The sequence below is a fragment of the Thamnophis elegans genome, chromosome Z (genome assembly GCF_009769535.1).
Source record: "Thamnophis elegans isolate rThaEle1 chromosome Z, rThaEle1.pri, whole genome shotgun sequence".
NCBI classification, from domain to species: Eukaryota; Metazoa; Chordata; class Lepidosauria; order Squamata; family Colubridae; genus Thamnophis; species Thamnophis elegans.
In genome coordinates, this window is record NC_045558.1 from 124,628,732 (window position 1) to 124,700,820 (window position 72,089).

General features: G+C 38.8%; 7 protein-coding genes and 1 pseudogene across 7 annotated transcripts; 5 read left to right on the forward strand and 3 right to left on the reverse strand.

The window, feature by feature from the left end:
* Positions 1-1,508: 1,508 nt before the first annotated feature.
* On the reverse strand, positions 1,509-2,418 carry LOC116520348 (annotated as a pseudogene).
* Positions 2,419-7,912: 5,494 nt separating this feature from the next.
* Positions 7,913-13,376, reverse strand: LOC116522820 (olfactory receptor 10AG1-like). The gene is given in 9 exon segments (XM_032237866.1): positions 7,913-8,178; positions 8,181-8,341; positions 11,055-11,102; positions 11,104-11,169; positions 11,171-11,351; positions 11,354-11,428; positions 11,431-11,478; positions 11,481-11,535; positions 13,353-13,376. Coding segments are annotated over 9 exon segments (924 nt in total).
* Positions 13,377-24,097: 10,721 nt separating this feature from the next.
* Positions 24,098-25,020, reverse strand: LOC116522662 (olfactory receptor 10AG1-like). The gene is given in 5 exon segments (XM_032237676.1): positions 24,098-24,162; positions 24,165-24,860; positions 24,863-24,910; positions 24,913-24,996; positions 24,999-25,020. Coding segments are annotated over 5 exon segments (915 nt in total).
* A 6,084-nt stretch (positions 25,021-31,104) lies between these two features.
* On the forward strand, positions 31,105-32,061 carry LOC116521626 (olfactory receptor 2G3-like). The gene has a single exon (XM_032236286.1). It carries the CDS (start codon positions 31,105-31,107, stop codon positions 32,059-32,061), a length of 957 nt encoding a protein of 318 aa, XP_032092177.1.
* A 5,816-nt stretch (positions 32,062-37,877) lies between these two features.
* LOC116522681 (olfactory receptor 10A4-like) lies at positions 37,878-38,367 on the forward strand. The gene is given in 2 exon segments (XM_032237699.1): positions 37,878-38,344; positions 38,346-38,367. Coding segments are annotated over 2 exon segments (489 nt in total).
* Positions 38,368-45,951: 7,584 nt separating this feature from the next.
* LOC116522549 (olfactory receptor 10A4-like) lies at positions 45,952-46,441 on the forward strand. The gene is given in 2 exon segments (XM_032237510.1): positions 45,952-46,418; positions 46,420-46,441. Coding segments are annotated over 2 exon segments (489 nt in total).
* A 5,428-nt stretch (positions 46,442-51,869) lies between these two features.
* On the forward strand, positions 51,870-52,359 carry LOC116522550 (olfactory receptor 10AG1-like). Its single transcript, XM_032237511.1, is given in 2 exon segments — positions 51,870-52,336; positions 52,338-52,359. Coding segments are annotated over 2 exon segments (489 nt in total).
* A 14,099-nt stretch (positions 52,360-66,458) lies between these two features.
* On the forward strand, positions 66,459-66,948 carry LOC116522584 (olfactory receptor 10AG1-like). Its single transcript, XM_032237561.1, is given in 2 exon segments — positions 66,459-66,925; positions 66,927-66,948. Coding segments are annotated over 2 exon segments (489 nt in total).
* The last annotated feature ends 5,141 nt before the right edge of the window (positions 66,949-72,089 follow it).

The following is a 72,089-nucleotide window of genomic DNA, read 5'->3' on the forward strand; positions in this document are numbered from 1 at the left end:
CAGCAGCTGGGATATTTTATTTCAATTCTACTACAGTTATGAACTTAGATTGCCTTCAGGACTCTCCATTTCGTTGAATAAATTTATCACACTTCAAGGTCATTTTGTTGTAAAGGATGCAATCTATCACTGGTATCCTCAGAAGTGTGTTGCAACCCGTAAATATGCACACAACAGTCACATTGTGCTGAAAACATCAAACTGTAAAGTCATGGAATCAATTAAATCAATCCATCACCCTCCACCTAGAGACAAACAACCTGCTTTCTAACAAGTGATTTGGATTCATAAAAAAACTGCCCTGTAATTTGCAACTCCTACATTGCAGAAGCATTTGGACCACATATCGAGGGAAAAGCAATAGATGCAATTTACATAGATGTCTGCAAAGCCTTTGATTCAGTGGTGCATGAGAAAGTACTGTTAAAACTAAGTTCTTACGGCATTTCTGGATCCCTACACAAATCAATAGTTGCATTCCTATCAAACAGGCAACGAGTAGCCAAAACAGGGTGTGCACTATCAAATCTAGCACCAGTTATGAGCGATGTCCTCCAAGGCAACGTTCTAGGACCTACACTCTTTCTGCTTTACATCAACGACCTATGCGATCATATTAAAAGCAGCTGCATCCTCTTCGCTGATGACATAAAATTATTCAACACCGCTGACATATATCAAACACCAAATACAAGTTGGATGGAATGACCTCGTAGACGACCCCCATTCTTTCAAGGGCCTAGGAGTACTCATCTCAAATGATCTAAGCCCCAGTGCCCACTGTAACAGCTTTGCCAAAATGCATTAAGAGTTGTTAACCTAATTTTGCAAAGCTTTTTCTCCAGGAACATTGTATTGCTAATTCGGGCATATAAAACCTTTGCAAGACCAATTGTCGAATATAGCTCGTCTGCCTGGAATCAACACTGGGCATCAGACTTTAATACAATTGAGCAGGTCCAGAGATATTTCAAGAGAAGTACTCCATTTCTCTACTCACAATAAAATACCTTATGCCACCAGACTTGAAATTTTGGTCTTGGACAATCTGGAGTTGCAGTTCAATCTAAGCTAGTACACAAAATTGTCTGCTACAACACCTTACCTGCCAATGACTTCTTCAGCTTCAACCTCAATAATACATGGGCAAACAATTGATACAAACAAAGTAAACCTCTGAAAAGTTTGTTGCAGAAAATGACTTCAGTAACAGAGTGGTCAATGCCTGGAATGCTCTATCTGGCTCGGTTGTTACATCCTCAAACCTTCATAGTTTCAACTTTAAACTGTCTAACGTGGACCTCATCACATTCCTCATAAAGGGATGTGTGTGTGCATAAGCGCACTTGCGTGCATATCGTCCCTGTCCTACTGTCTTCATCTTTTTGTCTTCATTTCTTTTGTTATATCCAGGTTGATATTATAGCTGCTATCTTGTACATGTTTGGCAAACTAATAAATACAAATACAAAGCTATGGATCTACTTGTATTACCCCATAAAGAGGATCTATTTCCTTGCTACAGTTTTCTTGAAAGCCACTTTCATCTCTTTATTCCTCAAGCTGTAAATGATGGGATTTAAACTTGGGGTCACCACGGTGTAGAGCAGGCCAAGAATCGGCTACTGTCCATGGAATATTCTGAGTTGGGATGAATGTAGGTAACAATGCCGGTTCCATAGAAAATGCAGACCACGGTGAGATGTGAGGAACAAGTGGAAAATATTTTGCGCCTGTTTTTGGCCCCAGGCATCTTGAGACTGTGGAGAGGATGAGGATGTAGGAAAAAAGGATGAGCAAAAGGGGTGTCAAGATTATTAAAGCAGCTATTACGGGAATGGCCAGTTTATCCTTAGAGGTGTCTGTGGAAGCCAATTTTAGAACATGCTTGATGTCACAGAAAAAATGGCTGATTCCATTTGATCCACAGAAGGGAAGGCTCAAGATGGAAATAGAATGTCCCACACTCACAAAGCACCAATGGCCCATGACAGAGCAGCAAGCTTAGCACATTTCCTGTATTTCATGATATACGGGTATTGCAAGGGTTTGCAAATGGCAACATAGCGGTCGTACGACATGACACAAAGAACACATTCAGCGAGACCAAAGTATGAAGACACATTTGACACCCACAGCCCCAAAAGGATATAGTCTGATTGTCTGATACAAATCCACTAGCATCTTTGGGGTGGTGGTGGAGGTGTAGCCATTTCCAAAATGGACAAGTTCCAGGGAAGAAACATTGGGTGTGGAGGATAGGATTGAGAATGGTGAGGATCAAAATCAGGCTGTTGCCATCAAAGTCATCAAGTAGAACATTAGAACCAGGCAAAAGAGAAGCTCTTGCATGGACTGGAAATCTGAGAAGCCTAGAAGAACAATCTCGTTCAAACAGGATTGGTTGTCTTTTTTCATCCAGATGGAAGCCTGAGAACACAAAGGATCATTAAAGAAAGAATCAACAATACCTAAAAAGGAAAAGGCTTGTTATCTTTGAACTCAATCCTGTTTCCCTATATTGCTGTTAGTGAAATAGATGAATAAAATTTTCAATGATGCTGCCCAACAGGAATACCAACCCACCGAATGTGACCCTAGGGAAAGTAGTAAGTATAATCTTACTTTTGATTTTTTTTCTGGTAGTTTTAGAAGGATGGAATATTTTGCCTCCTGGAAAACTGGAGATGTACTAATATCCACTGGTAATTCAAGTCTCAAAATCTCTGTGCCATACATGAGTCTTCATCTATCCTTTTTTCTGGAAGATGTATTTCATATAGGCAGACATTTTGCTTCCCAATAAAAAAGGCTGTGAAGGAACCTTTAAAATCAGTTGACTCCTAGAGGATCAGAAGTTTTAGAGGCAGGAGGGAATTTTGTTCTCTAACAAGGTCTCCTGAGAGATACCTGAGATTCATCCTGGGAATTTGGTAAATGGATGACCTTAAGGAAGGATTCTGTAGAGAACATTTGGAAAACCCAGTGAAACCACTTAACCAGGAAGCAGTTACTAACTGGAAGGAGATCTTGACATTCATGATGACTTGTGTTGAATTGTCTTTCTTTAAATCTGTAAGGAGTTAACACTTTGTTGTTGTTGTTAGTAGCAAAGTCGTGTCCCACCCATTATGACCCCATGGAAAATGTTCCTCCAGGCCTTCCTGTCCTCTGCCATCCTCTGGAGTCCCTTTATGCTCACGGTGACTGCTTTGGTGACCAATGTTCCCTCTAATTTTTTTTCAGTGTGAGCGGAAAAGTATAGTGTTTGAGCAGCACATTTTCATGCCTGAGCACCTGATTTCTTTTCATAGATGTCACCCAAGACATGAAATCAGTGTTATTTGAAACTCAATTCTACCATGTAAATATCCATTAAGTAAAGAAATCTCCCTATACAGATAGTCCTCAATCTACGACCATAATTGAGCCCAAAGTTTCTATTGCTAAGTGAGACGTTTGTTAAGTGTGTTTTGCCCCATTTTACAACCTTTCTTGCTACAGTTAATGAATCTCTACGGTTAAATCAGTAACCTGGTTGTTAAGTCAATCTGACTTTCCTGCCGACTTTGCTTGGCAGAAGGTTGCAAAAGGTGAGCCCAGGACACTGCAACCATCATAAATATGAGGCAGTTGCCAAAGATCCAAATTTTGATCATGTGGCCATGGGGATGCTGCAATGATCATAAGTGTAAAGAACAGCTGTAATTCACTTTTTTTTCAGTGCTGATGTAGCTTTAGTCATTAAGTGAACTGTTGTAAGTTGAGAACTTCTTGTATTCAAGGTCGATGGATGATTCTATATGGAAAAAGGATCAAAACTTCCTCTATCCATACTATGAATAACTTTATATGCTTTATACTTTCCCCTTACTATCCAATAGTCTGCAGTGATATTAGCAAGTTATGAATAAATTACCAAACTGATGTAGATTAGCATTGGGGAAACTAAAGAAACAAACAAAGTGGGGAGAGGAGGGAGGGGAGGAAGGAAGGAAGGAAGGGAGAGGGAGACAGAGACAGAGAGAGAAACAGAGAGACAAAAAGGAAAGAGGAGAAAAAGAAAGGGAAGAGGAGGGAGGGAGGATTAGAAAAAGAGGCCGAAAAAAGAAAGGGAGAGAAAAAAGGAGGAAAGAAGGAAGGAAAGAAAAAGAAAGAAAAAAGGAAGAAAGAAAAGAGGAGAGAAAATAGAGGCCAAGAAGGACAATCTCGTTCAAACAGGATTGGTTGTCTTTTTTCATCCAGATGGAAGCCTGAGAACACAAGAGGATCATTAAAGAAAGAATCAAACAATACATAACAAGAAAATGGGCTTGTCATCCTTTTTTAAAAAAAGAAAAAATAGTTTTTATTAAACATTTTTACCTTTAAAAACAGAAAAAACTACAACAAAAAATCCCCAGAAAAAACAGGACGCACATAACAATATAAATAATTATATAACCTCAGTATCAGCAGACATGTTTAGCCATTGTACTCCATTCTCCATTGCCTTCCTATTGGTTTTAACCTCTGTAATAGTGTAATAACAATTGTACTAACAAATGTGATAATATTAAGCCATGGGGGCTTAGCCGACAAACCGCGACGGAAGCATGCTCTGCATGTCCTGTGGAGAATTGGCTTCTGCTGCTGCTGCTGCTTCTGCCGCTTCCCCCCTCAGTAACTTGATCCAGGAGGGAACAGCCTCCCTGTCAATCAGCAACACAAAGGTGGAGGGAGCCCAATCGTAACCCTGGGTGTCATATTTCTGTTGGCCAAAGGCCCGCCCTCCTCTGGTTGTGTCCAGGTGCTAAACTATCCCGCCCAGCTGACAAAAGCCTCCTAGCTGCCTGCAGACTAAAGTCCATCATGCTAAAGATCACTGCGTGGCAGTTGGAAACTGCTGTGCTGTGTTTTGTTGCCACTTGCGTGGTCGCGCACCCGCGCAGCTTAGAGGGAACATTGTCGGTGACTCCATCCAGCCACCTCATTCTCTGTCATTCCCTTCTTCTTTTGCCCTCAATCTTTCCCAGTATTAGGCTCTTCTCCAGTCAGTCCTTCCTTCTCCTTAGGTGGCCAAAGTTTTCATCTTCAGGATCTGGCCTTCTAAAGAGTTGATCTCCTCTAGAACTGACTTGGTTACCAGCTAGTATAGTATAAATACTCCTTATGAGGATCTACTAGAATCCTGCCCCTAGGAATGAGGGAAGTGGTGCTAGGGATTCAAACCATTGTTTATTGGTTTGTATGCCGCCCACTTGTGAAGGACTCAGGGTGGCTTACAATAAAAAGGGGGGGATAAATAAGACAAACAATATTTAAAATACAACAACATTCACATTAAAGTGGGGCTGGATACTTCAGCAGCCCAGGCCGGAACAGCCAGGACTTAGTAGCTTTACGGAAAGCCGGGAGGGGTTAAGGGTCCGGATCTCAACGGGGAGGTTGTTCCAGAGGGCCGGAGCTGCTCAAAGTTAGTGTAACAAGAACAAGCTGAGTTCAATGCAGAGATGTTATTAACTTCTTTTTAAAAATTTTCTTTGCTCCATATATTTTAGACTGTGTTTGTTAAAAATCTATATGCTATGGGCTCTGGGAAGTTGGGGGGTGAAGGGAGGTGGGGTGTTAGGGGGGAGGGGGGATATATAGTATGTGCTAGATTTTAAAGCAATGTGACGGCACTTGTATACTGTTGCTTTAATTCCACTGTAAAATAGGACAAGCTGAATATATTAATAGATTGTAGAAATACAGCGAAGGGAGGAGTAGAGGGATAGAAGAAAGAGGGTTAGCGAGGGTGGGAGAGAGGACTGGAGGGGGGGAGAAGGAAGGGAGGGAGTGTATTGGGAGAGAGGAGTGGTAGAGGGGGAGGGGAAGTAGGGTAGAGGGGAATGATGGAGGGAAGAAGGAAAGTTGGAGGGGGCGAAAGAAAGAAGGTGTATGGAGGGTCGAAGAGGTACATTGGGTTTCTATTTTGGGGGGTATTGTCGACAAGAGGAATGGCTGTGTTATTGTTTAATGTTACATGGCCCCGGTTATGCACAGTATATACATGACTGTACGAAAATGAAATGGAAAATAAAAACACATTTACAACGAGAGAAAAAAAAAACAAATTAGAAAAGAAAAAAAAAACACAGAGGGCCGGAGCTGCAACGGAGAAGGCCCTCCCCGGGGGGTCGCCAGCCGGCATTGGCTGGCGGATGGAATCCGGAGAAGGCCAAGTCTGTGCGATCAAATTGGTCTTTGGGAGGTAATTGGCAGGAGGCGGTCTCTCAGGTACCCAGGTCCGATGCCATGCAGGGCTTTAAAAGTAACGACTAGCACCCGGAGACCAATGGGTAGCCAGTGCAGCGTGGAGGATAGTTGTAACGTGGGTGTACCTAGGTGCACCTACAATCGCTTGCGCGGCTGCATTCTGGACTAACTGAAGTCTTCGAACACTCTTCAAGGGCAGCCCCATGTAGAGTGCATTACAGTAATTCAATCTTGAGATGACGAAGGCATGAGTGACTATCCGAAGGGCCTCCTGGTCCAGGTAGGGTTGCAATTGGTGCATGAGGCGAACCTGGGCAAAGGTCCTCCTGGTCACAGCCGACAAGTGATGTTCTAACGTCAGCTGTGGATCCAGAAGGACTCCCAAATTGCGAACCCTCTCTTAGGGGCTCATGATTTCACCCCCAGGCTAAGGGATGGAATAGCTGGACCATTTTTGGGAGGGAGCATCAATAGCCACTCGGTCTTGTCGGGATTGAGTGCAAGCTTGTTCGTTCCCATCCAGACCCTTACAGCCTCCAGGCACTGGCACATCACTTCTACTGCTTCACTGAGATGGAACGGGGCGGAAAGATACAGTTGCATGTCGTCCGCATATTGGTGGTATTTAATCCTGTGCCGTCGTATGATCTCACCCAAGGGCTTCATGTAGATGTTAAATAGGAGGGGGACAGGACCGAACTCTGCGGCACCCCATAGTTGGGGGCCTAGGGGTCGACCTCTGCCCTCCGACCAACACCAACTGCGACCTGTCCGAGAGGTAGGAGGAGAATCACCGTAGGATGGCACCTCCCACTCCCACCTCCCGTAACCATCGCAGAAGGATACCATGGTTGATGGTATCAAAGGCCGCTGAGAGGTCAAGGAGCACTAGGATAGAGGAGTGACCCCTAGCCCTGGGTCGCCAGAGATCATCGATCAGTGCAACCAAAGCAGTTTACGTGCTGTAACCAGGCCTGAAACTGGACTGAAAGGAATCCAGATAATCGGTTTCATCCAAGGACCGCCGGAGTTGAAAGGCCACCACTTTCTCAACAACCTTCCCTAGGGGAGGCTGGAGACTGGACGATAGTTACTTAAAATGGCTGGGTCCAGAGAGGGCTTCTTCAGGAGGGGTCACACCACCGCATCCTTTAGGAGGAGCGGGAAGGATCCCTCCGGAGAGAGGTGTTAACTATCCCCTGGATCCAGCCACGTGTCACCTCCCTGCTGATCGAGACCAGCCAGGAGGGGCAACGGTCCAGTATACAAGTGGAGGCACTCACTGCTCCCATGGCCTTGTCCACTTCCTCAGGAGCGACAAGTTGAACTGCTGACCTTCTGATCAACAATCTGAGCATCTTAGCCACTGAGCCACTGCATCGTTATAGTTTTACACTGACTCTACATAGTGTGAATTGTCCATCAGCCTTCCTACTAAGAAAGTGGACAGAGAACTTGTACTTGTATTCTATCAGAAAAATAAATAAAATAAAATAAGTTTCTTTTGGTGGAGGGCTCTCCTTATTCAAATAAATATCTTCAGATATTAATCATTTCAGAGTTAAGGGTAATGTCAGTCATTGACATCTTCTAGAGTTTATTCTATCCATATATATGTGCGGGTGCGAAGGTGATCTGTTGAAGAGATGAAACCAACTCATGCAATTGGTTATTACCTAAAGAAGACCCAATCCCTTCCTGCAGATATCTTGAAAGCAGTTTTTATCTCTTTCTTCCTCAAGCTGTAAATGATGGGGTTCAAGCTTGGGGTCACTACTGTGTAGAGCAGTGCAAAGAATCTCTTGCTGTCCATAGAATACACTGAGTTGGGATGAATGTAGGCAGCAGTGATGGTGCCATAGTAAAGGAAGACAACAATGAGGTGAGAGGAACAGGTGGAAAATGCTTTCTGCCTGCTCTTGGCCCCTGGCATCATGAAATAGTGGAGATGATGAGGATGTAAGAAAAGAGGATGAGCAAAAGGGGCATCAGGACAAACACCACAGTTAGTATGGCAATGGCCACTTCGTTTTTGTAGGTATTGGTGGAAGCCAGCTTCAGGACAGGCATAAGATCACAGAGAAAATGGCTGATTCTATTCAACCTACAGAAGGGAAGGGTGAAATAGATGTCACCCAAGACAACGAAATCAATGTTATTTGAAACTCAATTCTACCATGTAAATATCCCTTAAGTAAAGAAATCTCGATACAGGTAGTCTAGAAGGACAATCTCATCCAAACAGGATTGGTTGTCTTTTTCATCCAGATGGAAGCCTGAGAACACACGAGGATCATTAAAGAAAGAATCAAACAACTACTAAAAGGAAATAGACTTGTTATCCTTTTTTTAAAAAAATTAAAAAACAGTTTTTATTAAACATTTTTACCTTTAAAACAGGGAAAACCACAACAAAAAGCAAGACAAACATAACAATATAAAATAGTTATATAACCTTCTGTATCAGCAGACATGTTTAGCCATTGTACTCCATTCTCCGTTGCCTTCTTATCGGGTTTAACCTCTGTAATAGTGTAATAACAGTTGTACTAACAAATGTGATAATATTAATTGTTCATATCAAGATTATATTTACATGGTGGTCAATAGTTTAAGTTTGATAGTAATTAGTAACTTTGGTTAATTTTTATTCAGTACTAGTTTAGAAAAAAGAAAAAGAAAGACTTCTATTTTTGTTTTGGCTTCTGTTTTCTAGCCACTTATAGGCTTGTTATCCTTGATAATTTTAGATTCTGTTTCCTTATATTGCCATTAGTGAATCACCGTGTTTCGCTGATAATACGACATGTCCTCATAATACAGCCGTGCCACATTTTTCTGGTGGGCAAAATTTGTAATTTGTAATTTTAACAGATTTGTATGCCGCCCAATCCCGAAGGACTCTGGGCGGCTTACTAAAAGCAATTGAAAAAAATATTAGAAAAGATTAAAACACAAGACAGAACGACTTAAAAACAGAAGCCCAACATGCCCTCAGTTGTAATGGGGCTGAAGCTCAGTCAAGATCAACAGCCCCAGGCCTGCCGGAACAGCCAGGTCTTAATAGACTTATGGAAGGCCAGGAGAGTGGGGAGGGTCCGGATCTCAGGGGGTAGATCGTTCCAAAGGGCTGGGGCAGCAACAGAGAAGGCTCTCCCCAAGGAGCCGCCTGATGGCATTGCGTAGCTGACAGTACCCGGAGAAGGCCCGCCCTGTGCGATTTTATTGGGTGCTGGGAGGTATGTTGCAGGAGGCGGTCATGGAGATATCCAGGTTCTAGGCCATGTAGGCTTTAAGGTAATAACCACACTTGAAGCGTGTCCGGAGACCGAGGGAAACCAGTGCAGCTCCACGAGGATAGGTGTAACATGGGAACTACATGAAGCCATGGGTGAGATCATTCGTAGGTACGGGATTAAATACCCAATATGCGGATGATACCCAGCTGTATCTGTCCACCCTGTGCCAACTCATGGTAAGGTGCCAATGCCTGGAAGCTGTTAGGGTCTGGATGGGATGAACAAGCTTGCGCTCAACCCTGACAAGACTGAGTGGCTTTGGATGCTGCCCCCCCCAAATAGTCCAGATATTCCACATCTAAACCTGGGGGTGAAATCTTACACCCCTCAGAGAGGGCCCGCAACTTGGGTGTTCTCCTGGACTCACAGCTGAAATTAGAACATCACTTGTCAGCTGTGACTAGGGAGCATTTGCCCAGGTTCGCCTGTGCACCATTTGTTGGCTCTAACTGGACCGGGAGGCACTCCAAATGATTACTCATGCCCTCGTCACCTCAAGGCTCGACTACTGTAATTACAAATTAAAATCAGACTTTATTATGATTGAGCAGGTCCAGAGGTATTTCATGAGAAGCGTACTCCATTCCTCTAATCACAATAGAATACCTTATGCCACCAGACTTGAAATTTTGGCCTTGGACAATCTGGAACTGCAGTTCAATCTAAGCATAGTACATCTGCTACAACACCTTACTGCCAATGACTTCTTCAGCTTCAACTTCAATAATACATGGGCAAACAATTGATACAAACTCAAGTAAACCTCTGCAAACTTGGTTGCAGAAAATTGACTTCAGTAACAGAGTGTCAATGCTGGAATGCTCTATCTGACTCCGTTGTTACATCCTCAAACCCTCATAGTCTCAACTTTAAATTGTCTACGTGGACCTCATCCCATTCCTAAGAGGTCCGTAAAGGGTGTGGTGTTGTATGTGCGTAAGCGCACTAGTGTGCCTAACGTCCCGTCGTACAGTCTTCATTTTTGTATTCATTTCTTTTCTTAAATCCATGTTGACATTTATACCTGCTATCTTGTACATGTTTGACAAACTAATAAATACAAATACAAGCTATAGATCTACTTGTATTACTCCATAAAGAGGATCTATTTCCTTGCTACAGTTTTCTTGAAAGCAGCTTTTATTTCTTTATTCCTCAAGCTATAAATGAGGGGATTCAGGCTTGGGGTCACCACTGTGTAGAGCAGGGCAAGGAATCGGCTACTGTCCTTGGAATATTCTGAGTGGGACTAATGTAGGTAACAATTCCAGTTCCATAGAAAATGCAGACTACGGTGAGATGTGAGGAACAAGTGGAAAATATTTTGCGCCTGCTTTTGGCCCAGGCATCTTGAGAATCGTGGAGAGAATGAGGATGTAGGAAAAAAGGATGAGCAAAGGGGAGTCAAGATTATTAAAGCAGCTAGTACGGCAATGGCCAGTTCATCCTAAAGGTGTTGGTGGATGCCAATTTAGAACATGCTTAATGTCACAGAAAAAATGGCTGATTCCATTTGATCCACAGAAGGGAAGGGTAAAAATGGAAATAGATTGTCCCAAGCTCAAAAGCACCAATGGCCCATGACAGAGCAGCAAGCTTAGCACATTTCCTGTATTTCATGATATACGGGTTGCAAGGGTTTGCAAATGGCAACATAGCGGTCGTAAGACATGACACAAAGAAGACAACATTCAGCGAGACCAAAGAGTATGAAGAAACACATTTGACACCCACAGCCCCAAAAGGATATAGTCTGATTGTCTGATAACAAATTCACTAGCATATTTGGGGTGATGGTGGAAGTGTAGCCATTTCCAAAATGGACAAGTTCCAGAGGAAGAAATACATTGGGGTGTGGAGGATAGGATTGAGAATGATGAGGATCAAATCAGGCCGTTGCCCATCAAAGTCATCAAATAGAACATTAGAACCAGGCAAAGAGAAGCTCTTGCATGGACAGAAAATCTGAGAAGCCTAGAAGGACAATCTCGTTCAACAGGATTGGTTGTTTTTTACCATGGTATCATCCAGATGGAAGCTTGAGAACACAAGAGGATCATTAAAGCAAGAATCGGAACAATACCAAAAGGAAAAGGCTTGATATCTTTGAACTCAAGATCCTGTTTCTCTATATGCTGTTAGTGAATAGATGAATAAAATTTTCAATGATGCTGCCCAACAGGAATAACCAACGCACCAAATGTGACCTTAGGGAAAGTAGTAAGTATTATCTTACTTTTGATTTTTTTCTGGTAGTTTAGAAGGATGGAATATTTTGCCTCCTGGAAAACTGGAGATGTACTAATATCCACTGGTAATTCAAAGTCTCAAAACTCTTTGTGCCATACATGAGTCTTCATCTATCCTTTTTTCTGGAAGATGTATTTCATATAGGCGACATTTTGCTTCAGCCAATATCAAAGGCTGTGGAGGAACCTTTAAAATCAGTTGACTCCTAGAGGATCAGAAGTTTTAGAGGCAGGAGGGAATTTTGTTCTCTACAAGGTCTCCTGAGAGATACCTGAGGATTCATCCTGGGAATTTGGTAAATGGAGGACCTTAAGGGAAGGATTCTGTAGAGAACAGTTGGAAAACCCAGTGAAACCACTTAATCAGGAGCAGTACTAACTAGAAGGAGATCTTGACATTCATGATGACCTTGTGTTGAATTGTCTTTCTTTAAATCGTAAGGAGTTAACACTTTGCTGTTGTTGTTAGTAGCAAAGTCGTGTCCCACCCATGGAAAATGTTCCTCCAGGCCTTCCTGTCCTCTGCCATCCTCTGGAGTCCCTTATGCTCACGGTGACTGCTTTGGTGACCAATGTTCCCTCTAATTTTTTTTCAGTGTGAGCGGAAAAGTATAGTGTTTGAGCAGCACATTTTCATGCCTGAGCACCTGATTTCTTTTCATAGATGTCAGCCAAGACATGAAATCAGTGTTATTTGAAATTCAGTTTTACCATGTAAATATCCATTAAGTAAAGAAATCTCCCTATACAGGTAGTCCTCAATCTACGACCATAATTGAGCTCAAAGTTTCTATTGCTAAGTGAGACATTTGTTATGTGAGTTTTGCCCCATTTTACAACCTTTTTGGTACAGTTATGTGAATCAGTACGGTTAAATCAGTAACCTGGTTGTTAAATCAATCTGACTTTCCTGCCAACTTTGCTTGGCAGAAGGTTGCAAAAGATGAGCCAGGACACTGCAACCACCATAAATATGAGGCAGTGCCAAAGATCCAATTTTTGATCATGTGACCATGGGGATGCTGCAATGATCATAAGTATGAAGAACAGCTGTAATTCATTTTTTTCAGTGCTGATGTAGCTTTAGTCATTAAGTGAACTGTTGTAAGTTGAGGACTACTTGTATTCAAGTTCAATGGATGACTCTATATGGGAAAAGGATAAAAACTTCCCTCTATCCATACTATGAATAACTTTATATGCTTTACTTTCCCCTTACTATCTAATAGTCTGTAGTGATATTAGCAAGTTATGAATAAATTACCAACTGATGTAGGATAACAATTGGGCACATAAGAAACAAAGAAGTTTGGGTGAGGAGGGAGGGGAGGAAGGAAGGAAGGAAGGGAGAGGGAGAGAGAGGGAGAGAGAGAAACAGAGAGACAAAAAGGGAAAGAGGAGAAGAAAGGTAGAGGAGGGAGGGAGGATTAGAAAAAGAGGCCGAAAAAGAAAGGGAGGGAAAAAGAGTAAAGGAAGAAAGAAGGAAGGAAGGAAAGAAAAAGAAGGAAAAAAGGAAGAAAGAAAAGAGGAGAAGGAATAGAGGCCAAGAAGGCAATCTCATTCAACAGGATTGGTTGTCTTTTTTCATCCAGATGGAAGCCTGAGAACACAAGAGGATCATTAAAGAAAGAATCAAACAATACATAACAAGAAATGGGCTTGTCATCCTTTTTAAAAAAATGAAAAAAATAGTTTTTATTAAAAAAATTACCTTTAAAAACAGAAAAACTACAACAAAAAATCCCCAGAAAAAAAGGACGCACATAACAATATAAAATATTATATAACCTTCAGTATCAGCAGACATGTTTAGCCATTGTAGTTCTCCATTCTCCATTGCCTTTCTATTGGTTTTAACCTCTGTAATAGTGTAATAACAATTGTACTAAACAATGTGATAATATTATTGTTCATATCACGATTACATTTACATTGTGGTCAATAGTTTAAGTTTGATAGTAATTAGTAACTTTGGTTAATTTTTATTCAGTACTAGTTTAGAAGAAAACAAAACGAAAGACTTCTATTTTCTGTTTTGGCTTCTGTTTTCTAGCCACTTATAGGCTTGTTATCCTTGATAACTTTAGATTCTGTTTCCTTATATTGCCATTAGTGAATTACTGTGTTTCGCCGATAATACGACATGTTCTCATAATACAGCCGTGCCACATTTTTCTGGTGAGCAAAAATATTAGCCCCCCGCATATAAGCCCCCTGGACAACCCCCACCTAAAGCCAGGCCAGAGCGCCACTCACCAACCTAGCAGGATCCCGAAGGTGCAAAGCCGTGGGAACCTGGGGGAGGAAAAGGTGATCGCATAGCTTGGTGCCTTCGGCATACTGCTAGGTTGGTGAGCAGAGCTGTGTCCAGCTAAAGAGGGGGGTTGCCGGGTGGCTGCTCTCTCTTTTTTTATTTATTTATTTTATTTCTTTAAAAAAAAAACACAAATATTTCATCATTTGTCAATCATTAAGACATTGAAGTACAATTTTTGTGTGTGCCCCTCCCTCCCTCCACCCCCCCAACCCCCCTCGTCCTTCCCCCCCCGACTTCCCAGAACCCGTACACGGTATGGATTTTTAACTAACACAGTCTAAAATCTATTGAGAAAAAGAAATAAAGAAATTAATGACATTCTACATTGACCTTAGCTTCTTCTTACTGACTAACTTTTAACAATTTAAATCATTTCTGATCTTAAGCATAGGCTAACTGGAATTTCTTGGTCCCGTATTTATTTGTGTATATAGTCAATCCATTTTTTCCAGTCTCGTTTATATTTCTCATTTGAATGATCTTTGAGATATGCCGATATTTTAGCCATCTCGGCTAAGTTGTCACTTTCAATGTCCATTCTTGGATTGTAGGCAAGTCTTCCTTCTTCCAATATCGCGCCACCAACAGTCTTGCTGCAGTTATCAGGTGCAGAATCAAATTAGTCTCTACCACTGTAAAGTCAGTACATATACCTAGTAAGAATAACTGAGGAATAAACTTTATCCTTCTTTTAAAAATATTTTGCATGACCCACCATATTTTTATCCAGAATGCCTTAACCTTTTGGCAGGTCTACCATATATGATAATATGTAGCATCGAGAGAACCACACCTCCAACATTTAGGCTGTACATTCGGATACATAGAAGCCAACTTTTTAGGATCTAAATGCCATCTATAGAACATCTTGTAAAATTTTCTCTCAGATTTTGAGCTTGTGTAATTTCACATTTCTTACCCAGATTCTTTCCATGTATCCAACATTATTGGTTCCTCAATATTTTGAGCCCATTTTATCATACAATCTTTAACTAATTATGTTTCCGAATCCAACTGTATTAATACATTATATATCCTCTTTATATGCATTAAGCTTTGATCTCTTATTTGTTTAAACAGATTATCCTCAACTTGAATAAAACCAATTTTTTGATCTATTTTCCACCTAGCCTGTAATTGCCCATACTGGAACCATGTTTGAACTACCTTCTCCTCTTTATACCTCTAAAGATTTAATTGTAATACCCCCCTTTCCAGGTAAGAAGCTGTCTGTAAGTAATTCTGTCCTGTTTTTGTGCTGTATTCATATTTTCAATTGCGTGTCTAGGAATTGCCCACATGGGTATCTTGTCATTTAATTTATATTGGTATTTCTTCAAACCCGCAATAAAGCATTTCTTAAAATATGACTTTTAAAATTCTTATCCAATTTTTGTTGAATAACAGGTAAGCATGCCAGCCAAATCCAGATCGTGTCCCTCAATATTCAATATTCTATCATTGGTTAATGAGTCCAATCACTAATTACAGAGAATACCACTGCCTCATAATATAGTTTTAAATTAGGTAGTTTCAATCCTCCTCTCTCTCACGTACATCTTGCATTATTTTCATCTTTACCCTCGGCTTCTTTCCTGCCCACACAAATTTGTTGATACCCTTCTGCCATTCTAAAAGGTTCGCATCTTTTTTAAGTATAGGTAACATTTGGAAAAGAAATAAAAATTTTGGTAAAATGTTCATTTTCACACCGCTATCCTACCCAGCAAAGATAAATGCAATTTCTCCCATTTTTTCATCTCTGTCTGTATGCTATGCCAAGTGGTTCATAATATGCTTATATAATTTCCCATTTGAAGTTAAAATGTTAACTCTAAGATATTTGACTTTTTTAACTACCTCACATCCTAGCATCACTCCTAATTCTTCCTTTTGTTTAATATTCATATTTATAGCTATATTTTGGTTTTTCCTAAATTTATTTTAAAGCCAGACACTTGACCATATTGATTAATCGTATTCATTAAAACCATACTGGATTCCTGCGGTTTGTTCCAATATTATGACCAAATCATCCGCAAAAAGCGCGGACTCTATATTCTTGCTGCCTAATCTTGATCCCTTTTAAACCATCCAAGCCCCGTATTTTATTCAACAATACTTCCAAAGTTATAATAAACAGTAATGGGGGACAAAGGACAGCCCTGTCTTGTACCTTTTCCAATTTGAAAAGAGTCTGTTAAACTTCCATTACTATGATTTGTGCTGTTTGCTGTTGGTATATTGCTTTAATTGACTGTAAAAAATTATCTCCTATCTGCATTTTTGCAATATCTTCAGCACAAATTGCCAGTTAACTCGATCAAAGGCCTTCTCAGCAGTCCAAAAATATAAACGCAGCAGGGATCTGGTTGTTCTTTCCCAAATATTCTAATGCATTATAATTAATCTGACATTACTTTTCATCTGTCTCCCTTGTATAAACCTGTTTGGTCCGTATGTATCAATTGTTGAATAATCAACATTAACCTATTTGCTAATATTTTAGTAAAAATTTTATAATCTACATTCAGTAATGAAATAGATCTATAATTTTTGGGTTGAGTAGTATCTTGATCTTCTTTGGGTATCAAAGATATAAACGCTGTCTTCCAAGATGGAGGGACTTTGCTCTCTTGTGAGCAGGCCCCCAAAGAGCTGGGCACAGCCTCATGGGTGAATTGCTGTGTTGTATTGTCGCAGCAGTGCAACACAACGCCCCTGTAGCGACCACGGTCACAAACAGCCACCCGGTAAACCCCCTTTGTAGCCGGGCACAGCGCTATTCACTGACCTAGGGGTATCGCCAAGTCACGTGAGTGCCTGTTTGGCGCCTTCCAAATGCCAGTGAATGGCACTCTGCACAGCTGGAGAGGGGGGTTGCATGAGTGGCTGTTCCGCTCTCACTCACCCACCTCCAATGCATGCCCAGCTCTCATTACAAATCCAGGGCACCGCCGCCAACCGCCATCCCAGACTGGCTTTTTCCATGGCTTCCAACTCGAACCTTTCAGCAGTGGCCGCCCTGGGTGTACACTCTATGCTTGTACACTCTGCATGCAGCTGGGATATTTATTTGAATTCTACTACAGTAATGAACTTAGGTTGCCCTTCAGGACTCTCCATTTCTTTGAATAAATATAAAAATTTCCATGTAATCTGCAACTCCTACACTGCAGAAGCATTGGACCACATATTTTGACGAGGGAAAAGCAATAGATGCAATTTACATAGACTTCTGCAAAGCCTTTGTATCCAGTGGTGCACGAGAAACTACTGTTAAAACTAAGTTCTTATGGCATTTCTGGATCCCTACACAAATGAATTGCCTGTTTGATACGGAACAGGCAAATGAATGCCTGTTCCTATCAAACAGGTAACGAGTAGCCAAAACAGGGATTGCACTATCAAATCTAGCACCAGTTATGAGCGATGTCCTCCAAGGCAACATTCTAGGACATACACTCTTTCTGCTTACATCAACGACCTATCCAATCATATTAAAAGCAGCTGCATCTTCTTCACTGATGACATACAATTATTCAACACCACTGACAATACATCAAACACCAAATACAATTTGGGTGGAAATGACCTCGTAGACGACCCCCTAGGGCCTAGGAGTACTCATCTCAAATGATCTAAGCCCCAGTGCCCACTGTAACAGATTTGCCAAAACACATTAAGAGGTTGTTACGGGGCGGGGCTGACACGAGGGTTGTTATCTTTAACAGCTCTGAATCTTGGCGTCGTTAATCTGTCTAAACAGCAATCTATCAAGCTGTTTGGCAGTTTATTTATCCTCCCTTCGGGCTTAGAAGAGAGAGATGAGAAGGTATGCATCAGAAGCTCTCCAACTAGCTCTTTCACCTTAAACTCTGGGAGGAAAGGGGGAAAGCACCGGCTGTAGCATGGCAGCTCCGTGCCAGGATTATTCTGCCTTTTGTTGCAGAACGAAGGTTTTCGCTCATCCTCAGTGCAATGATTTATTATGGACTTCAAGCCGAGCTGAACCACACTTGTGAACATCTAATTGTATGTATAAATCCTTAGCTCCATTGCAAAGAATTCCTTCTGCTGATTACTTGTTGAAAGTTCTATAAAAATGGCGCGAGCTGTGTAGGAGGGGCATGTCTCGGATAGAGCTTTTGCGAAGCCTAAAGTGATTTATTACCAAGAAGTGACTATCAAACAAATAGCAATTGCTGTATAATTGGACTGCCTGGACTTTTTAACAGAAGATTAAGTTTGAGATGGCTTCTAAGAGCCAAGGCGGCGCAGTGGTTAAATGCAGCACTGCAGGCTACTGCTAGATCAGCAGGTCAGCGGTTCAAACTCAGCCGGCTCAGGGTTGACTCAGCCGTCCATCCTTCCCGAGGTGGTAAAATGAGGACCCAGATTGTTGGGGGCAATATGCTGACTCTCTGTAAACCGCTTAGAGAGGCCTGAAAGGCCTATGAAGCGGTATATAAGTCTACTGCTATTGCTATTGCTAAGCAAAAATCCCCCCTCCCCCCGCACTGAAAAGTGCCAGAAATTCACCAGCGCCTTCTGCTAAAATACAGTCATCACTCCCTTCTACATCTGCAGGGGACCCCCCTGACAAGGGAAATTCTGGATGAAGGAATTAATCGATGCGTTAAATCATGCTGTTACGATGGAACAAAACTAAGGAAAGATAACTGCTTCTAACAAGCAGATGTCTGAAGAACTTATGACTGTAACCAAATGATTAGAGGGGGACTTTTTGACTGCTCTGGATTCACTAGTTGGTTATGCACAGGCCCTTGAAGAAAAGTTAGAAGATCTTAGTGATTCTAATACGAACTTGGCAATGAAAATGGAGGCGGTCCACCAAAAGGTTAGCAATGCAGAAAATGAAATCATAATGCTACAGTATAGGCAAATGGAATTTGCTTTAAGGATAAGTGGCCTCTCTGAAAATACACAAGAGAACCTGAAACAGACTCTCTCTGAGGCCTTCGACCTGATAGCGGGAAGGTCAGGAGGTAATTTGACTGGCAAATCGAAAGGTTATTTGCGTTAATTCCTCACTGGCAAAACAAAAAACAATACCAAGAGATATAGTGGTCTACTTCGCCACTAGGATGTGAGAAATATGATATTACAGGAATCCTACAAAAATAAGCTTCAAATCGGGGTCGGGAGGTGACTGTCTTGAAGGAGATACCACCTAAAATGCTGAGATCTAGGAAAGACTATGCCTTTCTAGTGGAAGAGCTCAAAAATCACCAGATACAGTTTAGATGGACTCCAATAAAAACTGGTTTGTTCTTTTTTCCTCCCTTCCTTTGCAGTTGATGGTAAGATGAATTGATGTAAGTACTTAATAACACAACTTAATATTGACTTCTGGGGGAGGAGTCTGTCGCCGTCGGGAGCTCAACGAAGCTCCCCTCAGAGTTCTGGTCTGTATATCTAAAAGATCTATAGATATCTCCCCTTTTTGGCAGAAAGGGGCAGGGAGTAGTTCAGTCGTTAGGATCTCTTTGTAATTCACAGCCTTTTTTTCGCTGTGAACGGAGAAGAGGTTCACAATAGCTGAGCTTTTTTTTTTTTTTTGTACTCCAGCCAGTTCTTCTGGCTGTTTCTTTTCAGCCCTAGGCAGGTTGCCCCCCCCCCTCAGGACAAAGTTAAGCTATTTAAGATTAATTGAGAAGGGACCATTCCTGAGAAAATTTTTTTTATTACTATTCAAAATACCAGCTTCAATTTTGTAAAGGCTTTTCCTATCCAGCTGCGTTACAAGATGGCGATTTTATAGCTTCTGCGTTTGATATATGACGCACTCATCAGCTCTATTCTCCTGAAGACTTCTCCTTATTACTGTTAAAAGTCTATAAATAGTACCCATTTAAAACCGAGGGTGAGCAGAGACTTTGTTGTTTGCTTGTTTGTTTGTGCGTTTTTTATAATGGCTCCCAAATCGAAGCAGTCTAAGCGTTTCCTTAATATTACATCTCAAGAAATTGTTACAAAATCGCTGCCCTTGCCTCCCACGCCCTCTACTGGAGATTTCTTAACGCAAGAATTTCTTTTTAAAACCCTTAAAGAGTTCAGACAGGAAATTAAACAACTTTTATCGGACTATATGATAAACTGGATGCCAAGATTGCTCAAACAAGGGAAGATATGATCGGAGTTATGACTGTTATGACAGACTATGTTGCTGAAATGGAGGACAAATTGGAACTTTTGGAAAAAGCTAATTCTAATTTGACATCTAAAATTCAAACGTTACAACAGGAAGTTGAAATGCTCAAAACAACTCATTATGATAAATTACAATAGACTGCGTTTGCAATAAGAGTCAGAGGATTGCGTGAAAAGGAACAGGAGAATTTGAAACAGACCTTTTTGAGGCTTTCAGGACGTTCGGTGGAAGTCCAGGATTTAACTTTGATTGGCAGATTCAAAAAATTTATCGCCAGAACTCGTGTGTAGCAAAACAACGACAGCTTCCGAGGGACATAATTATATATTTCACCACAAGAGAATCCAGAAATGCGATAATACAGAAGTTCTACAATAACAGGCTGCGAATCGATGGACAGGACTTGATTGTTTTTAAAGAAATACCATCTCAAATATTAGAGCAAGGAGAGACTACACTTTCTTAACTGAAAAACTCAAAGATTCTCAGATACAATATAAATGGGAAGTGCCATCTGGTATCACAGTCACATTTGAGAACCAAAATATTGTCTCAATTCTGTTTGCGAAGCCCGAGATTTTACTACAAAACTCTGAAGGCGGGACTTCCTGATTCACCCGGACTTGGAGAAAGACAAGGAGAAGGAGAAGATAAGCAGCGGGACACGTGGCTACAAGGCGGAGGGTGTTGCTTTCCCCTTCCGGAAGGGCAGAAGAGTAAAGAATAAAGATCCAGCTATGCCTTTAAAATACTTCTTAAATTTTTAATCTGAATAAATTTCAGGACTCCTGTCTGGTATAAAATGACAAAGCTGTATACCGATGAAGAGATATTGAGACTGAAAGAAGCGGTGCTGAATTTGGACATATATTGTATGGGACTTATATAAGACTTGTTTGAATCTTAATTTAAACTGCGCATGATCTATTCCTTTGGGGCAAGGAGAGCGGAGATCGCAGTTTTCTGGATTGTGGTTTGGGATGAATGGAGTCGGGTGGCGTGGGGTAGATGGAAGGGTAGTGAAAGTTCAATTAGATTACCTTGATCCGAATGTAAGCTGATTTTGTATAAATTGGTATTTGAATACAAGGTTAAGAAGATTATCTGGGAGTCTACACGAGGGTGGAGTAAATATGAGAGGAGCAATGGATGAGGATAAATACATATGTGGACACGGGTAAAGGCAGGATGGGAGGTATAAAATTTATATGCGGAAGCGGGTAAAGACATTGTTAAGATTTTAAAATAATGAGAAGCTGAGTTTAATGTTAGAGAGTTTATTGACTTTTCTTTCTTGGGGGGGGTTTCCCCCCTTTTTTCTTTTATTATTCTTTCTTTTTTGTTCTTTATTTTTTATTTTTATTATTTTGTAACTTCTAATCTATTTGGTTTCAATATACTCCAGACCTTTGCTTGATAAAGAACGATGCCGGGAATGGGATCTGCGAAGTCGGAAGGGGGTCAGGGAGGGGGGTTCAGGGGGTGGGTGGGGGGAGGGTGGAAATATAGACTCAATTTTCAGAACAATGAATGCACTTGGATACTGTTGCTTTTTTTTTTCCTTTTGTTTTCTTTTCTCTTTCTTTTCCTTTTATTTTCCTTTGTTTTAGTACAAAACAAATAGACCAATGAATACTAGAAATACACCGAAGTGAGGTGTAGAGGGAAAGAAGAGGGGGAATTAAGAGGGAGTGAGAAGGGAATGTAAGAAGGATGAGATGGTGGGAAGGGGAGAAAGGAATGGCTGAGGGGGAAGGGAAGTAGAAGAGGGGATTGTTGGAAGGGAGAAATGAAAGTTGGAGGGGTAGAAGGAAGGGTGTATGTAGGATAGAAGTGTTATGAGTTGTTATTGCTTCTTTTTTTTAACTGCACAGTATTTAAGTGATTGTATAAAGGAAAATGAAAATGTAATAAAAGATGTCAATGTAAAAAAAATAACACAACTTGATATTGACTATGTAATACATTAAAATCTTTTAACATCCTCAAGAGTTGTTACCTAATTTAAGTAGAGATTAATTGACTTTGCCTTGATAACTGCAGCTAGATTGTTGATGGCGCAATACGGAAGAGGGAAGATTGTTTACTATCTAGGAATGGACATTGAAAACCACAAACTTAGCAGAGATGGCTAAAATATTTGCATATCTCAAGGTAATTCAAATGAGAGATGTAAACGAGACTGGAAAAATGGATTGACTATATTCAAAATAAATATGGGTCTAGGAAATTTCAGATAGTTTATGAGTAAGATCGAAGAAACGATACAAATTGTTTATAGTTAGCCTAGCAAGGAGGAGCTAAGCTCAATTCAAATATGTTATGAACTTTCTACGTTTTCTCTTAAGTGTATCTTAAACTGTTTTTGTTAAAGATTTATACCTTGTATTGGTTCTGGGAAGTCAGGGTGGGGGAAGGTTGGGGAGGCTGTGGGGAGGGTGGGAGGGAGTGAGTTTACTAAGTTGGAGGAGGATGATGGATGAGTGTACATGTATACTGCTATTTTTTCTTTTTTTATGTATATTGATATGGAATTATAAATACCATCAACACAAAAGGGATTTTGCTCAGAAGCTGAAATACACCAAGTGAATTAGAGGAAGAGTGGAAGTAGAGGAGAGAAGAAAGATAGGAAGAGAGGGATAGGAAGAGGGTGAAGGGGGAAGATGAGGTGTATAAGGAGGAGTGGTAAGGGAGAGAGGAGAAGGAGAAAGGAAGGGAAGTAGAGTAGAAAATGATGGAGGGAAGGCAGGATGTAGAAGAGTCGGAGATAGAGCAGAGATGAAGATAGGGAAGAGAGGGATAGGAGAGAGGGTGAAGGGGGAAGATGAGCTGTATAAGGAGGAGTGAGTAGAAGGAGAAAGGAAGGGGAAGTAGAGTAGAAAATGATGGAAGGAAGACAGAATGCAAAAAGGGGAAGAGAGAAGGGGAAGAAAGTGTTGGATAAGGTATAAATATGGTGTATGGAGAGCAGAAGAGCCATAACTGGGTTTTTTCTCCACCCCCCTCCTTGGCAGTTGATGGTAAGATGAATTGATGTAAGTACTTAATAACACAACTTGATATTGACTATGTAATAGATTAAAATCTTTTTAAAATCCAAGAGTTGTTAACCTAATTTTGCAAAGTTTCTTTTCCAGTAACATTGTATTGCTAACTGGGGCATACAAACCTTTGCCAGACCAATTCTCGAATATAGCTCGTCTGCCTGGAATCAACACTGGGCATCAGACTTATACGATTGAGCAGGGTCCAGAGGTATTTCAAGAGAAGAGTACTCCTTTCCTCTACTCACAATAGAATCCCCTATGCCACCAGACTTGAAATTTTGGCCTTGGACAATCTGGAACTGCATTTCAATTTCAGCATAGTACACAAAATTTCTGCTACAATACCTTACCTGCCAATGACTTCTTCAGCTTCAACCTCAAATAATACATGGGCAAACAATTGATACAAACAAAATAAACCTCTGAAAGTTTGTTGCAGAAAATATGAATTCAGTACAGAGTGGTCAATGCCTGGAATGCTCTATCTGGCTCGGTTGTTACTCCTCAAACCTTCATAGTTTCAACTTTAAATTGTCTAATGTGGACCTCATCCATTCCTAAGAGATTCGTAAAGGGGTGTCTGTGTGTGTGTGCATAAGCGCACTTGCGTGCCTAACGTCCCTGTCCTACTGTCTTCATCTTTTTGTCTTCATTTCTTTTGTTTATATCCAGGTTGATATTTATAGCTGCTATCTTGTACATGTTTGGCAAACTAATAATACAAATAAAAAGCTATGGATCTACTTGTATTACCCCATAAAGAGGATCTATTTCCTTGCTACAGTTTTCTTGAAAGCCACTTTCATCTCTTTATTCCTCAAGCTGTAAATGATGGATTTAAACTTGGGGTCACCACTGTGTAGAGCAGGGCAAGGAATCGGCTACTGTCCATGGAATATTCTGAGTTGGGATGAATGTAGGTAACAATGCCGGTTCCATAGAAAATGCAGACCACGGTGAGATGTGAGGAACAAGTGGAAAATATTTTGCGCCTGTTTTTGGCTCCAGGCATCTTGAGAATCGTGGAGAGGATGAGGATGTAGGAAAAAAGGATGAGCAAAAGGGGTGTCAAGATAATTAAAGCAGTTAGTATGGCACTGGCCAGTTTATCCTTAAAGGTGTCGGTGGACACCAATTTTAGAACATGCTTAATGTCACAGAAAAAATGGCTGATTCCATTTGATCCACAGAAGGGAAGTGTGAAGATGGAAATAGATTGTCCCAAACTCACAAAAGCACCAATGGCCCACGACAGAGCAGCAAGCTTAGCACATCCCCTGTATTTCATGATATACGGGTATTGCAAGGGTTTGCAAATGGCAACATAGCGGTCGTACGACATGACACAAAGAAGACAACATTCAGCGAGACCAAAGAGTATGAAGAAACACATTTGACACCCACAGCCCCAAAAGGATATAGTCTGATTGTCTGATAACAAATTCACTAGCATCTTTGGGGTGATGGTGGAGGTGTAGCAAATTTCCAAAACGGACAAGTTCCAGAGGAAGAAATACATTGGGGTGTGAAGGTAGGATTGAGAGTGATGAGGATCAAAATCAGGCTGTTGCCCATCAAGTCATCAAGTAGAACATTAGAACCAGGCAAAAGAGAAGCTCTTGCATGGACTCAAAATCTGAGAAGCCTAGAAGGACAATCTCGTTCAACAGGATTGGTTGTCTTTTTTCATCCAGATGGAAGCCTGAGAATACAAGAGGATTGTTAGATCGGCGGAAGAATCAGTCTGAGGTGTCTGAGGTAACCGTAAGTCAAACTCCTTTATTACAGGCAAGAATGAAGAACAGAGGTAGACCGGCACCCTTCCTCCGTCTGACAGCTTTTTATGTGGAGCTGTCAGACGGATGGACCAATAGCGGCGCGTATGACAGCCCGGCAACTTGCAGACGCGCCTGATTGGCTAAGGCGCGCCTGGCAGCTGCCGAGCTGTCATTCGTAAGTCTGAGGACTTACTTAGGCTATAACAAGGATTATTAAAGAAAGAATCAAACAATACCTAAAAAGGAAAAAGCTTGTTATCCTCGAACTCAAGATCCTGTTTTCTTATATTGAAATTAGTGAAATAGATGAATAAAATTTTCAACGATGCTGCCCAACAGGAATAACCAACCCACCGAATGTGACCCTAGGGAAAGTAGTAAATATTAATCTTACTTCTGATTTTTTTTCTGATAGTTTTAGAAGGATGGAATATTTTGCCTCCTGGAAAACTGGAGATGTACTAATATCCACTGGAAATTCAAAGTCTCAAAACTCTCTGTGCCATACATGAGTCTTCATCTATCCTTTTTTCTGCAATATGTATTTCATACATGCAGACATTTTGCTTCAGCCAATAAAAAAGGCTGTGAAGGAACCTTTAAAATCAGTTGACTCCTAGAGGATCAGAGGTTTTAGAGGCAGGAGGGAATTTTGTTCTCTAACAAGGCCTCCTGAGAGAAACCCAAGGATACATCCTGGGAATTTGGTAAATGGATGGACCTAAAGAGAAGGATTCTGTAGAGAAGAGTTGGAAAACCCAGTGAAACCACTTAACCATGAAGCAGTTACTACCTGGAAGGAGATCTTGACATTTATGATGACCTTGTGTTGAATTATCTTTCTTTAAATCTGTAAGGAATTACATGTTGTTATTGTGTTAGTAGCAAAAGTCATGTACCACCCATCGCAACCCCATGGACAACATTCCTCCAGGCCTTCCCATCCTCTCGTGTCCATTTAAGCTCACACCGACTGCTTCAGTGACTCCATCCAGCCACCTTGTTCTCTGTCATCCCCTTCTTCTTTTGCCCTCAATCTTTCTCAGTATTAGGATCTTCTCCAGTCAGTCCTTCCTTCTCATTAGGTGGCCAAAGTATTCATCTTCAGGATCTGGCCTTCTAAAGAGCAGTCAGGGTTGATCTCCTTTAGGTCTGACCGGTTTGATCGCCTTGCAGTCCAAGGGACTTGCAGGAATCTTCTCCAGCATCACAGTTCAAAGGCCTCACTTCTTTGGCCCTCAGCCTTCCTTATGGTCCAGCTTTCACAGCCATACATCGCAACTGGGAAAACTATAGTTAACACTAACTGCAAGCAAATACTCCACACAAGGAGTATAAATACATTTTTTTTCCTTTTTTTGACAAGATTAATTACCTTTTTATCTCTTTTATTTCTGGGCTGAGTTTGAATCCCCAAAATATTTCTTATACATTTTAAACCTTGTCTCTATCACATTATTGGGTTTATTGGTCTGGACATTCCCCCCCCGCCCACTCATAAATAAATACCCAGGCATGACGGGTTATCCGCTAGTATAATATAAAATATTCCTTATGAGGATCTACTAGGATCCTGCCCCTAGGAATGAAGGAAGAACTAGGTTTTTAAAGGAACTTGGTCTTCAGAAAGACCAAGAAGGTCTTCAGAAAGAAGTTATTTCCCCTGGTCCAAGTTGTGCTCTGATATTTTTTTACTAAATCCTCAGGATAAGCCCTACCCAGGGCTTCTGTCATAAGATCTTGTTAGAGAAAAAGTCCTCCAGTGTCTCTGGAGTTTTGGATCCTCCAGGAGTCCATACGTCCTTCAGAGTCTTTGTGGTGAGTTTATATAAACAGCCTCCATAACATCACACATTTATTTTTCCAGAGGCAAGATTATATGCAGATTCTTCTATGGTAGAGGAATCTTCAGTGAATATTACAGAATTTGAGGCTTTGGTTAAGAAGTCGTCTCCCACCTCTCTAAAAATAACCAGAAAAAGATAGACAAAGTAAGATTCTGTTTCATAGTTTGGTTCCTCACATTATGCAACTCAGTGACGTGCGGTGAGGTTTATGGCTGGTGAGGCAGTTTTCTCCCCCGACATCCCACTGTCTAAAGCGCTTTCTTTCTTTCGCCCGCCTGAGTTCTGACAGGTGGGCGAAAGAAAGTCTATGTCGGACATAGTGGCAGGCAAAAGAAAGCCTAGCAGCGGGCTGGCACTTTCTTTCTTTTGCCCAGAGGCTGCAGCCCACCTGAGCTGCCCGTCTCTGTGCAAAAGAAAGAAAGCGGCAGCCCACCAGCAGTGGCAGGTAGAAGACCCGCCTCTGCTGGTGGGCTACCCCAGACACAGAGAAAGAAAGCTGGCGGGCTGCCCTCCCTGCCTCTCCCACCCCCTTTCCTCTCTTCACTCAAACAAACTCTCTCTCAAATTGAGAGAGAGTTTGTTTGAGTGAAGAAACAAACACACGCACACACACAAATTACTTACAATTACTTACAAATTGCATTAATTTTGAATTCCTCCCCCTCCCTCCGACCCACATATCTTTTCCAGCTGTTTCACAATCACAGAGGATTTCAACTCTGCTCTTGCCTGCCATCATGAAAATGTAAAAATGTAAAAGGAAAAAGGCAAGAGCTGCTGAGGTCAGCCTGGGCTAGCTGCTGCCAGAGTCCCCAATGGATGACTCTGTTTAACTGTTTAAAAAGCCTCTAAAAATGCCCTCTAGAGAAGGAGGCAAGAGAGCCATGTGCCTCATCTACATAAGGAATTTTTCAGCTTTTAACCCTTGCTTAACTCTGCTCGAGTGATCATAAAGTCAGACTAAATGAGGCACGTGGTTCTCCTGCCTCCTCCTGTAGAGGGCACTTTCTTAGAGGCTTTTGAAAACAGTTAAGCACTAAGCAGAGTCATCCACTGTGATTCTGGCAGCAACTGCGTCAGCCTTTTTCCTTTTACATTTTCTTTTCTTTTCATGATGACAGTGGTGAGGTTCTGCCTCCCCTGCCTCCCCTGACTGCACGTCACTGATGCTGCACGTCATGAGAAGATATTTTTATTTTCAGAGGATGTTCAGTGGAATATTAAGAGAGTTTTATTGTCAGCTTTTCACTTATGCTCTAACCATTAAGTCTTTTAAGCCTATAAATTTTGATGCTCTGTCTTAATGGAAAAGGCCATTCAACATTTTTTTTGTTTTATTTTATTTAGTTTGTCAAACATGTAAAAGATAACAGGTATAAGTACAAACATAAATATGGACACAGTAAATGGGTACGAATAAATGGAGACAGTAGGATAGGGATGGTAGGCGCACTGAAGGTTAAGCTTTGAATATGAAATTAAATTATTGGGACAATTTCCTTTCTAAAATCATTTCTATTTTATTTTATAACATAAAAATTCCATTTTAAGTTCAAAAGTGTGTTCTCTGGTGACATATTTTTTAGGAAATAATAATCAAAATGCTTACAACAATATTCATTACATTGGTATTAATTCTAATATTAAAATAGAAATCATTATTATGTTATTTGCTTGTCCATTTTAACTAACTTCCCTGGAATTGTCTACCTGACTTTGTTGTTACATCCTTAAACCCCCACAGCTTCAACTTTAAACTGTCTACTGTGGACCTCACTCCAGTCCTAACAGGTCCATAAAAGGGGCGTGCATAAGCGCACTAGCATGCCTATCGTCCCTGTCCTTTAGTTCCCAATTATTTGTACTCATTTCCTTTATTCATGTCCATGTTATACTTATACCTGCTATCTTGTACATGTTTGACAAACAGACAAACAAACAAACAAATAAATAAAAAGTTGTCATCTAGTATTCTTTTACCAAATCCCCAGGATGAGTCCTTGTGCTTCTGTCATGAGACCTTATTAGACTGGAGAAAAAGATCTCCAGTCTTTCGGGAGATTTGAGTCTTCTAGGATCCAGTGGCTCCTTAACATCTTTGAGATGGGTTTATATAAATGACCTCCATAATATCAACCATTTGTTTTCCAGAGGAAAGAATATAGGAAGATTCTTCTATGGTATAGGAATCGTCAGATTGTTACATTGCCAGCAAATATTACACAATTTCAGGCTTTCGTTAAGAAGAAATATCCCATCTTTCTAAAAATAATCAGAAAAGGTTTGACAAAGTAAGATCATACTTTATAAATTGGTTCTTCACTTTATGCAACTTTATGTAGTTTTCTTTTCAAAGGTTATTCAGTGAAACGTTAGGAGAGTTTTATTGTCAGCATTTCAGTGATGCTTTAACATTTAAGACTTTGGAGCCTGAAACACATAATGCCTAAAATTGTATGTTTTGTTGTTCTGCCTAGATGGAAAAGATAATTCGATATGTTAGAGTAATGGCTGATCATTGACGATATAATATGGAACAAGCTGCAGCTAAGGGGAAATTAATTTTCCTTTGATCTAAGCAACATTTTTTTCAATCTCCGATCCTTCCTTTATTCTTTTCCCCCCTTATGTTCTATCCCAGTGTTTTTCAACCACTGTGCTGCGGCACACTAGTGTGCCGTGACATAGTGTAAGGTGTGCCGTGGAAAAATTACTTTATATATCGTCAATATAGGCACAGAGTTAATTTTTTTTAACATTTTCTAATGGTGGTGTGCCTCGTGATTTTTTTCATGAAAAAAGTGTGCCTTTGCACAAAAAAGGTTGAAAAACACTGTTCTATCCTATCTGTTTCCCAGACACTTCCTGGACAAATATCTTCAGTTTTCTTTGCAAGATATTTTGCAACTTCATGAGAAGATATTTTTATTTTCAGAGTATGTTCAGTGGAATGTTAAGATAATTTTATTGTCGGCTTTTCACTTATGCTTTAACCATTAAGTCTTTCAAACATGTACATTTAGATGCTGTGTCTCAATGGAAAAGGCCATTCAACATGTAACAGGAATAGCTGATCATTTGTGGTATGTAAGGGAACCAAATTACATATAATGGGAAATTAAGCTTCCTTTGATTTAAGTAACTTTTCTCCAATCTCAAATCTTTCCCTTACCCATTTTTTCTCCCTTTCAATTCTGTCTGATTCCCAGAGATTGTCTGGACAAATGGGTTTTTTTTTTTTGGCAAGGCTTTTTTTTTACAGAAGTGTTTTACATTTCTCTCTTTCCTATGACTGAGAGAAAAAGATTGGCCAATGGTCACCCAGCTGCCTTTGCGCCTTGGACTGGACTAGAATTCCCAGTCTTCCAGTTTTTAGTTTGATTCTTTAACCACTAATACTTTTCACTTCCTAACTGGACTATGAATGCTAAGTTTCCGAAGTTGAAGTGATGTACTTCAAAGAAAATGTGTAAAAATGTCTGAAATTGTTATTGAGTTTTCATTATTTGTAAAATCCCTAAAAGAATAACAGACATTATTACATGAAAGGGCAACTGATTAAAAAAAATGCACACATATATACACACGTAAAGGAGTGTATTGAGAGTCTGAAGACTACAGAGTTCTGAGAAAAGATGTTAGAGTGGTTGTGTGATTCACTCAGCTAATATAATCACAAATAAACTAATCGGTCACTAAATTAAAATTGCAGCCTTTCTTTCTTATTTCCAAGGATTTAATCGACATTACTAACTCTGAGTAAATGCAAATGAAAAACATATAGTTTCAGAAAGCTACATAATTATTAATAATTCTTCAGAAGAATTGTTTAATTTGTTATTTAGAATAGAATAGAATACAACAACAGAATTGAAAGGGATCTTGAAGGTCTTCTAGTCCAACTCCCTGCTTAGGCAGGAAATCCTACATCACTTCATACAAATGGATCTCCAATGGCTTCTTAAAAATGTCCAGTGTTTGGGCATTCTTAACTTCTTCAGGCAAAGAGTTGCTTCTCTCCTTGATTAGTTTCCACCAGTTGCTTCTTTTCCTCCCGTCAGGTGCTTTGCAGAATAGGTTGAATTCCTCTTCTTTGTGGCAGCCCCTTAATGTTCCTTTTTGTTTTCAGGCTTCCATCTGGATGATACCATGGAAAAAGACAACCAGTCCTGCTTGACTGAATTTCTCCTGCTCGGCTTTTCAGATTTCAAGTCTATGGAAGAACTTGTATTTTGTTTGGTTCTAATATTCTACCTCATGACTTTGATGGGCAACAGCCTGGTTTTGACCATCACCATTTCCAGTCCCACCCTTCACACCCCAATGTACTTCTTCCTGTGGAACTTGTCTTTCTTGGAAATTGGCTACGCCTCCACCATCAGCCCGAAGATGCTCGTAAATTTGCTTTCAGGGAACCAGACCATATCCTTTTGGGGCTGTGGATGTCAAATGTGCTTCTTTCTTCTCTTTATTGTCACTGAGTGTTTTCTTCTTTGTGCTATGGCATTTGACCGCTATGTTGCCATTTGCAAGCCCTTGCAATACCCATATATCATGAATGACAAGAACTGTGCTAACTTAGCTGCCATCTCATGGACCATTGCTGCTTTTGGGAGTTTGGCACAATCTATTTCAATCTTCACCCTTCCCTTCTGTGGGTCAAACAGAATCAGCCATTTCTTCTGTGATATCACGCCTGTTTTCAGATTGACTTCCATCGATACTTACAAAAATGAATTGGCCAATGCCATACTAACTGTGGTCTTGGTCTTGGTTCCCCTTTTGTTCATCCTCTTTACCTACATCCTCATCATCTCCTCTATTCTCAGAATGCCAGTGGCCACCAACAGGCACAAAGCATTTTCCACTTGTTCCTCACATCTCACTGTTGTTCTCCTGTATTATGGAACAATCATTGCTGCCTACATTCAGCCCGACTCGGCAAATTCTCAGGACAACAACAGATTTCTTGCCCTACTCTACACAGTAGTGACCCCAGGTTTGAACCCCATCATTTACAGCTTGAGGAACAAAGAGATAAAAGCTGCTTTCAAAACATCAATAGCAAGGAAATGGGTCTTTTTAGGTAGAAATCCAGGATCATAATCCAATAATAATTGATAAGATCCCATTATATCAATCAGTCTCATTTTTTTTTGAGAAGTCATAATTTTAGCTACACATTTATGTGCTAGATTGAACTCTAGAAAATGGCAGTGGCTCATTTTAGCCTTAATAGTAGAATGATTCAGATCTTGGGATAGATATTTTTAAACAAGGGATGAGTCCTGAATAGCAATAACCGTAGCATTCAGACATATACTGCTGCATAGTGCTTTACAGCATTCTCTAAAAAGTTTACAGTGTCAGCATATTACCCTCAATCGTTTGCATCCTCATTTTATCTACAGATGGAACTTTGAGCCTGTTGAGATTGAACTCCTTGCAGTGGGCAGAGTTAACCTGCAATATTGCATTCTAACCACCGTGCCACCATGGCTCTTGAAAGGAAAGCTGAATTTATTGTTATGATTGAATGCAAGAAAAAGGATTGTCTGGTTATTTTCTTGGAACAATGTTGCCAAAATTAAGTATAAACTGGTGCTGTAAGGATTCCCACAAGTGATATATGATTTAAACCAAATATTTTTATAAATCTCTTTTATTATTATTATTGCATCAACACAACATTCAGAAGGAAGTAGGTGTAAATAAAAGATAGAGATAAACATTATCATGAATGTGGCAATTTGTTTTCAGTATGTAGATTTAAATATATTTGTAGATATACTGTACACATTCTTTCCCTTCCCCAACCCATTTATAGCTTCCTCCCAATTTAATTCCAAATTATTGGGCAAACCATCTCCAACATTCCCATTGATCTCTTCCGTATAATTATTCCCTCTAATTTCTAACATCCTGTGTGTGGAAGAAGAAATGTCTTGTCAGGTTTTCCTCAAATCATATGCAAATTAGTGCACTACAATGCAAGAATTTGAGTAAATTGCAAATAGATATACAATAGCAACATATTATGATTTATGTATTTAATAAAATAATCATAGAAATAAATAAAATAAATCTTGTGCCTCATTCTCACCTTCTCTGAGCTATTTGTTTAGTAGGAGAATAACCGAGCAGAAAAGAAATAACCATATCATATCTATTTTTAATTATAAGAATGTTGGGGTTAAATTTATTATAACTGCATGGCAACGAGTGGAGAAATAATATGATACTTAGTCTAAGTAAGCATCTTACCCAAATAAATGAATAGCTAACGTCAGGGACGTGCAGTCTCCTCAGGAAAAGGAAAGATTTTAAAGATTTTTTTTTAAATAATTAAAGCCAAGGTAGTTGCTACCAGATTCCAAGTCACAGTGGCTTGGCGTCTGCTTAGTGTTAACTATAGGAGGAGGCAAGAGAACTTGGGGCCTCTTTTGCATAAGGAATTTTTCGCCTTTTAAAAGTTAAGCCGGGGTTAAAAAGCAAAAAAATTCGTATGCAAAGGAGGCACTGATTCTCCCACCTGCTGATCTGGGAGCAGTGAATCATGCCTTGTTGCAGTTGAGCACGCTTACGTTGGGCGGGTTATTTCGGGGGACACGCTTCAGAGGAGAGAGGAGTGGGGGAGAAGGATGAGGCTCACTCATCACCCATTCCCAACCTTCCCGGGGTCTATATTCCCTTCGCTGCAAGCCTTGCCGTCTCTTGCATCCCAAAGGTGGGTGGGTGTGGGAGCTTTGATGGCCCCAATTCTTCTCTGGGGGTGTGTGTCTCCTGGGGCTGCTGGCTAGAGACTCCCAAGGAGCGACCCCTTCCCTCCTAGTTCCCCTCCCATCTCCACTTTACCCGGAGAAGAGAGGGAAGGGGCAGCGGCAGGGACGTTCTTGCTGCTGTAGCAATAGCAATAGCAATAGCAGTTAGACTTATATACCACTTCATAGGGCTTTCAGCCCTCTCTAAGCGGTTTACAGAGTCAGCATATCGCCCCCACAGTCTGGGTCCTCATTTCACCCACCTCGGAAGGATGGAAGGCTGAGTCAACCTTGAGTCGGTGAGATTAGAACCGCTGAACTGCATATAACAGTCAGCTGAAGTGGCCTGCAATACTGCACCCTAACCACTGCGCCACTGCGCCATCTCTGCTGTGTCCCAACAGTCCAGGCATCTCGTGTTTATGTCCGCCATAAACACGAGATGCCTGGCCTGTTGGACACAGCAGTGTCAGGGGGAGGAATGGGCTGGGTGGGCTGGCTGGCTGGGAAGGGGGGGAGCCCTTTAAAGCCCTGCTGTTGCATTCGAAGAAAGCCCCAGTGCTAGGGAGGCTTCCAACAGTCCAGCGAGGGTGACTACAACTCCCAGCATTCTTCACGGGGCATTTGTCCCGCTCAGAGCACTACCTGTTCACCTTTCCAAAGCTGTCTTGGCAGGCAGGCAGGCAGGCAGTGGGTGTTTAGCTAGTCAAACGACCAACTGGAGCTCCATCAGACGAGGAAGAAGCGTCGCTGCTACTTGCTTACTCCCTTGCTTGGCAACTTTGGGTTCCCTTGGACAAGAGCTTTGGAAACAAACTGCCAAGGGAAGGCACAAGACTGGAAACAAGGCGAAGGAAGAAGTGGGGGAAAGAAGTGGCGAGTAGAAAGGGGAAGTGGCCCAAGGGAGATGAGGCGTCTCTGGAGGATGGAATCCTGCCTCTTGCGATCCTCAGAGGCGTCTGAAAATCTGGATCTCCGAGTCGGTTCTTCTGGTGGATTCGAGCCATGGAGATCCAGCAGATCACCCCGAAGGGTGGTGACGACCCTCCAGGGATAGAACGGAATGGATCTTAATCCTTAGAGCCCAGTCTGGTTAGGCGGCCACCAGGAGAAGTCTGGGGGAGATCTTTCTGAAGCAGGGAGAGGAAATCGGCTGTGTAGGTTTGGGGAGACTCTGAGGTGCCTGAGGAGCCCCACAACTTGTATGGCTGGCAGTGGGAGACCGGCTGAGAGAGGAGCGCCTAGCATCGGTGGAGGGGGAGGTGGCTGAGGTGGGAAGGCAGATAGGGAGAAGAGGGTTTCTCCTAACGTGCCGGGAATTTGGCTCTCCACTGGCTTGCTGCACATGAGCCACCGTGTTCTGTACTAAAGCGATACAAATTCTCTCCAAGTGAAAGGTTTAGGATTGCAGCCCTGCCTAAAGAATTTCTTTCCCTGATTTAACTTATCCATGCTCTCTCTTGGGTCTCTGCCCCGCTTTCCCTTGGGAAACCCAGAACCGTAAATGGCTCCAACTCTACTCCATTTTCTCCCCACCCACCTCCAAACCCTGCTTGAACGTCCCCAACCAATGGAAAGCTTTCTTAAGCGATTCCAAGGCTCCTCTGGGCTGGGCCTCAACATTTTTGTGCTGTCTTGGGGTTTTTATCCCTCACAAGGCCTGAGTAAAGAGCGCCATTCTTTCCCTTCCGACTGAGAGGAGGCCTTTTAGATCAGAGCAATCCATCGTCGATCTGACGAGACTCCTCCCATGTAACACAGAGTTGGTCGGTGGGCTGTTCGAAAGAGTGGCCCATCTGAAGCTGCGGCAGAGCGCACGGCTAAATCGGTGAGAAAGAAAAAGAGGCTAAGACGGCATCGCTGGGATGGAAGCGCGGGACGTAGTGGGTTACCTGGAGATAGGAGACAAGGCCGCGCCGGTGGCGGCTTTTGGTAAGCACACAGAGGGAGTCAGTGACATGCGGTGAGCTTCATGGCCGGTGAGTGTCCCGATCTATGGTGAATGGGGCACCAGGGCTTTGGCGGGGTATTTGCACTTGCCTCACCGGCCATGAAGCTAACCGCACACCACTGGCTAATGCAGTATAAAAACTAAAAGCAACAGCAATTAAAAAGATTGAGGCTCCCTGCCATATAATTCAAAACTCTCATATGAGCATCTAATATCCTGTTCCTGAGGATGAAGGAAGAACAAAATTTTTCAAGGCTTTCAGGAAGAGCAAGAAAATCTTCCTTCTGGTTCAAGTTGTCCTCTAGTATTCTTTTACCAAATCCCCAGGATGAGTCCTTGTGCTTCTGGCATGAGGCCTTATTAGAGAAAAAGGTCTCCAGTCTCTCGGGAGATTTGAGTCCTCTAGGATCCAGTGGCTCCTTAACATCTTTCAGATGGGTTTATATAAACGGCCTCCATAATATCAACCATTTGTTTTCCAGAGGAAAGAATATATGAAGATTCTTCTATGGTATAGGAATGTTCAGATTGTTACATTGCCAGCGAATATTACACAATTTCAGGTTTTCGTTAAGAAGAAATATCCCATCTTTCTAAAAATAATCAGAAAAGGTTTGACAAAGTAAGATCATACTTTATAACTTGGTTCTTCATTTTATGCAACTTTATGTAGTTTTATTTTCAAGGGTTATTCAGTGAAACATTAGGAGAGTTTTATTGTCAGTATTTCAGTGATGCTTTAACATTTAAGACATTTGAGCCTGGGATACATCATGGCTAAAGTTCTATGTTTTATTGGCCTGTCTAGATGGAAAAGATAATTTGATATGTTAGAGGAATGGCTGATCAATGACGATATAATATGGAAACAAGGTGCAGCTAATGGGAAATTAATTTTCCTTTGATCTAAGCCACATTTCTGCAATCTCCAATCCTTCCTTTATTCTTTTTCCTCCTTATGTTCAATCCTATCTGTTTCCCAGACACTTCCTGAACAAATCTCTTCAGTTTTCTTTGCAAGATTTTTTGCAACTTCATGAGAAGATATTTTTATTTTCAGAGGATGTTCCGTGGAATATTAAGATAATTTTATTGTCAGCTTTTCACTTATGCTTTAACCATTAAGTCTTTTAAGCGTGCAAATTTAGAATGCCGTGTCTCAATGGAAAAGGCCATTCAACATGGAACAGGAATAGCTGATCATCAGTGATATGTAAGGGAACCAAATTACATATAATGGGAAATTAAGCTTCCTTTATTTTAAGTAACTTTTCTCCAATCTCAAATCTTTCTCTTATCCTTTTTTTCTCCCTTTCAATTCTGTCTGATTCCCAGAGATTGCCTGGACAAATGGGGCCTTTTTGGCAAGGTTTTTTTTTTACAGAAGTGTTTTACATTTCTCTCTTTCCTATGACTGAGAGAAAATGATTGGCCAATGGTCACCCAGCTGCCTTTGCGCCTTGGACTGGACTAGAATTCCCAGTCTCCCAGTTTCTAGTTTGATTCTTTAACCACTAATACTTTTCATTTCCTAACTGGACTATGAATGCAAAGTTTCCGAAGTTGAAGGGATGTACTTCAAAGGAAATGGGTAAAAATGAATGTAATTGTTATTGAGTTTTCATTATTTATAGACTCCCTGAAAGAATAACAGACATTATTACATGAAAGGGCAACCAATATAAAATATCACACATATATACACACTTGAAGGAGTGTATTGAGAGTCCAAGGACTACAGAGTTCCTAGAGTGGTTGTGTGATTCACTCAGCTAATATAATCACAAATGAATTCCCCCTTCTTTGTGGCAGCCCAATAATGTTCCTTTTTGTTTTCAGGCTTCCATCTGGATGATACCATGGAAAAAGACAACCAGTCCTGCTTGACTGAATTTCTCCTGCTTGGTTTCTCAGATTTCAAGTCTATGGAAGAACTTGTATTTTGTTTGGTTCTAATATTCTACCTCATGACTTTGATGGGCAACAGCCTGGTTTTGATCCTCACCATTTCCAGTCCCACCCTTCACACCCCAATGTACTTTTTTCTGTGGAACTTGTCTTTCTTGGAAATTGGCTACACCTCCACCATCAGCCCGAAGATGCTCGTAAATTTGTTATCAGGGAACCAGACCATATCCTTTTGGGGCTGTGGATGTCAAATATGCTTCTTCCTTCTATTTAGTGGCACTGAATGTTTTCTTCTTTGTGCTATGGCATATGACCGCTATGTTGCCATTTGCAAGCCCTTGCAATACCCGTATATCATGAACGACAAGAATTGTGCTAACTTAGCTGCCATCTCATGGACCATTGCTGCTTTTGGGAGTTTGGCACAATCTATTTCAATCTTCACCCTTCCCTTCTGTGGGTCAAACAGAATCAGCCATTTCTTCTGTGATATCACACCTGTTCTCAGATTGACTTCCATCGATACTTACAAAAATGAATTGGCCAATGCCATACTAACTGTGGTAATTGTCTTGGTTCCCCTTTTGTTCATCCTCTTTACCTACATCCTCATCATCTCCTCTATTCTCAGAATGCCAGTGGCCACCAACAGGCACAAAGCATTTTCCACTTGTTCCTCACATCTCACTGTTGTTCTCCTGTATTATGGAACAATCATTGCTGCCTACATTCAGCCCAACTCGGCAAATTCTCAGGACAACAACAGATTTCTTGCCCTACTCTACACAGTAGTGACCCCAAGTTTGAATCCCATCATTTACAGCTTGAGGAACAAAGAGATGAAAGCTGCTTTCAAAACATCAGTAGCAAGGAAATGGGTCCTTTTAGGTAGAAATCCAGGATCATGATCAAATAATAATTGATAAGATCCCTTAATTCAATCAGTTTCATTTTTTTGAGAAGTCATAATCTTAGCTACACATTTATGTGCTAGATTGAACTCTAGAAAGTGGCAGTGGCTGATTTTAGCCTTAATAGTAGAATGATTCAGATCTTGGGATAGATTTTTTAAAACAAGGGATGTGTCCTGAATAGCAATAACCGTAGCATTTAGACATATACTGCTGCATAGTGCTTTACAGCATTCTCTAAAAAGTTTACAGTGTCAGCATATTACCCCCAATCATTTGCATCCACATTTTATCTACAGATGGAACTTTGAGCCTGTTGAGATTGAACTCATCACAGTGGGCAGAGTTAGCCTGCAATACTGCATTCTAACCACCATGCCTCCATGGCTCTTGAAAGGAAAGCTGAATTTATTGTTATGATTGAATGCAAGAAAAAGGATTGTCTGGTTATTTTCTTGGAACCGTGTTGCCAAAATTAAGTAGAAACTGGCCCTGTAAGGATTCCCACAAGTGATATATGATTTAAACCAAATATTTTTTTATAAATTTCTTTTATTATTATTATTGCATCAACACAATATTCAGAAGGAAGTAGGTGTAAATAAAAGATTGAGATAAACACTATCATGAATGTGGCAATTTGTTTTCAGTATGTAGATTTAAATATATTTGTAGATATACTGTATACACCTTTTTCCCTTCCCCAACCCACTTATAGCTTCCTCCCAATTTATTCCCAAATTATTGGGCAAACCATCTCCAACATTCCCACTGATCTCTTCCGTATAATTATTCCCTCTAATTTCTAACATCCTGTGTGTGGAAGAAGAAATGTCTTGTCAGGTTTTCCTCAAATCATATGCAAATTAGTGCACTACAGTACAAGAATTTGAGTAAATTGCAAATAGATATACAATAGCAACATATTATTATATTTATGTATTTAATAAAATAATCATACAAATAAATAAAATAAATCTTGTGCCTCATTCTCACCTTCTCTGAGCTATTTGTTTAGTAGGAGGATAACCGAGCAGAAAAGAAATAACCATATCATATCTATTTTTAATTATAAGAATGTTGAAGTCAAATTTATTATAACTGCATGGCAATGAGTGGAGAAATAATACAATACTTATTCTAAACCATAAAGCCATTATTTATTTGTCTATTTATTCAATTTTTTTAAAATTATTTTTATTGTTTCAGTTAAACAAAAACACCCCCCAAAAATATCATCTTTTGTTACATCTTGTAGAAAGTGTATTGATTGGTTGCAAATATATTCTGTCCGTTTCTTCCACCATCCTTACATATACTTCATTCTAATCGTGTTGTAAATTTTAAGTCAAGAAAGAAAAATTGTTTATTTACTATCACTGTACCACAATTCTCATTTAATTACCATTATTTAAACATGTTTATATCTAGAATCATTTATATTTAAAGACATAACTACCTACTGGCATTCATTTGCAGTTTCAATAGATCTCCAATAACATTACACCTTTATGCCATATTCTAAAAGAAATTCAGTTAAGTAAGATATTTCCCCCCCACATAACACACCTGTATGTATCATTAAATATTATCCATTAACATTTCTTTGTTATTATTGTAGTTGACTAAACGTTATTTACTGTTTATCTCATCTCTTCTCTCCACGGGCCCACACAATATTATACCTTTATAGCCATCTTTAAATAATGATTTATTAATAAGATTTATAGGTCTTTTCCCTCAAACCCAGATTAATTAATTAAGTGCTAAGAAAATACACATTAAACATGTAAGACAATCTAAGAGATGTTAACATTTCTACTTATCAATCACCAAAAGTATTCATTAGCATTTCTATGGCCCGGTTATTTATCCTAACTAAGGTTATCATTTCACTATTAATATCATAGTAAATTAAATGTTAATGAATAAACATTCAATGGTAATCTAGAACAGTCTATAAAGTACTAAAATCTCTACTTATTAATCATCAATAATTAACTAGCTTTTTTTCATCAAATAGCCTTATTAACCAGTGTCTTTCCAGTAACAAAATTGTCTTTTGTCTCTCGCAGCTGTTGTCTCGATTCTCTTTCCTGGACGTTTCCAGGGTTTAAGACTTCTCTCCGAGCTTAAACGATCTCTCATGTAGCTTTGTTATCCTTGAGTTGTTATTAATGTAAGCTTAACTTTGGTTGTCAGGTTTATTTCTAGATAGATTTGTCTTATTAACTCCATCTTTTTTGCTCTCTCTTTTTCTCCTGCATCTTGGAGTTTGGGATGAAGCACCAAATTATCAGTCACTTTTCCAGCTTCCCTTCTTTCCACTTTCACTCACATTTACTCCATTAATAAGTTCATCTAACTTCTTATCTTTGTTTTCTATATTTTCATTCGCTTCTTTGATTTCTGGGGCAGAAACCCCATCATCTTTTTTTGTGATACCCTATAGTCTGTCCCATTTCTTGTCAAATCTCTCAAGTCCTTCTGAGATGTTGTGAAGACCAGCCAAAATGTTTTGAATTATCAAGTTTTCTACATCCGAGTATTGATCCATTTTTAGGGTAAAAAGAAATATAAAGAAAAAGCAAAAAAAGGAATTTGGCACTTTCTGCCACTGTAGCCTGTCACAAATTTTAGAAGAATATATCTATTTTTATTTTAAATCTTAAGCACAAGTACTTTTGTGTTTTTCAAAGTAGAAGGGATCTTATCTTTTTCTTTCCTTTTCTTACTCTTGCCAAAGTATTTTCAGAAGTACACTATTTGTGTCCTTGAGTCTTTATCAGGCTTTAAAAACAAGTTCCAAACCCTTCTGTTGCAAAGTCAGTGTAGTCAAATAGGAGTGAACAAGTATAGATTTTTACAACAGCAAAAGAAAAATACTTCAGACTTCGGCTTCCGTGGCAGATTCAACTATTTTAAAAACGTTTTCCTTAAGTATCTTTAATGATATTATAACAAGTAGAAGGAAAAATTTATTAAAGTAAAAAAAAAGTTTTAATTTAAGCCACAAAAGTTAAAGTAGTAAAAAGAAATAGAGAAAGAAAAATCAGTCTCTTCACCTCAAGCGGAAAAACAGGAAACGTTGCAATCATTTCACTCCACAAAACATCATTACAGGCAAGAGCAAAAAACTTTCTAAGGCAGTCCATTAGGGATTAAATACACTGCTTTGTTCTTACTTAAGGGACTAATTTAGCTTAAGAAAAAAGTTTCTTAGGGCAATCTTCTAAAAGAAAAGAAAAAAAAACCTCACCAGACAAAACATTTTCACTTCTCTTTCTTTCTGGAGCCATCTCCAACTATGTCAGCCTGGGGGCTGCCTGTTTGCCACCAGTTGGAAGCACTTCCCTTGGGTTGATCAGGGACTTTGTGGTGTCCCTTCCACCAGCAAGGTCTTGTCGTCCCAGTCACCGTCTCTTCGGGACAGTTTAGGTCCTGTAGGACCATCCAGGGGCAAAAGTGTCATCGGCAGATTCGGACTGTCGAGTCTGCACGATGTAACGTTGCGATGTTAGCTCCTCCCACCATTTATTCAAATTTATAATGGACTATTTAGATACAGATGCCCTTGTTTTGGCAAGGAGGAAACTTAAATTGTAGTGACGTTTACAGCATTTAGTAAAAGAATTAAGCTTTGAATATAAATTAAAATTATTAGTACCATTTCTTTTCAATGCAATTTTTATTTTATAACATAAAAGTTCCATTTTTAGTTCAACAGTGTGTTGTCTGGGTACGTATTTTTTTAGGAAATAATAATCAAAATGTTTACAACAATATTCATTACATTGGTATTACCGTAGTTCTATAATTATAATAGTAATCATTATTATGCTATTTGCTTGTCCATTTTAACAAAACTCACTTGTATCATTAGTCCTTTTTTGATATCCACATGTTTCTAACTTCTGTTTTTATTAACTAGCTATTGATACAATAAGTCCCATGTCAAAAAGTATTTAGTTTCTTCCTTTTCCTTAATTGTAAGTGTTAGTCTATCCATTTCTGCAAATTTAAATATTTTTTAAATCACATTTTCATCTGTAGGGATCTCATCACTCTTCCACTGCTGTGCAAATACAATTCTAACTGCAGTTAATACATATAGGATCAAATATGTATTCTCCTTATTATACTTCTCTGGAAAAATGCCCAACAAATCCAGCTGGATAGATGCATTCTTTTAACAGGTTGCTAAGTCCACCTGGCAATTTATCTGTGACATCAGGGTCACCTGAGTGGTGCAAATTAGTGTGGGGCCTTCTTGGAACTGTTGAAAAGACTGGGATGTAGATTGGAGATAGATGATGTTGTATGGCTCTCCCTCTGTTGAGAGACGGCTGTTTAATTTTGATATAGATGGCCCCTTTAAAAAAGCACCTTTGTGACTCCATCGAAAGCAATATTTTTTTTTGCACATTGTACATAGAGTGTATGCTATGTATATAATCTCACTGTAAACAGCTTCCTTATCCTTCTGATATGAAAATCAGAGGGGTACGCATGATGTCACACAATATGAAAAGAATTTCAATAGAATTCAGAGTATTAAGCAGCCTTAATGACATAGATGTCTATGAAAATATTCCATATCAGTGCAACTGTTGTTTCCCTTAGTCTTTCACAATAAGCATGTATCACAAAGGGTTGCCTAAAGCCACATAGAGATCGTAGATGATGATGGCCAAGAGGAAGAGTTCAGTTCCTGTCAAAAGCCCCAGGAGGCAAAGTTGTAACAGCCAGAAAAAGAAATGGAACCACATTCTCTCATGAAATTTTCCAGCATTTCAAATGAAAACAGATTTATTGAAAATGGTAGAAGCTTTAGGCAAGAATAACGGATGGCAATTTTTACATTACAAAAGCTAACTATTTGCTTTTGTCACTCACTGTTTGAGATCCTTGTATAGTTCCTAACATTTTTGTCATGTGAACAAGAAAATGATTAGCTAATCATTTCATTTAGAAACTGTGGTGGCACAGCCTACAATGCAACATTGTAGGCTAATTCTGCTGAGTGCTGGCTGCTAGCAGTTCGAGTCTCACCGGCTCAAGGTTGATTCAGCCTTACATCCTTCAAGGTTTGGTAATATGACAACCCGGATTGTTGGGGGCAATATGCTGACTCTGTAAACTGCTTAGAGAGGATTGTAAAAGCACTGTGAATTGGTGCAGAAGTCTAATTGCTAATTGCTATTAATTCATTTATTTGCCAAATGTACATAGCTACCCATCTTACCCAAATAAGTGAATAGCTAACGTAGTATAAAAACTAAAAGCAACAGCAATTAAACAATTAAAAAGATTGAGGCTCCCTGCCATATAATTCAAAGCACACATATGAGGATCTAAGATCCTGTTCCTGAGGATGAAGGAAGAACAAAAATTTTCAAGGCTTTCAGGAAGAGCAAGAAAATCTTCCTTCTGGTTCAAGTTGTCCTCTAGTATTCTTTTACCATGTCCATGTTTATACTTATACCTGCTATCTTGTACATGTTTGACAAACAGACAAACAAACAAACAAATAAATAAAAAGTTGTCATCTAGTATTCTTTTACCAAATCCCCAGGATGAGTCCTTGTGCTTCTATCATGAGACCTTATTAGAGAAATAGGTCTCCAGTCTCTCGGGAGATTTGAGTACTCTAGGATCCAGTGGCTTCACAACATCTTTGAGATGGGTTTTTATAAACGGCCTCCATAATATCAACCATTTGTTTTCCAGAAGAAAGAATATATGAAGATTCTTCTATGGTATAGGAATGTTCAGATTGTTACATTGCCAGCGAATATTACACAATTTCAGGCTTTCGTTAAGAATAAATATCCCATCTCTCTAAAAATAATCAGAAAAGGTTTGACAAAGTAAGATCATACTTTATAACTTGGTTCTTCATTTTATGCATGTAGTTTTATTTTCAAAGGTTATTCAGTGAAACATTAGGAGAGTTTTATTGTCAGCATTTCAATGATGCTTTAACATTTAAGATTTTTGAGCCTGGGACACATCATGCCTAAAGTTGTATGTTTTATTGGCCTTTCTAGATGGAAAAGATAATTTGATATGTTAGAGGAATGGCTGATCATTGACGATATAAGATGGAACAAGGCGCAGCTAATGGGAAATTAATTTTCCTTTCATCTAAGCCACTTCTTTTCCAATCTCCGATCCTTCCTTTATTTTTGTACTTCCTTATGTTCTATCCTATCTGTTTCCCAGACACTTCCTGGACAAATCTCTTCAGTTTTCTTTGCAAGATTTTTTGTAACTTCATGAGAACATATTTTTATTTTCAGAGGATGTTCAGTGGAACATTAAGATAATTTTACTGTCAGTTTTTCACTTATGCTTTCACCATTAAGTCTTTCAAACATGTACATTTAGACGCTGTGTCTCAATGAAAAAGGCCATTCAATATGGAACAGGAATAGCTGATCATTTGTGGTATGTAAGGGAACCAAATTACATATAATGGGAAATTAAGCTTCCTTTATTTTAAGAAACGTTTCTCCAATCTCAAATCTTTCCCTTACCCTTTTTTTCTCCCTTTCAATTCTGTCTGATTCCCAGAGATTGTCTGGACAAATGGGGTTTTTTTTGGCAAGGTTTTTTTTTTACAGAAGTGTTTTACATTTCTCTCTTTCCTATGACTGAGAGAAAATGATTGGCCAATGGTCACCCAGCTGCCTTTGCGCCTTGGACTGCATTAGATTTCCCAGTCTCCCAGTTTTTAGTTTGATTCTTCAACCACTAATACTTTTCATTTCCTAACTGGACTATGAATGCAAAGTTTCCGAAGTTGAAGGGATGTACTTCAAAGGAAATGTGTAAAAATGTCTGTAATTGTTATTGAGTTTTCATTATTTATATACTCCCTGAAAGAATAACAGGCATTATTGCATGATAGGGCAACCAAAATAAAATATCACACATATATACACACATGAAGGAGTGTATTGAGAGTCCAAGGACTACAGAGTTCTGAGAAAAGTTCCTAGAGTGGTTGTGTGATTCACTCAGCTAATATAATCACAAATGAATTCCCTCGTCCTTGTGGCAGCCCCTTAATGTTCCTTTTTTGTTTTCAGGCTTCCATCTGGATGATACCATGGAAAAAGACAACCAGTCCTGCTTGACTGATTTTCTCCTGCTCGGCTTCTCAGATTTCAAGTCTATGGAAGAACTTATATTTTGTTTGGTTCTAATATTCTACCTCATGACTTTGATGGGCAACAGCCTGGTTTTGATCCTCACCATTTCCAGTCCCACCCTTCACACCCCAATGTATTTTTTTCTGTGGAACTTGTCTTTCTTGGAAATTGGCTACACCTCCACCATCAGCCCGAAGATGCTAGTAAATTTGTTATCAGGGAACCGGACCATATCCTTTTGGGGCTGTGGATGTCAAATGTGCTTCTTTCTTCTCTTTGTTGGCACTGAGTGTTTTCTTCTTTGTGCTATGGCATTTGACCGCTATGTTGCCATTTGCAAGCCCTTGCAATACCTATATATCATGAACGACAAGAATTGTGCTAATTTAGCTGCCATTTCATGGACCATTGGTGCTTTTGTGAGTTTGGGGCAATCTATTTCAATCTTCACCCTTCCCTTCTGTGGGTCAAACAGAATCAGCCATTTCTTCTGTGATATCATGCCTGTTCTCAGATTGACTTCCATCGATACTTACAAAAATGAAGTGGCCAATGCCATACTAACTGTGGTATTTGTCTTGGTTCCCCTTTTGTTCATCCTCTTTACCTACATCCTCATCATCTCCTCTATTCTCAGAATGCCAGTGGCCACGAACAGGCACAAAGCATTTTCCACTTGTTCCTCACATCTCACTGTTGTTCTCCTGTACTATGGAACAATCATTGCTGCCTACATTCAGCCCAACTCGGCAAATTCTCAGGACAACAACAGGCTTCTTGCCCTACTCTACACAGTAGTGACCCCAAGTTTGAATCCCATCATTTACAGCTTGAGGAACAAAGAGATAAAAGCTGCTTTCAAAACATCAGTAGCAAGGAAATGGGTCTTTTTAGGTAGAAATCCAGGATCATAATCCAATAATAATTGATAAGATCCCATTATATCAATCAATTTCATTTTTTTGATAAATCATAATCTTAACTATATTACCCCCAATCATTTGCATTCTCATTTTATCTACCTACAGATAGAACTTTGAGCCTGTTGAGATCAAACTCCATGCAGTTGGCAGAATTAGCCTGCAATACTGCATTCTAACCACCGTGCCACCATGACTCTTGAAACGAAAGCTGAATTTATTATTATGATTGAATGCAAGAAAAAGGATTGTCTGGTTATTTTCTTGGAACAGTGATGCCAAAATGAAGTAGAAACTGGCGCTGTAAGGATTCCCACAAGTGATATATGACTTAAACCCAAATATGTTTATAAATCTTTTATTATTATTATTGCATCAACACAACATTCAGAAGGAAGTAGGTGTAACTAAAAGATAGAAATAAACATTATCATGAATGTGGCAATTTGTTTTCAATATGTAGATTTAAATATATTTGTAGATATAGTGTATACACATTTTTTCCCTTCCCCAACCCACTTATAGCTTTCTCCCAATTTAATTCCAAATTATTGGGCAAACCATCTTCAACATTCCCACTGATCTCTTCTGTATAATTATTCCCTTTAATTTCTGACATCCTGTGTGTGGAAGAAGAAATGTCTTGTCAGGTTTTCCTCAAATCCTATGCAAATTAGTGCACTACAATACAAGAATTTGAGTAAATTGCAGATAGATATACAATAGCGACATATTATAATATTTATGTATTTAATAAAATATTCATACAAATAAATAAAATAAAATAAATCTTGTGCGTCATTCTCATTTTCTCTGAGCTATTTGTTTAGTAGGAGGATAACCGAGCAGAAAAGAATAACCATATCATATCTATTTTCAATTATAAGAATGTTGGGGTTAAATTATTATAAGTGCATGGCAACGAGAGGAGAAATAATACAATACTTATTCTAAACCATAAAGCCATTATTTATTTGTCTATTTATTCAAATTTCTAATTGACTATTTATATACAGATGCTCTTGTTTTGGCAAGGAGGAAACTTAAATTGTAGTGACGTTTACAGCATTTAGTAAAAGAATGAAGCTTTGAATATAAATTAAAATTATTAGTACCATTTCTTTTCAATGCAATTTTTATTTTATAACATAAAAGTTCCATTTTTAGTTCAACTGTGTGTTGTCTGGGTACGTATTTTTTAGGAAATAATAATCAAAATGTTTACAACAATATTCATTACATTGGTATTACCGTAGTTCTATAATTATAATAGTAATCATTATGCTATTTGCTTGTCCATTTTAACAAAACTCACTTGTATCATTAGTCCTTTTTTGATATCCACGTGTTTCTAACTTCTGTTTTTATTAACTAGCTATTGATACAATAAGTCCCATGTCAAAAAGTATTTAGTTTCTTCCTTTTCCTTAATTGTAAGTGTTAGTCTATCCATTTCTGCAAATTTAAATATTTTTTAAAATCACATTTTCATCTGTAGGGATCTCATCACTCTTCCATTGCTGTGCAAATACAAATCTAACTGCAATTAATACATGTAGGACAAATATGTATTCTCCTTATTATACTTTTCTGGTAAACTGCTGAACAAATCCAGCTGGATAGATGCATTCTTTTAACAGGTTGCTAAGTCCACCTGGCAATTTATCTGTGACATCAGGGTCACCTGAGTGGTGCAAATTAGTGTGGGGCCTTCTTGGAACTGTTGAAAAGACTGGGATGTAGATTGGAGATAGATGATGTTGTATGGCTCTCCCTCTGTTGAGAGACGGCTGTTTAATTTTGACATAGATGGCCTCTTTAAAAAAGCACCTTTGTGACGCCATCAAAAGCAATATTTTTTTTTTGCACATTGTACATAGAGTGTATGCTATGTATATAATCTCACTCACAGCTTCCTTATCCTTCTGATATGAAAATCAGAGGGGTACGCATGATGTCACACAATATGAAAAGAATTTCAATAGATTTCAGAGTTTTAAGCAGCCTTAATGACATAGATGTCTATGAAAATATTCCATATCAGTGCAACTGTTGTTTCCCTTAGTCTTTCACAATAAGCATGTATCACAAAGGGTTGCCTAAAGCCACATAGAGATCATAGATGATGATGGCCAAGAGGAAGAGTTCAGTTCCTGTCAAAAGCCCCAGGAGGCAAAGTTGTAACAGCCAGGAAAAGAAATGGAACCACATTCTCTCATGAAATTTTCCAGCATTTCAAATGAAAACAGATTTATTGAAAATGGTAGAAGCTTTAGGCAAGAATAACGGATGGCAATTTTTACATTACAAAAGCTAACTATTTGCTTTTGTCACTCACTGTTTGAGATCCTTGTATAGTTCCTAACATTTTTGTCATGTGAACAAGAAAATGATTAGCTAATCATTTCATTTAGAAACTGTGGTGGCACAGCCTACAATGCAACATTGTAGGCTAATTCTGCTGAGTGCTGGCTGCTAGCAGTTCGAGTCTCACCGGCTCAAGGTTGATTCAGCCTTACATCCTTCAAGGTTTGGTAATATGACAACCCGGATTGTTGGGGGCAATATGCTGACTCTGTAAACTGCTTAGAGAGGGTTGTAAAAGCACTGTGAATTGGTGCAGAAGTCTAATTGCTAATTGCTATTAATTCATTTATTTGCCAAATGTACATAGCTACCCATCTTACCCAAATAAGTGAATAGCTAACGTAGTATAAAAACTAAAAGCAACAGCAATTAAACAATTAAAAAGATTGAGGCTCCCTGCCATATAATTCAAAACACTCATATGAGGATCTAAGATCCTGTTCCTGAGGATGAAGGAAGAACAAAAATTTTCAAGGCTTTCAGGAAGAGCAAGAAAATCTTCCTTCTGGTTCAAGTTGTCCTCTAGTATTCTTTTACCATGTCCATGTTTATACTTATACCTGCTATCTTGTACATGTTTGACAAACAGACAAACAAACAAACAAATAAATAAAAAGTTGCCCTCTAGTACTCTTTTACCAAATCCCCAGGATGAGTCCTTGTGCTTCTATCATGAGACCTTATTAGAGAAATAGGTCTCCAGTCTCTCGGGAGATTTGAGTCCTCTAGGATCCAGTGGCTTCTTAACATCTTTGAGATGGGTTTATATAAATGGCCTCCATAATATCAACCATTTGTTTTCCAGAGGAAAGAATATATGAAGATACTTCTATGGTATAAGAATCTTCAGATTGTTCCATTGCCAGCGAATATTACACAATATCAGACTTTCGTTAAGAAGAAATATCCCATCTCTCTACAAATAATCAGAAAAGGTTTGACAAAGTAAGATCATACTTTATAACTTGGTTCTTCATTTTATGCAACTTTACGTAGTTTTGTTTTCAAAAGTTATTCAGTGAAACATTAGGAGAGTTTTATTGTCAGCATTTCAGTGATGCTTTAACATTTAAGACCTTTGAGCATGGGACACATCATACCTAAAGTTGTATGTTTTATTGGCTTGTCTAGATGGAAAAGATAATTCGATATGTTAGAGTAATGGCTGATAATTGACGATATAATATGGAACAAGGTGCAGCTAAGGGGAAATTAATTTTCCTTTGATCTAAGCCACTTTTTTTCCAATCTCCGATCCTTCCTTTATTTTTACCTCTCCTTATGTTCAATCCTATCTGTTTCCCAGACACTTCATGAACAAATCTCTTCAGTTTTCTTTGCAAGATTTTTTGCAACTTCATGAGAAGATATTTTTATTTTCAGAGTATGTTCAGTGGAATATTAAGATAATTTTATTGTCGGCTTTTCACTTATGCTTTAACCATTAAGTCTTTCAAACATGTACATTTAGACGCTGTGTCTCAATGGAAAAGGCCATTCAACATGTAACAGGAATAGCTGATCATTTGTGGTATGTAAGGGAACCAATTTACATATAATGGGAAATTAAGCTTCCTTTGATTTAAGTAACTTTTCTCCAATCTCAAATCTTTCCCTTACCCTTTTTTTCTCCCTTTCAATTCTGTCTGATTCCCAGAGATTGCCTGGACAAATGGGGTTTTTTTTGGCAAGGTTTTTTTTTTTTTTACAGAAGTGTTTTACATTTCTCTCTTTCCTATGACTGAGAGAAAATGATTGGCCAATGGTCACCCAGCTGCCTTTGCGCCTTGGACTGGACTAGAATTCCCAGTCTCCCAGTTTCTAGTTTGATTCTTTAACCACTAATACTTTTCATTTCCTAACTGGACTATGAATGCAAAGTTTCCGAAGTTGAAGGGATGTACTTCAAAGGAAATGTGTAAAAATGTCTGTAATTGTTATTGAGTTTTCATTATTTATATACTCCCTGAAAGAATATCAGGCATTATTACATGATAGGGCAACTGATAAAAAACTACACACATATATACACATGTAAAGGAGTGTATTGAGAGTCCGAAGAGTTCTGAGAAAAGATGTTAGAGTGGTTGTGTGATTCACTCAGCTAATATAACCATAAATAAATTAATCGGTCACTAAATTAAAATTGCAGCCTTTCTTTCTTATTTCCAAGGATTTAATCGACATGACTAACTCTGAGTAAATGCAAATGAAAAACATATAGTTTCAGAAAGCTACATAATTATTAATAATTCTTCAGAAGAATTATTTAATTTGTTATTTAGAATCGAATAGAATACAACAACAGAGTTGAAAGGGATCTTGAAGGCCTTCTAGTCCAACTCCCTGCTTAGGCAGGAAATATTACATCACTTCATAGATGGATCTCCAAAGGCTTCTTAAAAATGTCCTGTGTTTGAGCATTCACAACTTCTGAAGGCAAGTTGTTGCTTCTCTCCTTGAGTAGTTTCCACCCGTTGCTTCTTGTCCTCCCCTCAGGTGCTTTGGAGAATAGGTTGAATTCCTCTTTTTTGTGGCAGCCCATTAATGTTCCTTTTTTGTTTTCAGGCTTCCATCTGGATGATACCATGGAAAAAGACAACCAGTCCTGCTTGACTGAATTTCTCCTGCTCGGCTTCTCAGATTTCAAGTCTATGGAAGAACTTGTGTTTTGTTTGGTTCTAATATTCTACCTCATGACTTTGATGGGCAACAGCCTGGTTTTGATTCTCACCATTTCCAGTCCCACCCTTCACACCCCAATGTACTTTTTTCTGTGGAACTTGTCTTTCTTGGAAATTGGCTACACCTCCACCATCAGCCCGAAGATGCTAGTAAATTTGTTATCAGGGAACCGGACCATATCCTTTTGGGGCTGTGGATGTCAAATGTGCTTCTTCCTTCTCTTTATTGTCACTGAGTGTTTTCTTCTTTGTGCTATGGCATTTGACCGCTATGTTGCCATATGCAAGCCCTTACAATACCCGTATATCATGAACGACAAGAATTGTGCTAATTTAGCTGCCATTTCATGGACCATTGGTGCTTTTGTGAGTTTGGGGCAATGTATTTCAATCTTCACCCTTCCCTACTGTGGGTCAAACAGAATCAGCCATTTCTTCTGTGATATCATGCCTGTTCTCAGATTGACTTCCATTGATACTTACAAAAATGAAGTGGCCAATGCCATACTAACTGTGGTATTTGTCTTGGTTCCCCTTTTGTTCATCCTCTTTACCTACATCCTCATCATCTCCTCTATTCTCACAATGCCAGTGGCTACGAACAGGCACAAAGCATTTTCCACTTGTTCCTCACATCTCACTGTTGTTCTCCTGTATTATGGAACAATCATTGCTGCCTACATTCAGCCCAACTCGGCAAATTCTCAGGACAACAACAGGCTTCTTGCCCTACTCTACACAGTAGTGACCCCAAGTTTGAATCCCATAATTTACAGCTTGAGGAACAAAGAGATAAAAGCTGCTTTCAAAACATCAGTAGCAAGGAAATGGGTCTTTTTAGGTAGAAATCCAGAATCATAATCCAATAATAATTGATAAGATCCCATTATATCAATCAGATTCATTTTTTTGAGAAATCATAATATTAGCTACACATTTATGTGCTAGATTGAACTCTAGAAAATGGCAGTGGCTAATTTTAGCCTTAATAGTAGAATGATTCAGATCTTGGGATAGATTTTTTAAAACAAGGGACGTGTCCTGAATAGCAATAGCTGTAATGTTTAGTCATATACTGATGCATAGTGTTTTACAGAATTCTTTAAAAAGTTTACAGTGTCAGCATATTATCCCCAATCATTTGCATCCTCATTTTATCTACAGATAGAACTTTGAGCCTATTGAGATCTAACTCCTCACAGTGGGCAGAGTTAACCTGCAATACTGCATTCTAACCACTGTGCCACCATGGCTCTTGAAAGGAAACCTGAATTTATTGTTATGATTGAATGCAAGAAAAAGGATTGTCTGGTTATTTTCTTGGAACAGTGATGCCAAAATTAAGTAGAAACTGGCGCTGTAAGGATTCCCACAAGTGATATATGATTTAAACCAAATATTTTTTATAAATTTCTTTTATTATTATTATTGCATCAACACAACATTCAGAAGGAAGTAGGTGTAAATAAAAGATAGAAATAAACATTATCATGAATGTGGCAATTTGTTTTCAGTATGTAGATTTAAATATATTTGTAGATATACTGTATACACATTTTTTCCCTTCCCCAACCCACTTATAGCTTCCTCCCAATTTATTCCCAAATTATTGGGCAAACCATCCCCAACATTCCCACTGATCCTTTCCGTATAATTATTCCCTCTAATTTCTGACATCCTGTGTGTGGAAGAAGAAATGTCTTGTCAGGTTTTCCTCAAATCATATGCAAATTAGTGCACTACAGTACAAAATTTGAGTAAATTGCAAATAGATATACAATAGCAACATATTATGATATATTTTTTTTAAAAATATAATTTTTATTAAACATTATTACCTTTAAAAAACAGAAAAAAACAATACAGCGACATAAATACAACGACATAAGCAAGACAAATCATACATAACAATATAAAGTAAAACATACAGATACAAATGGTGTTTTAGACATACAACCCCCCTCCCCCCCCCCACGGTGACTGTCATTCACAGCCCAGTTTTTCTTTCTTTCCTCATTATTAGGTCTCTAAGCCACATCTTCTCATTGCAAGATTCAGGGATCTATTACAGTACCTATGTTAACTTTCCCCATTTTAAGTCCCTGCTGTTCTCCTAGTCGCCCACATATACCATAGGTTCCAGCTAAGATAATGTTCTGTTTCTCCTTTGTCCCTCAGCCAACCCGTCATTCTGTCCATTTCTGCACATTCGTAGATCTTTTTAATTAATGCATCTTCCGGCGGTATAGTGGTGGATTTCCAAAATTGTGCATAGGTTATTCTTGCGGCCACAATTATATGCAGGTTCAAATGCCATATTGAACTGCTTATGTTATCTAGTTTGATGCTTAGTAACAGGTTCTCAGGTCTCCATTCAATGTTTGCCCCGGTAACCTCTTTTAACCATTTTTTAATCCTTTTCCAATATTTCGTGGTCTCAGTACAGGACCACCAAATATGGTAGAATGTGCCATCCTTTCTTCCACATTTCCAACACAATGGAGATAACCCAGGAAACATCTTAGCTAACCTCGTTGGGGGGAAGTGCCACCTATAAACCATCTTGTATATGTTTTCTTTGAATGCAGTGGATGTTGTAAGTTTAATGGTCTTACTCCATAGATCCCACCATTTGCCCATTTCAATTTCATAACCTAGGTTTCTCTCCCATACTGTTAGAAGGCTTTTGTCCATCTCTTCATTAGTATCTTGGCAGGTCAAAAATTGGTAGATCTTCGATAACATTTTTTTGTCTCCACCAAACAAGATCTTATCTAGCCCCTGAGGGTTTGGGTAGATCCCGAAACGTGCCTTATCACTTTTAAACCTGTTTCTAACCTGTAAATATTCCCACCATTCCAAATTCCTGCCCTGTTGCTCTAATTCCATCTTTGTTTTTATGTTGCCCTCTTCTGTCATGATATCTTTATATGTTATGTTTCTTGTCCAATTAAATAAACTCGGATGCATTAAGGCCTCTAATGGTGCCAACCAACACGGAACCCTAAGATAATATTTTTTCCTCATTTTTTCCCAGACCCCCATCAAAATCTTCCGAATATAATGTCCCATGAAGTACCTATGGGGGGTGTCTCTTTCTTGCCAGAGGGAGGCATGCCATCCCTGGGGGAGGTCATGTCCCTCTATAGCCAATAGGCGCCTTCTATTCAACATCACCCAATCTTTCACCCATGTCATGATTGCTGCGTTATAGTATGCTTCCCAGTTGGGTACTCCGAAGCCTCCCAGTTCTCTGCGTTTTTGTAAAGTTTGGGCTTTGATTCGTGCTTTCTTGCCTTGCCATATAAACTGTGTCACTATTGTCTCCAAGGATTTAAAAATTTTTTTGTCCAATTTAGTTGGTGCCGTTTGAAACAAAAACAAAAATTTTGGTAATACATATGTCTTGACTGTCGCGATCCTGCCCATCAGAGACAATTGTTTGCTACTCCAATTAGTCATATCTTTGGATACCTGTTGTAGTAATTTCATATAGTTATCTACCTTGATAGAGGAACATCTCTCCGTCAGCCAAATTCCCAAATATTGTACTTTGTGGGCCATGTTGATCCCTAACAGGCTTTGTACTTCCCTTTTCTGGTTCAGAGTCATATTTTTAATTAACAGTTTTGTCTTCTCTTTGTTTATACGTAGCCCCGCTATCCTACCGTACTCTTCTATTTTACATAAAAGTTGTATCCCAGACGCCATAGGGTCCTCCAGGATAAAAACAAGGTCATCGGCGAAAGCCTGGACCTTGAATTCCTGAGCTTTAACTCGTAACCCTTTAATTTGTGTATCGCTTCTCACTATTCTAAGAAGGGGTTCTAATGTGAGGATAAACAGTAGGGGGGATAGCGGGCATCCTTGTCTTGTGCCTTTACCAATCACAATGTCACCCGCCTCTTCTCTGTTTACCAATATTGTCGCGGTTTGTCGTACATAAATTGCCCGAATTGCATTTTAAAAACTTTCTCCAAACTTCATGTTTTCTAGTTGTGACAACATAAAATTCCAATTTACCCGATCAAAAGCCTTTTGTGCGTCAAGAAACATAAAGGCCACTTGTTTATCTGGCCGAGCTTCATAATATTCTAAGGCATCCAAAATAATTCTGACATTGTCTTTCAAATGCCTTGACGGCAGGAAGCCATTCTGATCAGAGTGTATAAATTTGTTAAGGAAAAATTTGAGTCTATCTGCCAATATAGCTGCAAAGATTTTATAATCCACATTCAAAAGTGAAATGGGCCTATAGTTTTTAATTTGGGTACGGTCAGCTCCAACTTTAGGCAAAAGGGTTATATAAGCCTCGACCCATGATTTCGGTGCAATAGAATCCGTCAAGACAGCATTAAATATTGCTATCATCTCCTGTCCTAAAATTTCCAAAAAAGATTTATAGATTTCAACTGGCAAACCATCCATGCCAGGAGTTTTGTTGTTTCCCATTTTTTTAACTGCCTTTTCTAGTTCCTCTAATGTTATCTTTTGGTTCAGTACCCCTTTTGCTTCATTTGAGATCTTGGGTAGATTTGCATTATCTAAAAATTCCTTAATTTGGACCTCAGAAACTTCTTCCCTACTATATAGTTGCTGAAAAAAGCCTTGGATAATTTCCTGTTTCTCCCCCTTGGTTTCTACTAATTCCCCTTTACTATTCTGCAGTTGAGCTATACGTCTGCTCTCTCTTTCTTTTCGAAGTCTATAAGAGAGCCAGCGACCCAGTTTGTTAGCATGCTCAAAAAAGTTTTGCTTAATCCCCCTAAGTTTTCGGGCGACATCCTCCTGGTCTAAAAGAGAGATCCCATGCTTAATTCTAGCCATTTCTTCTTTTTTCCTGTCGTCTAGTGGGTTCTGTTGCAAGGCTTTTTCTACCACCTCCAGTTTAGTTACCCATTTTGCCCTCTCTTCTAATTTTTTCCTGTGGGTACCTATTGTATGTTTAATAGCTAGGCCTCTCATATAAGCCTTGGCCGTATCCCAAAGTATTTGTGGGGTTACTCCTTTCCTATTTTCTTCAAAAAAAAACCTCATTTCCCTTTTAAACATTTGCTGAAATTCTTGTTCTTTCACTATCTCTGTATTCATCATCCACCTTCTCTTCCTCCCCTGCCTTACTCCCTTCCACACCAATAAGAGTGGATTGTGATCGGCCCAGGTGTTGACCTCAATTGCTGCTTCCTTAATCAAGTCCCCAATTTCTGGTGTCAACCAGGCCATGTCGATCCTAGAACAGGATTGGTGTCTATGTGAAAAGAAAGTAAATTGTTGTTTCTGTGGGTGGAGTTCATGCCATACATCCTTTAATTCATATTCCTCCCTCATGTCTTCAAAGGTTTTGGGGAGAACTCTCCTCCTTTCTCTTAATTTCCCCCCCTTTTGGATGTTTCCTGGGTTGTAATCCATTGTCCTATCTGCCACCGCGTTATAGTCACCCACCACACAAATATGATCATAGCCTAACTCTGCAATTTTTAAATGCAACCTTCTAAAGAAGGTACTTTGGTTGTCATTCGGTGCGTATATGGCCACCAGCAAGATTTTATATCGACCAAATTTCAATTCGACCATTAAGATTCTACCCTCCCCATCCGTATACACCAATTTAGAATCGATATGGTCTTTAACATACAACACAATGCCCCTTTTCTTTTCATCTGCTAAGCTTGTATACATTATACCCAGCTGGGGGTAATACAACACATTTTGCTGGTGGTTCGCTATATGTACTTCTTGCAAGCATGTCAAATCACAATTCTTTTTCCGTAAAGCATTTAGTATTTTATTTCTCTTTCTTAGTGAATTCAAACCATTTATATTTAAGGAGATTAAGCGAAGTTCATCCGCCATGTTTATTTGTTTAAGGCTTTAGCTTTTGTTGTCTGCCTCATTTGCGGTCTCTCATCTCTGCTTTGTTTCTCATTTCCCCCTTTCTCATCTCCCAGGACACTATTCTTTCGCTCCTTTCCTTGGCTCTTATTGTCCAGTTCTCCCTCGTTATTCTGAGTTCCCTTCTTCAGCTGGCTTTCGATAAAGTCTTGCGCATCTTGCAATGATTCAATCCGAAACCTCTGGCCTTGCCAGAAAAAAGATAACCCTTCTGGGAAAAGCCACCTATACATCACCTGAAGTTTTCTCAGTTGTGTTGTTAGGTCCTGATATTTCTGCCTCCTTTCCCTCACTCTTTTTGGTATCTGTTTTAGTACTATGACCATCTCCCCCGCACACATGGTATTCTGATCACGTGCCTTCTGGTAAATTTCTTCCCTCAGGGATCGCTTAGTAAACCTCACGTGCACTTCACGTGGCAGTTTCTGTCTCCTAGTATAAGAAGTATAGACTCTATATACGTCATCGATGTCACTCTGTATCAACAATTTATCTTTCTGGGCGATCCCTGCAATCATCTCCACCATGATTTCTTTCAGTTTCTCCCCTCTTTCCTCTGGGATATTTTGAAATCTGAGAAAGAAGGCTGACTTTTCTAATTCCAACATAGCAATCTCATCTTCCAACCTTCTATTAATATGTAGCTGCCTCATTTCCCACCTTGCCATATTCTCTTCACTTTCCTTCATTTTTACTCCTAACTCTTGAATTTGACCCTCCTGTTTCTCCATTTTTGCCCAAATCTCCTTTTGCTGTAAATTCAACTGTTTCAGTTCACCCCTCATGTCTCCCATTTCATTTTTGATGTCGGACAGGGATTTTTCGGTGATCTCTTGATTCCTAGCAATATTATTTTGTATCGATAGCAAAGTTGTCTGTATACTTTGCAATGTGGGTGCCTTCTCTACCCCAGCCATATTGTCTAAAGTTCTGTGTGATATTGGAGGAGTTGAAGATGGGACGGCTGAGTAGGTAATGTCGAGGTTTTTTTTCCCACCTTTGCCCAGCTCATATCAATTAAGTTAAGAATATCCCACTGTTTCATAAGCTATCTGCTACCAGTTTGAGCAATGTTCCAACTTATTTTGCTGCTATCTATACCGAAAATTATATGTAAATAAAGTCCCATAGAAAGGTCTAAAAAAAGTACAGGAAGGGGCTCATATCAGGAAGAAAGGAAAGAGGGGGAGGCAAATACATCAACACAGAAAGAAAAAAAGAAAAAAACAGACCTCAAAGAGGAGAGAATAAAAAAGAAGAAAGGTTCAACTCGAAGTGTTCCGCTTTCAAGTATCCAACATCAATTCCAAAAGGGGAAAAGAGAAAACAATGCACACAGTGGATATAATATTGACTGTCTCACGTGGAGCCTCAGCACAAAAGTTTTCCAAAGGTCTTAATAGCAAGAGAGCAAGTTCGCTGGTTACTCAGCAAAAGTTTTCCAAAGGTCTTAGTAGCGAGCAGAGCAAGTTCCACAGGTCTTAATAGCAAGCAGAGCAGATTCGCTGAGTATTCTCAGCTATGCCTCTGGGTAGAAAAAAGCTTCCCTCTTCTGTTTCCACCAACCTAAGCCGCCTTCAAAGACTCTTTATAATGTAAATCCGTCTTCAATTGTTAGTTCATTTACTCCTGTTTGTCTTAATTGCCGCTAAAAGTCCCATCAAAGAGAAAAAAAAGATTGCCAGAGATGCAGTAACCAAATAGTAACTCCAACTTACTCTTCAAGAAAAGTTAGGGCGTCCAGATTCACTCCAAAAATCTTACGCCAGACAAAAGTGCTGTATCATGGCTGGGACAGCTCACGCGTCCCTCTCCAGAAGTCTGGGATCGATGCAGAGCCTCTGTTTAGCCGAGGAGATTGCACTTCCCCCCGCCTGCAGAGAAGCACCTCTATTCTTCGCTGAGTCCCTCCAAGACAGCGAACGACAGCTCTCTATGCCGCCAGACCCCTGATTTGTCAGCAAGGCTTCGGAGCAATCTCCAAGCCTGCCGCCATAGCCAATGACGTCACCGGAAGCTCCAACATATTATGATATTTATGTATTTAATAAAATAATCATACAAATAAATAAAATAAATCTTGTGCCTCATTCTCACTTTCTCTGAGCTATTTGTTTAGTAGGAGGATAACCAAGCAGAAAAGAAATAACCATATCATATCTATTTTTAATTATAAGAATGTTGGGATCAAATTTATTATAACTGCATGGCACCGAGTGGAGAAATAATACAATACTTATTCTAAACCATAAAGCCATTATTTATTTGTCTATTTATTCAATTTTTTTTGAATTATTTTTATTGTTTTAGTTAAACAAAAACACCAAAAAAATATCATCTTTTGTTACATCTTGTAGAATGCGTATCGATTGGTTACAAATATATTCTGTCCATTTCTTCCACCATCCTTACATATACTTCATTCAAATCGTGTTGTAAATTTTAAGTCAAGAAAGAAAAATTGTTTATTTACTATCCTTGTACCACAATTCTCATTTAATTGCCATTATTTAAACATATTTTTATCTAGAATCATTTATATTTAAAGACACAACTACCTATTGGCATTCATTTGCAGTTTCAATAGATCACTAATAACATTACACCTTTATGCCATATTTTAAAACAAATTCAGTTAAGTAAGATATCTAAGCATTTCCCCCCCCACATAACACACCTATATGTATCATTAAATATTATCCATTAACATTTCTTTGTTATTATTGTAGTTGACTAAAAGTTATTTACTGTTTATCTCATCCACAGGCCCACACAATATTAGACCTTTATAGCCATCTTTAAATAATGATTTATTAGTAAGATTTATAGGTCTTTTCCCTCAAACCCAGATTAATTAATTACGTGCTAAGAAAATACACATTAAACATGTAAGACAATCTAAGAGATGTTAACATTTCTACTTACCAATCACCAAAAGTATACATTAGCATTTCTATGGCCCGGTTATTTATTCTAACTAAGGTTATCATTTCACTATTAATATCATAGTAAATTATATGTTAATGAATAAACATTCCATGGTAATCTAGAACAGTCTATAAAGTACTAAAATCTCTACTTATTAATCATCAATAATTAACTAGCTTTTTTTTCATCAAATAGCCTTATTAACCAGTGTCTTTCCAGTAACAAAATGGTCTTTTGTCTCTCACAGCTGTTGTCTCGATTCTCTTTCCTGGACGTTTCCAGGGTTTAAGACTTTTCTCCGATCTTAAACGATCTCTCATGTAGCTTTGTTACCCTTGAGTTGTTATTAATGTAAGCTTAACTTTGGTTGTCAGGTTTATTTCTAGATAGATTTGTCTTATTAACTCCATCTATTTTGCTCTTTCTTTTTCTCCTGCATCTTGGAATTTGGGATGAAGCACCAAATTATCAGTCACTTTTCCAGCTTCCCTTCTTTCCACTTTCACTCACATTTACTCCATTAATAAGTTCATCTAACTTCTTATCTTTGTTTTCTATATTTTCATGCGCTTCTTTGATTTCTGGGGCAGCAACCCCATCATCTTTTTTGTGATACCCCATAGTCTGTCCCATTTCTTGTCAAATCTCTCAAGTCCTTCTGAGATGTTTTGAAGACCAGCCAAAATGTTTTGAATTATCAAGTTTTCTTCATCCGAGTATTGATCCATTTTTAGGGTAAAAAGAAATATAAAGAAAAAGCAAAGAAAGGAATTTGGCACTTTCTGCCACTCTAGCCTGTCACAAATTTTTGAAGAATATATCTATTTTTATTTTAAATCTTAAGCACAAGTACTTTTGTGTTTTTCAAAGTAGAAGGGATCTTATCTTTTTCTTTCCTTTTCCTACTCTTGCCAAAGTATTTTCAGAAGTACACTATTTGTGTCCTTGAGTCTTTATCAGGCTTTAAAAACAAGTTCCAAACCCTTCTGTTGCAAAGTCAGTGTAGTCAAATAGGAGTGAACAAGTATAGATTTTTACAACAGCAAAAGAAAAATGCTTCAGACTTCGGCTTCCAAGTGGCAGATTCAACTATTTTAAAAACTTTTTCCTTAAGTATCTTTAATGATATTATAACAAGCAGAAGGAGAAATTTATTAAAGTAAAAAAAGTTTTAATTTAAGCCACAAAAGTTAAAGTAGTAAAAAGAAATAGAGAAAGAAAAATCAGTCTCTTCACCTCAAGCGGAAAAAACAGGAAACGTTGCAATCATTTCACTCCACAAAACATCATTACAGGCAAGAGCAAAAAACTTTCTAAGGCAGTCCATTAGGGATTAAATATGCTGCTTTGTTCTTACTTAAGAGACTAATTTAGCTTAAGAAAAAAGTTTCTTAGGGCAATCTTCTAAAAGAAAAGAAAAAAAAACCTCACCAGACAAAACACTTTCACTTCTCTTTCTTTCTGGAGCCGTCTCCAACTATGTCAGCCTGGGGGCTGCCTGTTTGCCACCGGTTGGAAGCACTTCCCTTGGGTTGATCAGGGACTTTGTGGTGTCCCTTCCACCAGCAAGGTCTTGTCGTCCCAGTCACCGTCTCTTTGGGACAGTTTAGGTCCTGCAGGACCATCCAGGGGCAAAAGTGTCATCGGCAGATTCGGACTGTCAAGTCTACATGATGTAACGTTGCGATGTTAGCTCCTCCCACCATTTATTCAAATTTATAATGGACTATTTATATACAGATGCCCTTGTTTTGGCAAGGAAGAAACTTAAATTGTAGTGACATTTACAGCATTTAGTAAAAGAATTAAGCTTTGAATATAAATTAAAATTATTAGTACCATTTCTTTTTAATGCAATTTTTATTTTATTTTATAACATAAAAGTTTCATTTTTAGTTCAACAGTGTGTTGTCTGGGCACATATTTTTTTAGGAAATAATAATCAAAATGTTTACAACAATATTCATTACATTGGTATTAGTTCTATAATTGTAATAGTAAACATTATTATGCTATTTGCTTGTCCATTTTAACAAAACTCACTTGTATCATTAGTCCTTTTTTGATATCCACATGTTTCTAACTTCTGTTTTTATTAACTAGCTACTGAAAAAATAAGTCCCATGTCAAAAAGTATTTAGTTTCTTCCTTTTCCTTAATTGTAAGTGTTAGTCTATCCATTTCTGCAAATTTAAATATTTTTTAAAATCACATTTTCATCTGTAGGGATCTCATCACTCTTCCATTGCTGTGCAAATACAAATCTAACTGCAGTTAATACATGTAGGATCAAATATGTATTCTCCTTATTATACTTTTCTGGTAAACTGCTGAACAAATCCAGCTGGATAGATGCATTCTTTTAACAGGTTGCTAAGTCCACCTGGCAATTTATCTGTGACATCAGGGTCACCTGAGTGGTGCAAATTAGTGTGGGGCCTTCTTGGAACTGTTGAAAAGACTGGGATGTAGATTGGAGATAGATGATGTTGTATGGCTCTCCCTCTGTTGAGAGACAGCTGTTTAATTTTGACATAGATGGCCTCTTTAAAAAAGCACCTTTGTGACGCCATCAAAAGCAATATTTTTTTTTTGCACATTGTACATAGAGTGTATGCTATGTATATAATCTCACTCACAGCTTCCTTATCCTTCTGATATGAAAATCAGAGGGGTACGCATGATGTCACACAATATGAAAAGAATTTCAATAGATTTCAGAGTTTTAAGCAGCCTTAATGACATAGATGTCTATGAAAATATTCCATATCAGTGCAACTGTTGTTTCCCTTAGTCTTTCACAATAAGCATGTATCACAAAGGGTTGCCTAAAGCCACATAGAGATCATAGATGATGATGGCCAAGAGGAAGAGTTCAGTTCCTGTCAAAAGCCCCAGGAGGCAAAGTTGTAACAGCCAGAAAAAGAAATGGAACCACATTCTCTCATGAAATTTTCCAGCATTTCAAATGAAAACAGATTTATTGAAAATGGTAGAAGCTTTAGGCAAGAATAACGGATGGCAATTTTTACATTACAAAAGCTAACTATTTGCTTTTGTCACTCACTGTTTGAGATCCTTGTATAGTTCCTAACATTTTTGTCATGTGAACAAGAAAATGATTAGCTAATCATTTCATTTAGAAACTGTGGTGGCACAGCCTACAATGCAACATTGTAGGCTAATTCTGCTGAGTGCTGGCTGCTAGCAGTTCGAGTCTCACCGGCTCAAGGTTGATTCAGCCTTACATCCTTCAAGGTTTGGTAATATGACAACCCGGATTGTTGGGGGCAATATGCTGACTCTGTAAACTGCTTAGAGAGGGTTGTAAAAGCACTGTGAATTGGTGCAGAAGTCTAATTGCTAATTGCTATTAATTCATTTATTTGCCAAATGTACATAGCTACCCATCTTACCCAAATAAATGAATAGCTAACGCAGTATAAAAACTAAAAGCAACAGCAATTAAACAATTAAAAAGATTGAGGCTCCCTGCCATATAATTCAAAGCACACATATGAGGATCTAAGATCCTGTTCCTGAGGATGAAGGAAGAACAAAAATTTTCAAGGCTTTCAGGAAGAGCAAGAAAATCTTCCTTCTGGTTCAAGTTGTCCTCTAGTATTCTTTTACCATGTCCATGTTTATACTTATTCCTGCTATCTTGTACATGTGTGACAAACAAACAAATAAATAAAAAGTTGCCATCTAGTACTCTTTTACCAAATCCCCAGGATGAGTCCTTTGTGCTTCTATCATGAGGCCTTATTAGAGAAAAAGGTCTCCAGTCTCTCAGGAGATTTGAGTCCTCTAGGATCCAGTGGCTCCTTAACATCTTCGAGGTGGGTTTATATAAATGGCCTCCATAATATCAACCATTTGTTTTCCAGAGGAAAGAATATATGAAGATTCTTCTATGGTATAAGAATCTTCAGATTGTTCCATTGCCAGCGAATATTACACAATTTCAGGCTTTCGTTAAGAAGAAATATCTCATCTCTCTAAAAATAATCAGAAAAGGTTTGACAAAGTAAGATCATACTTTATAACATGGTTCTTCATTTTATGCAACTTTATGTAGTTTTATTTTCAAACGTTATTCAGTGAAACATTAGGAGAGTTTTATTGTCAGCATTTCAGTGATGCTTTAACATTTAAGACCTTTGAGCATGGGAGACATCATACCTAAAGTTGTATGTTTTATTGGCTTGTCTAGATGGAAAAGATAATTTGATATGTTAGAGGAATGGCTGATCTTTGACGATATAATATGGAAACAAGATGCAGCTAATGGGAAATTAATTTTCCTTTGATCTAAGCCACTTTTTTTCCAATCTCCGATCCTTCCTTTATTTTTACCTCTCCTTATGTTCAATCCTATCTGTTTCCCAGACACTTCCTGAACAAATCTCTTCAGTTTTCTTTGCAAGATTTTTTGCAACTTCATGAGAAGATATTTTTATTTTCAGAGTATGTTCAGTGGAATATTAAGATAATTTTATTGTCGGCTTTTCACTTATGCTTTAACCATTAAGTCTTTCAAACATGTACATTTAGACGCTGTGTCTCAATGGAAAAGGCCATTCAACATGTAACAGGAATAGCTGATCATTTGTGGTATGTAAGGGAACCAAATTACATATAATGGGAAATTAAGCTTCCTTTGATTTAAGTAACTTTTCTCCAATCTCAAATCTTTCCCTTACCCTTTTTTTCTCCCTTTCAATTCTGTCTGATTCCCAGAGATTGCCTGGACAAATGGGGTTTTTTTTTGGCAAGGTTTTTTTTTTTTACAGAAGTGTTTTACATTTCTCTCTTTCCTATGACTGAGAGAAAATGATTGGCCAATGGTCACCCAGCTGCCTTTGCGCCTTGGACTGGACTAGAATTCCCAGTCTCCCAGTTTCTAGTTTGATTCTTTAACCACTAATACTTTTCATTTCCTAACTGGACTATGAATGAAAAGTTTCCGAAGTTGAAGGGATGTACTTCAAAGGAAATGGGTAAAAATGTCTGTAATTGTTATTGAGTTTTCATTATTTATAGACTCCCTGAAAGAATATCAGGCATTATTACATGATAGGGCAACTGATAAAAAACTACACAAATATATACACACGTAAAGGAGTGTATTGAGAGTCCGAAGAGTTCTGAGAAAAGATGTTAGAGTGGTTGTGTGATTCACTCAGCTAATATAATCATAAATAAATTAATCGGTCACTAAATTAAAATTGCAGCCTTTCTTTCTTATTTCCAAGGATTTAATCGACATGACTAACTCTGAGTAAATGCAAATGAAAAACATATAGTTTCAGAAAGCTACATAATTATTAATAATTCTTCAGAAGAATTATTTAATTTGTTATTTAGAATCGAATAGAATACAACAACAGAGTTGAAAGGGATCTTGAAGGCCTTCTAGTCCAACTCCCTGCTTAGGCAGGAAATATTACATCACTTCATAGATGGATCTCCAATGGCTTCTTAAAAATGTCCAGTGTTTGAGCATTCACAGCTTCTGGAGGCAAGTAGTTGCTTCTCTCCTTGATTAGTTTCCACCCGTTGCTTCTTCTCCTCCCCTCAGGTGCTTCGGAGAATAGGTTGAATTCCTCTTTTTTGTGGCAGCCCATTAATGTTCCTTTTTTGTTTTCAGGCTTCCATCTGGATGATACCATGGAAAAAGACAACCAGTCCTGCTTGACTGAATTTCTCCTGCTCGGCTTCTCAGATTTCAAGTCTATGGAAGAACTTGTATTTTGTTTGGTTCTAATATTCTACCTCATGACTTTGATGGGCAACAGCCTGGTTTTGATCCTCACCATTTCCAGTCCCACCCTTCACACCCCAATGTACTTCTTCCTGTGGAACTTGTCTTTCTTGGAAATTGGCTACACCTCCACCATCAGCCCAAAGATGCTAGTAAATTTGCTTTCAGGGAACCAGACCATATCCTTTTGGGGCTGTGGATGTCAAATATGCTTCTTCCTTCTCTTTAGTGTCACTGAGTGTTGTCTTCTTTGTGCTATGGCATATGACCGCTATGTTGCCATTTGCAAGCCCTTGCAATATCCATATATCATGAACGACAAGAATTGTGCTAATTTAGCTGCCATTTCATGGACCATTGGTGCTTTTGTGAGTTTGGGGCAATCTATTTCAATCTTCACCCTTCCCTACTGTGGGTCAAACAGAATCAGCCATTTCTTCTGCGATATCATGCCTGTTCTCAGATTGACTTCCATCGATACTTACAAAAATGAAGTGGCCAATTCCATACTAACTGTAGTATTTGTCTTGGTTCCCCTTTTGTTCATCCTCTTTACCTACATCCTCATCATCTCCTCTATTCTCAGAATGCCAGTGGCCACCAACAGGCACAAAGCATTTTCCACTTGTTCCTCACATCTCACTGTTGTTCTCCTGTATTATGGAACAATCATTGCTGCCTACATTCAGCCCGACTCGGCAAATTCTCAGGACAACAACAGATTTCTTGCCCTACTCTACACAATAGTGACCCCAAGTTTGAACCCCATCATTTACAGCTTGAGGAACAAAGAGATAAAAGCTGCTTTCAAAACATCAGTAGCAAGGAAATGGGTCTTTTTAGGTAGAAATCCAGGATCATAATCCAATAATAATTGATAAGATCCCATTATATCAAGCAGTTTCATTTTTTTGAGAAATAATAATCTTAGCTACACATTTATGTGCTAGATTGAACTCTAGAAAATGGCAGTGGCTAATTTTAGCCTTAATAGTAGTATGATTCAGATCTTGGGATAGATTTTTTTAAACAAGGGACGTGTCCTGAATAGCAATAGCTGTAACATTTAGTCATATACTGATGCATAGTGTTTTGCAGAATTCTTTAAAAAGTTTACAGTGTCAGCATATTATCCCCAATCATTTGCATCCTCATTTTATCTACCTACAGGTGGAACTTTGAGCCTGTTGAGATCGAACTCCACGCAGTGGGCAGAGTTAGCCTGCAGTACTGCATTCTAACCACCATGGCTCTTGAAAGGAAAGCTGAATTTATTATTATGATTGAAAAAGGATTGTCTGGTTATTTTCTTGGAACAGTGAAGCCAAAATCAAGTAGAAACTGACGCTGTAAGGATTCCCACAAGTGATATATGACTTAAACCCAAATATGTTTATAAATCTCTTTTATTATTATTATTGCATCAACACAACATTCAGAAGGAAGTAGGTGTAACTAAAAGATAGAAATAAACATTATCATGAATGTGGCAATTTGTTTTCAGTATGTATATTTAAATATATTTGTAGATATACTGTATATACACCAGTGGTGGGTTGCAGGCTTTACACCCTGGTACGGTGTACCAGAGTGTGCCTGGAACACTGGGTATTGTTCTGTTCTGGTGCTCTGGATGGTCTACCCGCTCTCCTGCCCTTCTCACATGTCTTTAAATCCTTCGGCACTTCCACGCAGGAGCATGGCGTGTACAGTGCCTGTGCATTGTTCCGCCAAGAAGCTGGAGTGTTGCAGAGGCTCGCGGAGGCATCGCTGGATGGTAATATGCATGCGTGTGCTGTGCGCATGTGTAGGCGTTGGTGGATGCCGTGCCTCGTTGCAACCCTACCAGTTGCAATGGGATCCAGAACCCACCCACCCTCACACACACACACACACACACACACACACACACACACACACACAGAGTCATACACACTTTTCTCCCTTCCCAACCCTCTCATAGCTTCCTCCCAATTTAATTCCAAATTATTGGGCAAACCATCTCCAACATTCCCACTGATCTTTTCTGTATAATTATTCCCTCTAATTTCCGACATCCTGTGTGTGGGAGAAGCAATGTCTTGTCAAGTTTTCCCCAAGTCAATTGCAACTTAGTGTACTACAATACAAGAATTTGAATAAATTGCAAATAGATATACAATAGCAACATATCATGATATTTATGTATTTAATAAAATAATCATACAAATAAATAAAATAAAATAAATCTTGTGCCTCATTCTCATCTTCTCTCAGCTATTGGTTGAGCAGGAGGATAACCGAGCAGAAAATAAATAACCACATTATATCTATTTTCAGTTATAATAATGTTGAAGTTAAATTTTTTATAACTGCATGGTACTTATGATACTTATTCTAACCCATGTCATTGTTTATTAGTCTATTTATTCAAATTTCTAATGGACACTTTATATATGATTTGTCAATCAGGAAACTTAAATTGTAGTGACATTTACAGCATTTAGAAAAAAAAGTTAAACTTTGAATATGAAATTAAAATTATTAGGACAATTTCTTTTTTTAAAATCATTTTTATTTTATTTTGTAACATAAAAACTCCAATTTTAGTTCAACAATGTATTGTCTGTGTACATATTTTTTTAGGAAATAATAATGAAAATGTTGACAACAATATTCATAACATTGGTATTAGTTCTGTAATTATAATAGTAATCATTATTATGTTATTTGCTTGTCCATTTTAACTAACCTCCCTGGAATTCTCTACCTGACTGTTACATCCTCAAACCTCCACAGCTTCATCCTTAAACTGTCTACTGTGGACCTCACTCCAGTCCTAACAGATCCATAAAAGGGGCATGCATAAGCGCACTAGCATGCCTATCATCCCTGTCCTTTAGTTCCCAATTATTTGTACTCATTTCCTTTATTCATGTCCATGTTTATGCTTATACCTGCTATCTTGTACATGTTTGACAAACAGACAAACAAACAAATAAATAAAAAGTTGTCATCTAGTATTCTTTTACCAAATCCCCAGGATGAGTCCTTGTGCTTTTGTCATGAGACCTTATTAGAGAAAAAGGTCTCCAGTCTCTTGGGAGATTTGAGTCCTCTAAGATCCAGTGGCTCCTTAACATCTTTGAGATGGGTTTATATAAACGGCCTCCATAATATCAACCATTTGTTTTCTACAGGAAAGAATATATAAAGATTCTTTTTCTTTATCTATAGTAGAGGAATCTTCAGATTGTTACATTGCCAGCGAATATTACACAATTTCAGGCTTTCCTTAAAAAGAAATATCTCATCTCCCTAAAAATAATCAGAAAAGGTTTGATGAAGTAAGATCATACTTTATAACTTGGTTCTTCACTTTATGAAGTTTTATTTTCAAAGGTTATTCGGTGAAACATTAAGAGAGTTTTATTGTCAGCATGTCAGTGATGTTTTAACATTTAAGACTTTTGAGCCTTAGACACATCATGCCTAAAGTTGTATGTTTTGTTGTTCTATCTAGATGGAAAAGATAATTCGATATGTTAGAGGAATGGCTGATCATTGACGATATAATATGGAAACAATTTGCGACTAATAGGAAATTATTTTTTCCTTTGATCTAAGCCACTTTTTTCCAATCTCCAATCCTTTCCTGATTCACAGACACTTCCTGGACAAATCTCTTCAATTTTCTTTGCAAGATTTTTCAGAAATGGTTTGCCTTGGTCTCTTCCCTAAAGCTGAGAGAAAATGACAGGCCCAAGGCAGAGTTGATACTCAGCTGGTTTTCAGACAGAATCATAAATATTTTAACACCTTTGAAATATATTTTTCTATATCTGAATATTTGTGCTAGTTCCAAATAGGGGTCCCTTCAGATTTCATTCTGCTAGTCATTGCCAACTGTAGGGGACAGTACTCATTTCTGTTTCAAGAATATTGAGGCAACACTATATGAAACTTTCCAGCATAATGTCCCAGAGTGCGGTTATCTTTCCACTGAAGTAGTACATATTTATCTACTTGTCTTAGCATGCATTCAAACTGCTAAGTGGACAAGAGCTGGTGTAAGTAATGGGAGCTCATCCCATTGTGTGGCACTAGGGTCTCAAACCCAGGTTGCCAGCTTTCCAGCCAATAAGGTCAGCATCTTTAAACACTGTACCACTGCACTACTCCTGCAGAGGTGGGTTCAGATTGGTTCAGCTGAGTAGGTAATACCTTGGCCAGCCATGCCCCCAAGCCAATTCTATCAGTAGCGCTAAAGACACCTAAATTAGTAACAGAAACGATCATATTGTAGTTCTATTGTGTTGGGGGGAAGGGAGGCTCAGCCAATCTAAATGTACACATGTTGTACTCTCACAATAAAGGTATCAATTTGAAATTGATATGGTAGACTAACCAATTAAAAAAATGAACATATAGACTTGAGGGGCCAAATTGAGAGCTTGAGGACAATTCAGTTCTGGGAATTTTTTTTAGAATGATTCTGTGGTTCACTAAGGTGATATATAATCACAATTAAATTTACAGACAGAAAATTTAATTTTCATGCTTCCTTTCCTATTTCTAAGGATTTAATCCATATTACTGTTTCACAGTAATACAAAGAAAGCAGAATATAGGTATAAATTCTAAAGAATTTTAATAATGCTTTAGAAGAATTGTTTAATTAATCAATACCATAAGCCACTTAGATTCCAATCCTGAAAGCAATCATAATAAATTGCCTACTTTAAGATACTGTTATCCTATTTTTTCTTATCAAGCAAGCCAGGAATATATAAAGGCCAAGTATCACTCACTCATCACAAAATCTATAGAAGCGTAAAGCTTACAAAGTTGAAATTCGGCACACATGTTCTTCTTGGCTTCTAGGTGCTCACTAAGAAAGGATTTTTCAAAATGACCATCAGATAATTAGTATTTCTTATGCAGTAATTAACATGCTCTGATTCTAAGAAGTTTTATTCCCTAGCTGAAAAGAACTCTGTTCCAATTGCCAGTTGCCTTATAGTAACACGCTCTGATGCTAAGGAATTAGACATTCTACTCTCCCTCCCCACCTGAAAAGAACTCTGTTCCAACAGCAAGTTGCCCCACATTCTAGCACCTCACTTCAAACTGGCAGAAGTTCCACTCCTTCACTCAACGCTCTTGGGCTCCTTACAATATTAAACGTCAGTACCTCACCAAAATGTCTATGCCTTCCACCTATGAAACTGATTCTGGACTCAAGGTGGTGAGAGTGATATTCTCTTATGTGTTTCAATCACCAATCACCACTGAGCCAATGGATTGAACTGGAACGAACCGGATTTCTCCTGCATTGCCCAATCACATAGTTTCATTGTGAAGCATGGGTTTACAGCTAGTTACGTATATATCCACTGTACAATATTTTGCTTACAGTAAGTCTTAACTCATTATAATCATAGCATTTCTAATTTATAATGTTATTATAAATTAGGTCATTATGAACTTCAAAGTCTAGTCCCAGGTAATAGATTCTTCCCGATTATCTTGTCTTGTTGTACAATAGTATCTCCAGTAGTTCAGACCATGTCCTATTTTTGCAGACCCAAGGGAACCAACCATTTCATTTATGAGCATCTTCTCCTTGCGGAATAGCCATCCTACCTGAGATGAGTATATTTTGCTCAGATGTAACCTGGGCACCAGTGGTGGGTTCCGGGCGGTATGGCCCGGTACGGCCACACTGAGAGTAGCCGGGATAAGCTGCCACTGTATTGGTACAGTGGTTTGTTTGGTCCACCCGCCCGTCTGCGTTCCATGTCTGTTTAATAACACCACTGGCCCATTGTGCATGCTGGCACAGTGTGCGGCCCCTACGTGACCTCTGCCAGGCAGTTGGGTGTCACAGAGTGGTGGTGTGTGCATGC

What these genes read in the sequence shown, in the direction of transcription:
- LOC116521626 (XM_032236286.1), top strand. Translation starts at nt 31,105, where the DNA reads ATGGAAAAAGACAACCAGTCCTGCTTGACTGAATTTCTCCTGCTCGGC.